This window comes from Notamacropus eugenii, chromosome 3 (genome assembly GCF_028372415.1).
Source record: "Notamacropus eugenii isolate mMacEug1 chromosome 3, mMacEug1.pri_v2, whole genome shotgun sequence".
Classification (NCBI taxonomy): domain Eukaryota; kingdom Metazoa; phylum Chordata; class Mammalia; order Diprotodontia; family Macropodidae; genus Notamacropus; species Notamacropus eugenii.
The window spans coordinates 377503332-377564279 of NC_092874.1; the positions used below are offsets into that span (position 1 = coordinate 377503332).

The following is a 60948-nucleotide window of genomic DNA, read 5'->3' on the forward strand; positions in this document are numbered from 1 at the left end:
AGAGATAGAGAACCTTATGAAATGTAAAATGAATGATTTTGATTACACTAAATTTAAAGGATTTTTCATAATCAAAGTCAATGCAACCAAGATTAGAAGGGAAACAAAAAGCTGGGAAACAATTTTTATAGCCAGTGATACTGACAAAGGCCTGATTTCTAATATATGGAGAGAACTGAGTCAAATCTATAAGAATACAAATCATTCCCCGAATGATTAACAGTCAAAGGATATGAGCACGCAGTTTTCAGATAAAGAAATTAAAGCTATCAATAGTCACATGAAAAAATGTTCTAAATCACTATGGATTAGAGAAATGTTAATTAAAACAACTCCGAGGTACCACCTCACAACTATTAGAATGGCTAACATGACAAAACAGGAATGATAAATGTTGGAGAAGATGTGGGAAAATTGGAACACTAATGTATTGTAATACATTGTAATGTAAACTGATCCAACCATTCTGGTGCAAAGAACTAGAAATTGAGGGATTGCCCATCAATTGGGAATGGCTGAACAAGTTGTGGTATACGAATATAATGAAATACTATTGTGCTATAAGAAATGATGAGCAGGTGGATTTCAGAAAAACCTGGAAAGACTTACATGAACTGATGCTGAATCAAGTGAGCAGAACCAGGAGAACACTGTACACGGTAACAGCAAGATTGTGGAATGACTGACTTTGTTAGACTTAGCTCTTCTAAGCAATGCAGTGATCAAAGACAATTCTAAAAGACTCAATGGGAAACGTTATCCACATCCAGAGAAAGAATTATGGAGCCTGAATACAGATTGAAGCATACTATTTTCTCTCTTTTTGTTGTTTTTCCTTTCTCGTGGTTGTTCCCATTTGTTCTGATTCTTCCTTCACAACAAAACTAATGTAGAAATATGTTTAATATTATTGTACACCTATATTAAACTGCATGCTGTCTTGGGGATGAGGGGAAAGGAAGGAAGGGGAAATTTTTAGAATGAAAATCTTACAAAAGTGAATGTTGAAAACTAAAAATAAAGAAAAATTTAAAAAAAGAAAAAAGAAAAGAAAGAACCCAATCCCATTTTTCTGGCAAAGGTCAGACACTTTAGAGGCTGAACTCCCTGAGAAGATTCATGCAAATGTAGATTGACTATTAGCCTGTATAAGAGGCTGAACTCCCTGAGAAGATTCATGCAAATGTAGATTGACTATTAGCCTGTATACCCAGTCAATTTTAATTGCATGTCACTTTGTTTTGTTTTTATCCCTAAACTCAGCTGAGGTCTCTCGTCTCCCCAATTATAACTCAGAAGATAAATGTCCGCATGAGCCCTAACAGATCCATGGTCACATTAGTAATATCAGTTCCATTCTGCTTGTTAGCTGAACTTAAGTAGAAGAAAAACATTAGCAATCAATCTTATGACTCTCATCCAAGTATAGTATCCAAGGATACCAAAATGCAGGTTTGGAGATGGAGGTAGCAGATTAAAACTTATTCCCCAAAAATCAACAATCTGGAACCAAGAAAAAGAGGGAGCATCACCAAAGGACATCATAGTTGGGACTTTCTGTACAAAAGGGAGTCAGCCCTTTTGATGGGCAGTCATCTTGGAGCTGCTCCACCCAGAATCCAATCTGGATACAGATTTTGAGGACTGTAGTACCTCTTCCAATCTCCAGCTTTCCTGAGACCTCAGCTGGCTGTGCAGAATAGCCCTTAACCAATACCTCTTGGTCAGGTAAGTGGCACATGGGTTTCCACTTTTGTCCCTTCCTTGTGCCAATGCTCAGTTAGCACATTCATTTGGATAGGCCTTTGCCACCAGAAGTGGGAATTGAAATGGATAGGAGAAACCAAGCATCTCCTCCTCAAGCTAAAACTCATAGAACTCAAGCAGAGCCCACTTCAAACTGCTGAAACGAGAGACTTTCATTCAACTCTTCATTGTTTTTCATTTCCCATGTCCAATTAATTATCAGATCATACCAATTCCACCTCTATAGCATCTCTCCCACAAGTCCCCATTTTTTTACCATTCACACGACTTTATTTCAGGCCCTCAAGGTCTCTCATTTGGCCTATTACAATAGTGTTCTGATTAGTCTCACTCACTCAGGTCTATCTCCTCTCCAATTTCACATGCACAAAATTGCCAAAGCAATGTTCCTAAAGCACAGGTCTGAAGCTGTCACTCCCCTCTTCAAGATACTCCAGTGGGTCCCTATTACTGCCTTGAATGTAAAATACAAACTACTTTGTTTGGCACTAAATATCCTTCACAATCCAACCCCAAACTACCTTTTCAGATATTATGTATTACACCCTTCACATATTTTCTGGTCTAGCCAAAATGGCCTTCTTGTTCCTTTTTACACGTGACATAATATCCTCATACTTTTACATTCCTTGGATGCCCTTCCTCCTTACCTCTATGTCTTGGAAATCCTAGCTTCCTTCAAGGCTCAACTCAAGTACTACCAGTGACAGGAAGTCTTTCCTGAACCCTCCAAGTGTAAAAGACTCTACTCTCCCCTCCAAAAAAAAATTATCTTCAGCTTATTTTACATATATTTTGTGTCATTTCTCCTCATAAAATGTAAGTGTCCTGAGGGCAAGGATTGCTTCATTTTTGTCTTTCTACCCCCAGTTCCCACACAGTACCTGACACATAGTAGGTTCTTAATAAATCTATGTTGGTTGATTGACTGATCAATACAAAAAAAATCACCTCCAGAGATTTTTGTTTGATTGCAAAGACCCCTTCTCTGAGCTTGCTCAAATACCCTCAAATAAAAATCTCTGCTGGCTCTCTCTTGCCTATCATTCAAGAGTTCAAACTCTCTTCCCTGCCATTCAAGACCCCCAGAGCCTGGCACCACCCTAACATTACAGATTTAACCACTCTCTTTCACATATCCTTTGCTCCTGCCAAACTGAATTCTTCTGCCCCCCCACCCCACCCCAACAGGCTTTGGGATTTCCTGCCTCAGTGCTGTTATTTATATTTTTTTACCTACCCTAACTGGAATACCTATCACTTATACAGTGCTTTTAGGTTTGCAAAGGCCTTTACAAACACTATCTCATTTTGTCTTTGCAACAACGAGAGATAGTTGCTATTATTATCCCATTTTATAAAGGAGGAAACTGAGGCACTTAGGACTTACCCAGGGTCACACAGCCAATTAAGTGTTTCAGACCAAATTTGAAATCATCTTCCTGACTCCAGCCTGCTTTCCCCTCTTCCACTGTTGAATTCCTACTCATCCTTTAAACGCTAACCCAAATACCAGGGAAGCATATTCCCAAGCAGTAATGACTTTTTCCTCCTTACACCCAACATAGAGCTTTACTCTGTGGAAGTATCCTGAGATTAATATGTCTGTTTTCTATGAGTTACGTTACCACGAAGGTGCACTTGCCGCTGTATAAGCCGAAAGAAGCTAATGAGGAGCCTGCAGAGAACCAATGTCTTGCTCACTCCCAGATGTCTGTCTTTGCTGGTGTTCCCTGGCTGACCTTGCTGCTCTGTGCCCCTGCCGCCCGCCCCCAGACTGGCCCCAAACCAGCCTTGCAGTCAACTGTTCCTGCAAAACATCCTGCTTCTGTGTCTACCTATTCCTGGGAAAGATTTTCCATTCTTTTTCCCAACCTCTCCCTGAACTTGCCCTGTGTGGTTTTCAAACATGAATCTGCCCTGCCTCTCCTGGGCTATAGGCTCCTTTGTACCTTGTACAGGGGGCCTTGGCACTAGTGTCTGATTTTCCTCTTCATAAAACTCCTGTTTTCAACTCAGCTTGGACTCCTCTGCGTTTTGAGGTTCTCACTTTTCTGACCCACTTCTTCCATATTTCAATGGATTACTGATCTGATCAAGGCAAGTCCTCCAGTGGATCACAACCCACCTACACCTTCTCTTCCTAGCTGATCTTTGTTCATATTCCTCTTTAAATCTCCCACAGAGGGCCTTCTAGATCTAGATCATTGTGGGCCCTACCTCCGTGTGGAGCTATTTGATGAGTCAATATCCGTTCAGAAATATAGCTCATACACACTAGGGTAATGAGAGAGAGAGAGAGCATGCTGCTCTCAAACATGTCTCTAATGAATTTAGTGATCTCCATAGAGATTATACCTAATATTTATGTATGTATATATACATACGTATAAATACATATTTATACGTATGTATATATACATATATAATGTGTATATTTTATATGCATACATACACAGACACACACACATACATATATATATATACAGTTTTATTTTAAAAGAGAGATTCTCCCCTTCTCCTGCTGACACTCCTATTTCTTTTTTTTTTTAATTTATTTATTTAACTTTTAACATTCATTTTAACAAAATTTTGGGTTACAAATTTTCTCCCCTTTTATCCCCTCCCCCCCCAAACACCAAGCATTCTAATTGCCCCTATGCCCAATCTGCTCTCTCTTCCATCATCCCTCTCTGCCCTTGTCTCCGTCTTCTCTTTTGTCCTGTAGGGCCAGATAGCTTTCTTGACCCCTTAACCTGTATTTCTTATTTCCTAGTGGCAAGAACATTACTCGACAGTTGATCCTAACACTTTGAGTTCCACCTTCTTTACCTCCCTCCCTCCCCACCCCTTCCCTTTGGAAGGCAAGCAATTCTATATAGGCCAAATCTGTGACACTCCTATTTCTAAAGGCCTTTGGTACTTCTTGGCTTCAGAACCTTTCCTTCCCCACTTTGTTTAGAAGACCTGGGGAATTCCACCTCTGTCACCACTGGGGACAGACAGCTCATTCTGATGGAATCTTGATCTTAATCAAGATTCTACCCTTGAGTGGCTTACCTGGGTCTGTTAACTTTTTATCTAACTTGCTCATAAGGAACTCTGCAAATAAAAGATTGATGTGGAAGAAAAATATATATATATAGCTCCTAAGTCCCATCCCAAAGTGGCCTATGGCTTGGAACCCTAGGCTCCAGGCTTACATATGGAGTCCCCTCAAAGTTGGGGGTAGGAGGGTGGCAGAGAAAAGAAGACATCCTACCTCCCCTACCAGAGGAGTTGGACTTGTACAGAATTCTGGGAATTTTGAGTTTTTGCTCGTCTTTTGGGCCAAAGATATAAAGCACAGTTTTGAGATAGGGCAGGGACCTGAAGAGAAAGGAAACTCCTATTCAAATTCTTATTCCTCTGTTTATCCCCTGTGTGGCCTTAAGGAAGTTGCTTAACTTCTCTGGGCCTCTGCTTCCTCCTCTTTAAAATGAGAGAGTTGGACTAGAAATTCAGCAGTGTTAAACCCAAACAGAAACACATCCCTGCCAGGCACATATTGACTCAGAAAATCTCAAATTAACATCATCTGTGGTGTATTTTTATTTGTTTTGTTAAACATTTTCCAATTAGATTCTAATCTGCTTCGGGCTACGCTCCAGAGTTTAGGGACTGCTTGTGGTTATGAGTTCGACACCTCTAGACTGGAAGACAGCCAAGGTACTTTTTGTGCTTTAATTCTATGTAGAGCTAACGAGCAAAGGTGTAGGGGGAAAGATGCTTTTTAGTTCTGATGTGTTGGCACTAGAGGGCGCCCACAAGCTAAACTTAAAATACCTGGAACAACCGCCAGGAATTCCAAGTCAGTATGTCTAAAATCCAGTTTTTCACACCAAACTATTTTCCTCCTCATCTGTCCAAGTTTCTTTGTTTGTTTTGCAAGGCAATCAGGGCTAAGTGACTTGCCCAGAATCACACAGCTTCCAAATGTCTCAGACCGCGTTTGAACTAAGGTCCTCCTGACTCCAGGGCTGGTGCTCTATCCACTGTACCATCTAGCTGCCCCTGGCCAAGTTTTAATGGACCACCTATTCTCCCAGTTACCAAGCTTTGTACTCATCTTTGGCCACCACCACTGCCTCCCCCACCCCCCCAAAAAAATATCCAGTATCAATATCCAATATCCAAATATCCAATACTCAAATCTCTAACCCTTCCCAATGACTCTCAGATTTATCCATCCCCTTTTCTCCAACCCAATCCAAAAACGCATTACCACCCATCTCAATTATGTAATAGCCTTCTAATTTATCTCCCTGACCTGAGTCTCTCTCCATCTAATTTCTGCTGCCAGATTGTTTTTCTAAAATTCCCCACTTTTTCTGTTTCCTATAAAATGTGTCAGTGATGTCTTCTATCTTTTTTATCACAGTCTCCTCCCCAGCTATAACAGCAAGCACACTGAGACATCCAGGATGGCCAGCTAGAACAGGTTCTTAGATGTGCTTTTCTAAAAGGAAAGCAGCTTTTGAGGGGTCAGCAATCTTCTTTAATCACATATACCAACAGAGAAAATACAAAGAACCAGAGTCCAACAGACAGGGCTTCTAACTGTTCTTTAGGTCTCCTTCATGTCCCCAGCCCCACCCTAGTCTTACCCCACTGCCACATTTATATGTCCACTCTCATAAACTACCTACCTTCCCCTCAGCAGTTTGAGATGTGAGGGAGAAACCTGTTAGTCAAAAGTCAAGCTACAAGCTCCCCAGAAGAGAATGCTTGGAGATTTCCACCCCCCTGTGGGCCATCATCTCCAGCATCCTGTTAATATGTATTTGACCTTCGTTCCGAGTTTTGACTTCCTTAGGTTAAATGCTCAGTGGATCAGTGAGTCCCAGAATATGTATAGTTTCATCACTTTTTTGCATAATTCTAAATACCAAATTAATATCCAGACCAATTTCCAGCTCTACCAATGTTATTTTCACATACTCATCATTCCACAGTCTCTCCATCATCTACTATTGCCATTTTCGTCACCTTTGATAGTTCATAGAATATGAAATGGAATTTAAGATTGTTCTCATTTGCATTTTTCTTACTGTCAGTGAGCTGAAGCATGTTCTCATGCAGTCACTTACAATGCGTAATTCTTTTGAAAATGGTTAATATCCTTTGGCCCCTTTTCTGCTAGGGAACAGGGTAGCCCTTTTGTATCAGTTCCGTATATATCCTGAGTAGCAGACTTTTACTAGTGATAATTGATGCAAATATTTTTTCACTCTGTTGTTTCTCTTCTTATTCTAGCTTCATTTTATTTTATTCATGCAAAAGCTTTTTAAATTTTTATAATGAAAATGTAATCTGTAATCTAAATCTGTAATTTGTGATCTCTTTGTATCAGGAAGTTATTTATCATGTGTGTCTACACTTTCTCTGCCTACCTAGATTGTGAGCTTCCTGAGGACAGAACGCCTATCTTATTTCTCTCCATTGCACCTAGAACAGCTCTAAGCACATAGTAATCGATTAATAAATTTTTGTTGACTAGGCTTTTCATATTTTTTTCACTAAATTTTTGTCTCATGAAAATCACTCATCTCATAGGGTCAATCATTCTGCAGCCTGATGTCACCCAAACTCCAGTCCAAAAAGTTGCTGGGGATGGATGAGATAAGTGCTTATAATAGATAAGGAAAAGGTAGAATTGTTCAGCTTCTATCCATTTATTCCTGTTTGTTCATTCAAGGAGAATGATTTTCAGACAGGAAAATATAAGGGAAAAATAGTTATCAGGAAATCAAAACCCAAAATAAGTGAGAAGATAGTATTTATTATTATAGACTTATTCTACTTGGTCTCAGATGACAGGTCTAGGAGCAATCGGTAGAAACTTCAGAGAGGCAATTTTCCTAACAATTATAACTACCAAAAGTACAATGGGTTTCCCCAAAAGGTAATGAGTACCATGTCACCAGAGGTATTCAGGAAGAAACTGAATGATCAGTTATTAGAGTTGCAGTTATAGAAGGCATTCCTATTCAGGGTTGGACCTCTGAGATCCTTTCCAACTCTGAAATTCTTTGAAATGCTCAAGAGATATGTTAAGGTAAGGAGGATACCTTTGTCAACCAGGTAGGATTTTGAAAGTTTAGGGAATCCCCTAAGAGCAAATCACTAGGAAATGTTTTGGTTTTCTTTCCACAGAGGAAAAACAATCAGTAAAAAGCAACTTAACTGAGATGGCATTTTTTTCTTTCCTCTTAGAGAGAATATTTCTTATTTCAGTGAAGACCATTTTCTTCATAGATGAGCAAAATCACCATCTCCTAAAGTGCCTGCTCCATTATTAGGAAGCTCTAATTGTTAAGAAGCTTTCCCTTACATCAAACCTAAATCTGCCCCTTTGCTATTTCTACCCGTTGATCCCAGGTCTTCAGTCCAGAACCAAACAGAACAAACCTTGTACAGGGTTTGAAGTCAGGAAGACTCATCTTCCTGAGTTCAAATCTGGCCTCACACACTTACTAGCTGTGTGACCCTGGGCAAGTCACTGAACCATATTTATCTTAGTTTCTTCATCTGTCAAATGAATTGGAGAAGGAAATAGCAAACCACACTAGTATCTTTGCTAAGAAAACCCAAAAATGTGGTTGTGGAACAATGAAAATACTTTTTACACATGACAACCCTTCAGATACTCAAAGACAGGTTTTCAAATCCCGCCTGTACCTTCTCTTCTCCCAACTGAACCTCTCCAATTCCTTCTCTAATCTTCTTATCATTTTAATTATTAGAAGTGTAAATATCTTTGGGACATTCTCATCTGGGTAGTGAAACCTTTTTACAATATCACTTTAGTTTCTAAATCTAAGATATCTTTACAGTTTGGTGGTAAAGTGGTTGGAGCATAGGACTTGGAGTCAGAAAACCCTAAGTTCAGATCTAATCTCAGATACTTAGTAGCTTTAAGACCCTGGGCAAGTCAATTAACTTCTATCTGCCTCAGTTTCCTCAATTATAAAATAGGGATAATACTATTACCTCCCAGGATTGTCATGAGGATCCAATGAGATAAAAATTGTAAAGTGTTTAACACAGTGCCTGGCATGTATGAGACATTGAAATGATTATTTATTCCTTTACCCTCTCTAACCAAACTCTCTCCATTTATACTACCCAGATTTGGAATCGGAATCTCTTTCCATGAGTAAACAATGATATTCCAATACTCCCTCTTTTTTGTCTATTCTATTTCTTTTAAATAAGTTGTATTTCAAATACATTTCATGTATTTCATTGCAGTCATGAAATCTACTCCACCAAGTCTCAGTGAAGAAAATCAGGGAAGCACACAGAAAGTAAACTGAAAAGTAGACAAAGATGAGGATAGAGGAATAGATGAGCTAGAGGGAGAGAAAATTATAGATTTGGAACTGCAAGGAACCTTAGATTAGAGCAAGGATCCTTCACTTGTCATGCATGAATTTGTTTGGTATATATATATATATACACACACACACACACACATATATACATATATATTGACAACAGTATTTCAACATAATAGGTTTCTCTGGAATCCTATGTATGTTAGTTTTGCATTAAAAAACATTCAGTATTGTACTATAAGAAATGATGAGCAGGAGACTTCAGAAAAATCTGAAAAGACTTAAATGAACTGATACAAACTGACATGAGCAGAACCAGGAGAATATTATACACAGAAACAGCAACACTGTGAGAGAATAAGCTATGATCAACTCATCTCTTCTCAGTAATAAAATGATCCAAGACAATTTCAAAGGACTCTTGATGGAAAATGATCTCCATCTCCAGAGACAAAGCTGATGGAGTCTGAATGCAGATCAAAGCATACTATTTTCACTTAATTTTTTTGTGGGGTTTTTTTTTCCACTTTTGGTCTGTTTCTTCTTTCACAACATAACTCATATGGAAATATGTTTTATATGACTGCACATATATAACCTATATCAAATTGCTTACATCTTAGGGAGGGAGAGGGGAGGAAGGAAAAGAGGTAGAATAATTTGGAACTCAACATTTTTTTGAAATGATTGTTAAAAAATTGTCTTTATGTGTAATTGGAAACATAATAAAATACCATTTTCAAAAAAATTTTGTTAAAAATAATTAAAAATATTATTCAGAGAAAAGGCCTATAAAGACTCACCATACTGCCATAGGGGTCCATGACACAAAAAGGGTTAAGAATCTTCACCTTAGACTTATTTAACCCAACCCCCTCATTTTACAGAAGAGGAACCTGAGACTTAGAGAGGCTAAATGACATATCCAAATATTGAATGGCAGAGGTGGAATTTGAACCCAGGTGCCAAACACCAATCTCAGCATGTTTCCCACTGTACCTTGCTAGAACAGACCATTTGAATGAGAAACAGGGAAAAGATTAAAAAAAACTGAGAGAAAAAGCAAAGGAGAAGAAACTAGGGAGGCTGGATTGGGAAAAGAGGGCAGAAACCAGCAGGAAGAAAAGGAGAGTGCAGCAGAAAAGAAAAAGACAAAAGGAAAGTGATGCCAAGCAGACTCTGAGTTCAGTGTGTTCATTATGAATTGATCTGGTTCGTTCACCATTTCTAGGCTGTGGGATATCAAAGTAAATGCTTACCTGTTATCAGTGCCCTCTGAACTTTTGCATTTTTCTAAGGTGGGAGGCAGTTTACCTTGTAGCTTCTTTTCAAACTTCAAAATGTAATTTTGAATAAAGGTTTGTCTTCCTCCCTGGAGTTTTAAGCCTGGAAGTGAATTGTGTTGAGCTAAAGTAATAAATCAGCAGTATATACTAAGGAACTCATTCTTCAGCATTGAGGAGGCCTTGATTTGACGCTTATCTTCCCAAAAGGAAAGCCTGGAGACTTCCACAGGCTTGGGCTTGTGAGAACAAAAAGTTCAGGACAGTGAGCGGTTGAGAGAGGGAGGCGCCATAGCCTTTGTTCCATTTTTGACATGAGGGATGCCATTTTAGAACGTTTCCTCTTCAAGTGTAAATGGGCAAGAGTAAATGTTGGCCTCTATCCAGTCTTATGCAAGGCCTACCAAAATACAAACTAGACTAACAGATTAGAAAGCTTCTGTACCCTCTACCCCAAAACACCCTCATATACAATTTCTTAAATGCTAAATAGCTTTTTTCTTTGCCTTTGGTTTATAAATTAACGCATGAAATAAAGCCTTTTTCTCACTAGTATTCTAAATTGTAAATAGGAGTTTTCTTGCCACAAGAGAGGAGTTCCAAATTTGGTGTCTTAGAGAGAAGCAGAGTAAAAACAAAAAACTCTGAACCAGGATCTGTGAGCACTTTTGCAGACATTAAAGTTTTATAGCAGTTGGGCTTCTGACCTCATCATTCTACTAAAGTCCCCTCTCCAAAAGGAGCAGTTATCTCTTCATGGTCGAATCTAATGGCTTACCGTGGAAGGACCTCCTGGAACTTGTGCTGAATTGGCATTGGTCTTCAAAAACCAAGGTTCACTTCCATGCTGCCTGGAAGCACTGCAGTAAAACTTTAACAGACTACTGGACTAGACAGCTCATATGCTGAACACTCTACAGCATGCCTTATTTGGAACAAAGTCCCAGAAAAAGTCATATAAAATATTTAGATTAACAGCATAAGGATGACAAAGATTCACAGATAAGTTCATAATGTTTAAGTGATATATGATAGTTCTTCCATATGTTGAATCTAAAATGCCTTCTTTTTAATTATTGTTGTCATTTCTTATCTGTTGTCTTTATTATTTTGATTTTCTTTTATTTATATTAAGTGAATCCATGGCTACAAACCAAAGGAAAATGAAAAACCTATTGCTAGCTATACAGTCAAGCTGGATAAGTCAAGAATCTAAATATCTTGGATCAATTTTACACTGTCCAGACATATCAGGAAACTCCTCAAAGTTAATAAATATTTGTTGAATTTTTAAAGTAAAAAAAAAAAATCTAATGGCTTTTTTTTCCCAGTCGTCATCCTTCTTAACCTCTCTGTAGCCTTGGACGCTGTCAATCGTCCTCTTGCTACTCTCTTCTGGCTCTCCTCTAATCCAATCCAGTCCTATCAACCTTAAAAAGTTGGTTATTGTGGACCAAAATGATATCACTACCTTGGGGTCAAGGTACAATGTGTCCACCTGTGGCTGATCAGACCAATACAAGCTCAGAAGACTCTGCCACAGGTCAACCACAAATATGGGTATTTGGAGTGGAGATGTTTCTAAATTTGTGCATCTCACATTTCTTTTGAGCTACTGCAATTCTACTTTGCTTAAAGAACACCGTGCCTTCTTTGATACAGGCATGCTGGACAGTCCAGTCTCATGTCTCACAATTGATTCCAGTGTTCTTCAGAGAGACCTTGAAAATGTCCTTGTCACTTCTTCTGACCTCCATGTGCCATGTGAGCCCTTGCTTTGTGTGAGTTCTCCATAAAATAATCTTCTAGGCAAACATACATTTGGCATTTAAACAATGTGGCCAGCCCATTTGGAGTTGTGCTCTCTACAGCAGAGTTTGAATGCTTAGCAATTTAACTGAGAAAGGACCTCAGTGTCTGGTGATCTTCAGAATCTTCCTAAGACAATTCAAATGGAACTGATTCTATTTCATAGCATGGGCTGGTACATTGTCTAGGTTTCACAGGCATACAGCAATGAGGTCCGCACAACAGCTCTGTAGACTTTCAGTCTGGTAGTCAGTCTAACCTCTTCTCTCTCACACTTTCCTTCAGAGCCTCCCAAACACTGAAGTAGCTCTGGCAATGTGTCAACTTCATCATCTGCGTGTACATTCCTGGATAGTATACCGCCAAGGTAAGTGAACTTAATCAGGGTATTCAAAATTTTTCCATTGCTGTAACTGATATATAACTGGTATGTAACTATATAAGGATGGTGCAGTGCTGGCTGTTTTCTTGGTGTTAATTATGTAGCACAAGAGGCAAAGAATTGATCCATACTCTGTGCATCTCAGCCTCAGAGGTTGCATTGAGTGCACAATCATCTGCAAACAAAAATTCATGCACCAACTCTCCCTCCCCTTTAGTCTTGGCTTGTAGCCTTCTTTCACTTAACCCTTAGGGTAGCATCTAACCTTGGTTTCTCATCCTTGTTGAAAGTGTCTGACAACATTGAGGAAAGCATCATGCTAAAGAGCATGGGAGCAAACACACAGCCCTGTTTTATTCCATTAGTGACTGAGAAAGTGTGAGAGGATCATCCATTTTCTAGAACCTGTGCATGCATGCCATCATGAAACTGGTGTACAACACTAATGAAGTTCTCTGAGCAATCAGATTTCACCATGATCTTCCACAAGCCCTCATGACAAGGCCCTCAAAGGCCTTGGTCAGATTGATAAATGTCATGTGAAAGCCTTCTATTCTGCTCCTCGCATTTCTCTTGGAGTTGCCTGGCAGCAAACACCATATTAACTGTTCCTCAACCCCTTCTGAAGCCTCACTGGCTCTTGGGTAGATGACCATCTCCCAGATGAAGGATGGGCCTATGAAGGGGTCCCTGGCAAGACTCTTGCCAATAATGACTAAGAGAGAGACCTATTCATCTCCCCCTCCCCACCCTAGTGACAGGAGAATCTATTTCCTTTCCTTTATGGAGATGGATGATGGAGGCATCCTTGCATTCCTGGGGAAATTCATCCCTGAATTTACCAGAAGATTTCAGTCAGTTATTGCATGAGCAGTGGACACCCTGTCTTGTAAAGCTGTTAGAATGGATCAGCACCAGGTCTTTCGCCACACAAAAGGAGCCTTAATTGTATTTTAAAAAAAAAAAGCTCTTCAGTTGAAGTTTGGGTTAGAGAGGAGTTGACTTCAACCTGAGGTATGTGGTCAGCAGCTTCAGCATGAGTTTTTGATGAGCTGTTAAGAGTGCTATGGAAGTGTTCAGCCTACTTCTCCAGGGTAATGTCCTTATCACTAATCAATCAGCACTGAGTAGTTGAGATATACCATGAGTCTGGCCCATAAATAGCCTTCAGGGAGTTACAAAAGTGCTCTGGACTATTACTATCAGCATAAAATCTGATTGGTTGGTTGTTGTCCGTTTTCAAAGAGGACCAAAATGACATCACCATGATTAAGTGAAGTGTCAGTGTGTCTGACTATGGCTGATCAAACCAATACAAGCTCATAATGCTCTACCATAGGTCCGGCACAGATTGTATGAATTTTTGGGGTGGATACCCCAAATTTGCGCATCCCACATTTACTTTGTGCTGTCTCAATTCTGCTTTGCTCGTAGAGCACAGCACCCTTTCTGATGTGGGCATGCCATGTTTAGTGGTCCTGTGCCAGTGTCTCCCATGTTGCCTGGTCAAATCCAAAGTTCTTGAGAGAGACCTTGAGAGTGTCCTTGTATCGCTTCTTCTGACCACCATGTGATCACTTGCCTCATGTGAATTCTCCATAAAATAGTCTTTTTGGCAAGAGTACATTTTGCGTTGAACAATGTAGCCAGTCCAGAGAGTGGAGCTCTCTGAAGCTTAGTTTAAATGCTTGGCACCAGATAAATAGATATGAGAATCATCTGCATAGATATGATCATGAATCCTTGGGAGCTAATAAGATTACCCAGAGAGAGAAAGGGGGGCAGAGTGGAAGGAAAGAGGAAGAGGAAAGAGGCTTGGGGGAAACCTATTAGTGGGCCAGACCTGGATGAGGGTCCCACAAAGAAGGCTGTGAAGAAGCAGTCAGGTGGCATGTGCTGCTCTCCTGGGTTTCAGCTCCACAGAACAAGATGTCCCTCTCAGGTTAAGCTCATCATCCCTAATCAACAGGCTGCAAACTCAGCCTCCTCTCTCCTCTCGTTGGAGGCTGGAAGCTGGAGTACCAAACTTATCTCATATATAAAGGAACTGTCTTAATTTGCCGAGGGCAGAAATTGTGCTTTCAGCTCACTTACTTGATTCCACATCTGCTGCACTGCCTGGAGTTTCAAGTCCTTGGAACAAATTCTTCCCCCTGAGCCAGTACCTCCTGATCTCTCCCTCCCCATTTCCTCCCCCTTTTCATTTGTTCTCTCCCCCATTAAACTGTAAGTTTCTCTAAGGCAAGAGCTATCTTTCTTTTTCTAAAATATATCCCCGTAAATTATCTCATAAAAGAGGCAAGAAAAAGTTTTTAAATGGAGGGGAAGAGGTGAGAGGGAATAAGTAAACTTTACTCATTGGATTTGGCTTAAGGAAGGAATAACATACATACTCAGTTGGGTATCTTACCCTATAGGAAAGTAGGGGAAAGGGAATAAGAGGGGGGGAATGAGAGAAAGGAGGGCAGGTTGGGGGAAGGGTAGTCAGAAGCAAACACTTTTGAGAAAGGACAGGGTCAAAGGAGAGAGTAGAATAAATAGAGGTGGGATAAGATGGAAGAAAATATAGTCAGTCTTTCAAAACATGAGCATGATAACATTTAATATCATTTTTGGACTTTTAAGAAGGGCCAAAGCCTGAACTAATCAATCAAACTACTTTGTGTTGCTCTAAAAATGCCCTTTTCTGTGTCAGCAACTTCAAAGACCTGTTAGAAGACAGGATGCCTGCAAACAGAGTGGTGGCATTCTACTTATCTTGGTATCACAGAGTTAAAGAAAACTCAGATAACCAGTAAATCCAGTAAATTCCAGCTGACTCTGCTTTGTTAATAGTTTTATAAAGTGTATTTAAGCCAGTTCATTCTTCTGTCATATAATCAGAAGTTTCATTCTGCCTCCATGATCATGTATCTGCTAGCTTTTGGGGAATAAAGAACATATGTGTGTGAGTGTGTGTGTGTGTGTATAACATATAATATATAACATAAAGAATATATATATATATATATATATATACACACACACATATGTGTGTGTATTAGGCTGTTTGCCTCTTTTAACCAGACTTTCAGGTTGATAGTTCTGGTGCCATGACTCAGATGAAACTGAGGGATTAGGAGAGAACAGCTCCCCACCTCACCAATGCCAAAGACTCGGGCACCTCAGGATTCATTTTTCCTGGAGTCCTAACCTTGACAGGGTCAGTTAAGTTCTTCTATTCCCAGCTTCCAAAGGACTCTCACTAACTCGGCTGAAGTCCTTAATTTCCCTTTAAGCTAGTTTTGGGGCAAGGACCAATAAGCATTAAATCACTTTGGATTAATTAGATCTCCTTTGAGGATCAATCTTAGGAAAATTAGTACAAATATTGCTAGCACTAGTGTCAGTTAACTAAAGATAGCCCTAAATTAGGTTAGCCATGATAGGGCTCTTTGGACAGGTCAAAGTTACTTTATATTAAAACCAAACTAAGTTTAAAAGCCAACAAAGCATCTAGCCAGGTGTGGGAATATTTCATTTTAAGCTTGCTAAAGTGTCTGAGGGAGAACAAAAGGCAGGAGCCTCTTCCCTTAAGGCTCCCAAAATTGCTTCAGCACCATCGCAGTACTGGCTAACTCCCTCTACCCCAAGGGCTTCAGCCTATCTTTCCACTTCGCTCCTATTCCTCACCTCCTTCCTTCCTCTCCCTTCTCTTAAAGGCTTTGATCTGGAGAGGATGACTGCACCTTGCCATTACCTCCTCCCTTGCCTGCTGTAGCCCGAAAGAGGATAACTTTGTTCAGCTTCCACTGCCTCCTTCCCCCTTTCCCTACCTTCCTTTAAGGGTTCTGGTCTTGAGGTGTATGTGTTTGTCGTTGAAGAAGACCATGCTATCAAAGAAATGATGACATTACTTGCACTTGACTTTGTTTTGAGTGGGGGAGGGCTGTGCAGGTCACCAGCCTCACTTCTCCTCCAGAGCCATCTGAATCCAGTGACCAGATATTCATCAGGATGACTGGAGATGACCCAGGATGAGGCATTTGGGGTTAAGTGACTTGCCCAAGGTCACACTGCTAGTGAGTGTCAAGTGTCTGAAGTGAGATTTGAACTCAGGTCCTCCTGACTCCCACACTAGTGCTCTATCCACTGCACCACCTAGCTGCCCTAGGTCTTGAGGAGGATAACTACAATCCACCTACAGACAAGAGGCCTAAGCCTATTCCTATGGGGCCTATAACTTTAAGGTAGTTAGTCAGAAACTTCAGAAGGCTCCCCACCTTCAAAGACCTAGGGACGCTCTGGGCAAAGGTTGCAGGATCCACCCTTATTCTTTCAGATCTTGAATCCTTACAACCCCTTTCCTCAGAATACTAATAACCAATTCATGATAGGGATTTCTAACAAGCTTCTGATTCCCCCTCTCTCTGTTGTTAATTGTGAGTTCTGCTTGTATTTGTCCTGTCATTAATTGTCAGTTTGTCTGTCAGTCTTTCTCCCTGTCCTGTCATGTGTGCTGTGAGTGAGTCTGTTATCTTGTAATATTTAAAATGCAGGCAGTCAGAGACTTCTAAGGGCTGCAGCTAGGGAAACAAACAAACCTGTAAGACCCTTTGGATGGGGTTCAGACTTTGGGAACCTCCCAGAACTCCCCTTCAATCTTCCCACTTAACCTGGCTTTTCATACTGAAATCTGTTGCCCTTTGCCTAGCCTGGTTTTCCATTGTCTGTTACCTCTTGATTGCCCAAGATCTTGATCTTCCCACCCAAGCCCCCCATTGTCTGACACCTCCCAATTGCCTCCAGGTGTTTCCCCCCATTGATTACATCACTAGTTACTCCAGTCTCATCAAGATCACCTCTAGATTTTTCCTACAGTCTTTTCGGTATTTAAGTTCCATCTTGCCTCCATGAAGGCACTCAGATTCAATCCAGCTCAGATTCTGTCTAGCTGAGATTCCATCTGGCCCACTTCTTAATACAAGCCTTACAAATGCTTAGGCTCCTTAAGAGTCAACCCAATATGGTGAGTCTTTAATAAACTTTGTTTTTCTTTGACTTTAAGAAGGCTTATGTAGAATTCATTCGAGCAGGACCCCAGCACTCCAAACCTCAACACTTTTCTTTGTTGTTCCTGTCTAGCCAACCTGAAATTACAATGAAAATTAGATATAACTGACAACATCTTAGTAGATTCTGGGATTAATCATTAAAAAGTTTGGAAACTGATCATTGGAATTGCTGGAGAAAACTCCTGAGACCAGGAGTAGCTCCAGGAGCTCACCTTGCTAAAACACCCCCTCCCAATCCTGATCATTTAGCATTCCCCACTTTCTCCCCAGAGTTAAGAGAGTATCTCTGAAGGGGGATTTTTAACAGCCACAAGGGTTCATATTAACCCTTCTGATCCCAGATCAAATTATAGAGAAGAGAATACTGAAGAATTATAGGGACAGCAATACTTGCAGACTGGCAGTGATCCTAACAGTCCTATGTCCCTGGGCACCTTGTAGCCCACTCTTCTAGGTAAAGCCTGGAAATGCCACCTAAGTCCTATACATTCTGCCCACAATGTCCCAGCAACTGCAAACCGCCCCAGACTTAGTAAATTCTGCAGCTGTGGAAGAAGGGAGAGGTGGATGTGTCCGGCCTGTGGTGAGCATTCCCTAAGCCCTGCAAGAATTATCATCACTGGGACACCAGACTCTCTGCTCTTAGTAAACTTGACACTTCTCTGTCCCAGTTGCAAAAAAATGTATTTTATCTCTGTTTGACTCATTTTCTGATTTGTAAAGGAAAAAATAATTATGGTTGTTGAAATGGGATCAAAATGATACAATGATTATAAAATGCTTAACATAATGACTGGCATATGTTAGATAATATTACTGTTATCTGTCTCTAATGTAATTGATAACTTTGAAGTGGTTTTTTTAATACCAAGGGTAATAAGATCAATAATTTCTATATGTGATAATCTAGAAATATCATTGATGTCATCTGAAGTTACTGTTTGTGTTATTTCTAAAGTTGCATTTCTAAATTTCTCTTAGGTTGTAAAATTTGAGAGGCCCTTGTGAGTTAAAAATGTTCTTAAAACAATTTTAATTTGGATCTTGTTGCAGTTGAATTGGACTTTTAAAAGGATGTGATAAAATTAGATAATTTGATATTTACTATGATAGCAGATGTTTCCATTTGAAATCTTGGCTATTATGAAAATATATACAGTGATTTAAAGTTAGTTTCCACATATCATGCAAGGTGATTTAGAAATGCATTGACCTAAAGTTCTTGCAAACTCTGTGCAAAAGTTTCCGTGTTGTAGAATTCCTATAGCAAATGAGAATCCTTAAAAAAGGGGGGGGGGAGGTGATTTTTCAGGCCTGTTTCATCTAAAAGGTATATTTACATATGTTAATTTGAAGATTTATGGACTATTATGTGAAATGCCAAAATGTACTTAATTTCTAGTGATACATTTAAGGAAAATTTGTTATTGTGATAAGGTTAAGTTAATTGGATATGTCCTTCTTGACTTTTTTTAAAATGTATTTATTTTTGTTTTCAACAGACACTTCCACAAGATTCTGAGTTCCAAATTTTCTCCCCATCTCCCCCCTTCACCCACCCCATTCTGATTACCCCCAATCTGCCCTCTCTTTTATCACACCCCTCCCTTCTCTTATCCCTGTCACCTCTATTTTCTTGTAGGGCAAGATAGATTTCTGTACCTCATTGCCTGTGTATCTTATTTCCTAGTTGCATGTAAAAACAATTTTTAACATTTGTTTTTAAAACTTTGAGTTCCAACTACTCTCCCTTCTTCCCTCCCCACCCATTACCACTGAGAAGGCAATTCAGTATAGGTTATATATGTGTACTTATGCAAAACACTTCCCTAATAGTCATATTGTGAAAGACTAACTATATTTCCCTCACCTGCCCCCCATTTATTCTATTCTCTCTTTTGACGCTATCTCTCCTCAAAATTGTTTACTTCTAATTACCCCCTCTTTCCATTTGCCCTCCCTTCTATCATCCCCCCACCCCCTCCTATCCCCTTCCCCCTACTTTCCTGTAGTGTAAAATAGATTTTCATACCAAACTGAGTGTGCATGTTATTCCCTTCTTAAGTCAAATGTGATGACAGTAAGGTTCACTCTTTCCCTCTCACCTCACCCCTCTTCCCCTCCATTGAAAAAGCTTTTTTCTTGCCTCTTTTATGCGAGATAATTTGCCCTATTCTATTTCTCCCTTTCTCCTCCCAATATATTCCTCTTTCAGCCCTGAATTTTATGTTTTTAGATATCATCCCTACCTATTCAGCTTACCCTATACACTCTGTCTATATGCATATTCAACTACCCTAATACTGAGAAAATTCTCAAGAATTACAAATATGATCTTTCCATGTAGGAATGTAAACAGTTCAACTTTAATAAATCCCTTATTATTTCTCTTTTCTGTTTATCTTTTTGTGCTTCTCTTGATTCTTGTGTTTGAATGTCAAATTTTCTATTCAACTCTGGTCATTTCAACAAAAATGCTTGCAAGTCTTCTATTTCATTGGATGACTATTTTTTCCCCTGAAGTATTATACTCAGTTTTGCTGGGTAGGTGATTCTTGGTTTTATCCTAGCTCCACTGACCTCTGGAATATCATATTCTAAGACTTTCAGTCCCTTAATGTAAAAGCTGCTAGATCCTGTGTTATCTTGATTGTATTTCCACAATACTCGAATTGTTTCTTTCTGGCTGCTTGCAATATTTTCTCCTTGACCTGGGAGTTCTGAAGTTTGGCTACACTATTCCTAGGAGTTTCCTTCTGGCTCCATGATCATGTATCTTCTAACTTTGGGGGAATAAATTTTATATAATATATGTTACCTGTTTGCCTCTTTAAACCAAACTTTCAGGTTGACAATTATTATGAAAGTGTTTTGCATAACTACACATACATAACCTATATTGAATCACTTGCCTTCTCAATGAGGGTGGGTGGGGAGGGAAGAAGAGAGAGAATTTGGAACTCAAAGTTTTAAAAACAATATTAAAAATTGTTTTTATATGCAAAAATAAATAAATAAATTGTATCTCCAGTGCTCAGCACCTGTTGACTTCATTGCTGTTTGTCTGTGAAACCAGTACCAGAAACTGAATTGCTTCCATTTGAATTGTTTTAGGAAGATCACCTGGCAAGATAAGGAACTGCAGTAGCTCAAAAGAAATGTGAGATGCACAAATTTAGAGACATCTCCACTCCAAATATTCATTTGGACTATTTATGCCTGACCTGTGGTAGAGTCTTCTGAACTTATCAGATCAGCCACAGGTGGACACACTGTACCTTGACCCCCAACATAGTGATGTCATTTTGGTCTTTTTCAAAAATGGACAACCAACCAAACAATATATTCAAAACAAAACTCATTATCTTTCCCCCATACTCCAAATTCTCCTCTCTTCCTAGCTTCCCCATATTAGTGTTCCTCTCAGTCAACCAAGTTCAAAACCTATGTGTCACCCTCCCTTCCACAATGTCTTACCCCCACATAACAAATCTGTTTCCAAGTCTTGTAATTTCTGCCTTAACAAGCTCTCCTATATTCCCCCTTATCTCTGATGTTGCTACCACCCTGGTCCAGGCCCTCTTCACTTGTTGCAATAGTTTCTGTTTGGTCTTCCTACCTCCCTGTCTCTCCAGTCCATCCTCCACTCAGCTACCAAACATGTACATCCGACCATATCACTCTTCCTATTCAACAAAGTCTAGTGGCTCTGCATTATCTTTGGGATCAAATATAAAGTCCTCTTTATAAGCTGACCCCTTCCTATCTTTCTAGTTTCTTACACTTCACTCTCTTCAACTTAAGTCTGTAACAATCCAGGGATGTTGCTCCTTACACAGGATACTTCATGCCTTTTCACTGGCTGTCCCCTTTGACTAGAATGCTCTCCATCTTCACCTCCTCCTCCTGGCTCCAAGTCTCAGCTCAAATGCTACCTTTCCCATGAGGGCTTTCCTTTTCTCCTTAACTGCTAATCCTCTCCCTTGGAGATTACCTCCAATTTACCCTGTATATATCTTGAATGTATTTTGGGGTTTACATGTTGTTTTTCCAATGAGAATACTAGTTCCTTCAGGGCAGGAATACATTTTTGCTTTTCTTTACATCCCCAACATTAGCACGGTGTCTGGCAAATACTAAACGCTTATAACGCTTATTGACTTGACTATAGAAATGTGAATTACTATTAGCTTTACTATTTATATAACCCAGGTTCTGGCCAATTATGTCCCATCAAACCCTTCCAACTTGTCACATCTGAGATAAGATTAAAGCCTACAATAAGGTTAGGGTCTTAGGGGGAGCAGAGGGTGAATTCCACAATGACTGCCCATTTGTAAATGCTCATTCCATTCTTCTGATCTACAGATCTCCAGATGCTTCATGCAAATCAGGCTCCTCCTGTAGGGAAGGGGCTATTATTTGCAGCAAAATATTCCCTCCAGCACCACACGGTGTCGCTCTTTGCCACTTCCCATTCATTACACTAGACCAACCATTCTCTAACTTTTTGGTTTCAGGACCCCTTTACACTCTTAAAAAAATTATCAGGACTCCAAAAAAACTTTTTGCTCCATTGTGTTATATCTACTGATATTCAGCATGTTAAAAATCAAAACTAGCAGATTTTTTTAAAAAAACACTCATATAAAATAATAATTGTCGGGGACTGAGGCCCCCCACCTGTACCTCCTCTAACCTGCTTGCTTTCGTCCCGCCTGAGAAGAAAAACCGCACCCCACGATCCCGTGGAGAGATAAGAGAAGGGACTGCCTGAGGCTATGCAAACATACCAATGCGGGACCTGGTGAAGCAGTAGATGTTATGTAAACACAGATAGCCAAAGTACGATATCCTAAGATAGAGCTGGCCCACCACGGAATTTGCTTGGAATCTCTTTGTCTTTTCTCTATATAAGTTTGCAACCCTGATAATAAAATCAGACCTTGCTTACCACCCCTTTGGTCTCACTCCTCTTTTCACCCATCCCCTTCAGGTAGGCGTTCTCCTCGATCCCCCCACTCATACTGGCCCTGCAGGTCAGGGCAAGTGGCGCCCAGACGTGGGGCTCGAGGTCCGGACTTCTGCCAGGCGGACCAACATTGAGAGACGATTCGTCGCGACCCCTTCCTTCTCATCGCTCATGAAGAGCCCCTGCGTTTTGGTAAGTTGAGTTTCGTCCGCCTCATTCTAATCATGGGTTCCAACCTTTCCAAGGAACAGGTCTTTATCCATGACCTTAAGCATGCCCTTAAGGATAGAGGAGTTAAGGTTAAGAAAAAGGACTTAGTGAACTTCTTTCTTTTTGTTGATGAGGTCTGTCCCTGGTTTATTGTTAACGGGCCGGACATCCATCCGGGCAAGTGGCAAAAGGTTGGGAGAGAGCTTAATAAGAAATTGCAAACTGAGGGCCCGGAGGCCGTCCCCCCTTCTGTCTTTTCCTATTGGGGAATCATTAGAGACATAGTGGAATCCGCCTCCAGAGATCCGGGTGAGCGACAGCTCCTTTCGGTGGCAGAATTTTGCTTGCGCCCTTTGTCACGGGCCGCCTCTGTTAAGTCACTAGAGCGCCCCTTACCACGGGCGGCTCCTGTAAAATCACTACCTTCAATAGCCAAAAGTCCCCCAAGGCCCCCGTCCGTGGTCATTGATATTCCGCCAGAGCCACCAAAGCCCATTTATCCTCCCCTCCCTACAGGGCCCCGCCCTACAACCGAGTCCCTAACTTTCCCTATTATTACTAAACACAAGACCCCTCCCTTAAAGAATCCTGACCCTGATACGTTAGATCCTGGGGATGAAGCGGAACTTGAGGATGAGGCTGCCCGATATAATGATCCCGATTGGCCTGCTCTTCAACATTTGCTTCCTCCTTACTTATCCCAAACCTGCGCCCCTGTACTTTTGCCCCCTGTTCCCACTACCTCAGTCCTTACCAATGCTAGACACCAACTTTCCACCCAGGTTAAGGAGCTCCGAGAAGTCTTAGACCTACAAAAGCAATATGTACAGCTCTCCTCGGAGTTGAGTTCCCTGCAGCACTCCCTCCAGAGCTCAGTCATTCTTTCTCCCAGTAAGCCTCAGTCGACCAAGGACCCGTCCAACAGGACTGGCGCTAAGACTAAAAACTCAAAAGAAGCGCAGCCCATGATGTTCCCCGTTATAACTCGGTCCCGCCGACTTGGGCCCCCACAAACCCCTGGGGCGGGTGAACTTACAGACTCCTCCGCGAGTGAGGGAGAGGAGGAGGAAGAGGAAAAGAATAAGGAGGAGGAGGAGGAGGAAGAGGAGGGAGAAGAAGGGCAGAGCAGTAGGAAGGCGGAACGGGAATGGCCGGAATACCGAAAATTGCATTTCAAGGGGCTTAAAGATCTCAATGCCGCTGTTAAGGCATATGGCCCCAATGCCCCTTTCACCCTCTCCGCCCTTGAGGCCATGTCCCGTGGAGGGTATCTTTTGCCGGCGGAGTGGCTCCGCGTGGTTCGAGCTGTTCTCTCACGGGGACAATTTTTGACGTGGAAAGCCGACTTCTATGATCGTTGTCAATCCACGGCAAAGAACAATGGGAAGTCCCCCAACTCCCCCGCTTCAAAATGGACCTATGAAAAGCTGAGTGGTCAAGGCAAATATGCAGGTGAGGCCAAGCAACGCCGCCTTCCCATAGGCCTCTTGGCGCAAACCGCCAACGCGGCATTTGCCGCCTGGCGCGCTTTACCAACCCCTGGTTCTCCTCTTGCCCCGCTTAATAAAATAATACAAGGGACTCAGGAGGACTTTTCTGAATACGTTAGCAGGCTCCTGGAGGCCACCGAGCGGACCCTCGGTCAGGAGGCCTCTAAGGATCAGCTTGTGAGGCGTCTGGCATATGAGAACTCCAATACTGCTTGTCGCTCTGCCTTGCGCGGGAAATGGAGGGATAAAACCCTAGAGGAGATGATCCGCCTCTGCAGAGACATAGATCCTTTTACTACGAAAATATCCCAGGCTGTACATTTAGCTGTCGGGGCGGCTCTCCAGCCGGGGGACTCCCAGAAGGAGTGTTTCCGCTGTGGGCAACCCGGTCACTTTGCCCGGCAGTGCCCCAGCTCGCCAGATACCCCCCCTCCTCCAACCCAAAATAGGGGTTCTCAACCTTCCACCCTCTGCCCCAGATGCAGGAAAGGGAAGCACTGGGCGAACACTTGTCGCTCCGCGACAGATGTCAATGGCCACCCCCTGCAGGGAAACGGCCGGAGGGGCCAGCCCCGGGCCCCCCAGCCGATCCCCGTCCCGCGGGCCTCGGGGACCAGCCCGCCCACACCCAACTCTACAGAGCCACTTCAGGAAGCGCAGGGGTGGACCTGTGTGCCGCCTCCACCACAATATTGACCCCTGAAGGTGGGGTGCATATAATTTCTACAGGCATCTTTGGCCCCCCGCCCCCCAATTTTTATTTTTTTATTCTTGGTCGTGCTTCCACTACTATTAATGGCCTTCTAATCCACCCCTCCATTGTTGACGGTGATTATATGGGGGAAATCCAGATACTTGCTTCAACCCTACAGGGACCCCTCACTGTCTATCAGGGGCAACGCCTTGCACAGGCTCTCCCGCTCCCCCTACAAACCCCATACCCTGCCCTCACCACCGTTAGAGGCCACTCCAAGCCCGGGTCCTCAGACATCTATTGGGTTCAGGCCATTTCCCAGGACCGCCCCATGCTTACGCTTACCATTCAAGGCAGATCTTTTGAAGGAATATTAGATTCCGGAGCTGACTCAACTGTTATTTCAAAAGATAGCTGGCCGCCTTCTTGGCCCCTTCAACCATCCATGACGCACTTACAGGGCATAGGCCAGTCCCATTATACTCTACAGAGTTCCCAATGGTTGCCCTGGCAAGACAAGGAGGGAAATAAAGGGACTGTCCGGCCTTTTGTGGTCCCCGGCCTACCTGTCAACTTATGGGGAAGGGATATTCTTTCTCAGATGGGGATAATTATGTGCAGTCCAAATACAGTTGTAACCCGTCAGATGGTCTCCCAGGGATTTCTCCCAGGGAAAAGGCTAGGCAAAAGAGGGCAAGGACAACCGTCCCCAATTGTTGCTGAAGGGAGGAAAGGGCGAGCAGGCCTTGGCTTTGAAGGCCCAGATAATCAGAACCATTTTTCGTGAGGGCCACGGGTCCTCCTGCACTCCAGGCAGATAGGATCTCGTGGAAAAATGACCTACCCGTCTGGGTAGACCAGTGGCCCTTACCCAAGATAAAGCTGGAAGCAGCGTTCGCTTTAGTGCAGGAGCAATTAGCTGCAGGGCACATAGAACCGTCCACATCCCCGTGGAACACGCCCATTTTTGTTATCCAGAAAAGGTCAGGTAACTGGCGGCTCTTACATGATTTGCGGGCCGTCAATAAAACTATGGTTCCTATGGGGGCCCTTCAACCTGGGCTCCCCTCTCCTGTAGCCATACCACAAGGTTTCTCTAAGATTACAATTGACCTTAAGGATTGCTTCTTTTCCATTCCCCTCCACCCCTCCGATTGCCAGCGCTTCGCTTTTAGTGTTCCTATTACCAATTGTGTGGGCCCTTCCCCGCGTTTTCAGTGGAAAGTCTTGCCACAAGGCATGGCTAATAGCCCTACGCTGTGCCAAAAATATGTAGCACAAACAATTGACCCTTTTCGCTTGCAGTATCCCAAGCTTTATATCATCCATTATATGGATGATATCCTCCTTGCAGGTTCAGATGATGAGGAATTGACCCAGGTATCACAGGAGCTCATTAGGGCATTGGAAAATCGGGGCCTTAAAATTTCCCCCGATAAAATACAAACCTACCCCCCGCAGCTCTTCTTGGGGTTTGAACTTTTAACTAATCGCATTCTCTCCCAGAAGGTTCGCTTGCGAGTAAGTCACCTTTGTTCCCTTAATGATTTCCAAAAGCTTCTGGGAGAATTGAATTGGCTTAGGCCTTATCTTAAGCTCACTACGGGGGAATTGAGACCCTTGTTTGATATTCTAAAAGGAGACTCCGACCCAAATTCACCCCGTTCTCTCACGCCGGAGGCCCGTAAGGCCCTTGCCTTAATTGAGCAAGCTATTCATGATCAACATATTGGGTATTACGCTCCTCTAAAACCTCTTTGGCTCTTAATTTTTTCTACCGCTTTTTCCCCCACTGGATTATTGTGGCAGGAGCATCCGTTGTTTTGGATTCATATGCCAGCCACACCTACAAAGATCCTCCCCTCCTACCCGCATTTAACGGCTGGCCTCCTGCGCCTAGGGCGAGAGGCAGCCCTTCGGCTTTTTGGTCGGGAACCAGATCATATTGCCTGCCCCTACACCGCTTCACAGATTCAATGGCTGCTTCAGAATGATGACGATTGGGCAGTTAACTGCATTTCCTACCCAGGGATTATAGACAATCATTATCCCTCAGACAAGCTTGTCCAGTTCTTTCAGAAAACACCTGTTGTCTTCCCAAGGATTACCAAGGCGGAGCCCATCAGAGGCGCCCATTTGGCGTTCACTGATGGATCCGCCACAGGGAAGGCAGCCTTCAGTGTTGATGGAAAGGCCACCTCTTTTGACACACCCTTCATCTCTGCGCAGCTGGTGGAACTTGCAGCGGTCATCAAGGTTTTTGAATCTGTTCCGGGTCCTCTCAATATTTATACTGATAGCTCCTACATTGCACATTCGGTCCCTCTATTGGAAACTGTCCCGTATATTCGTCCCTCCACTAATGCGTCTCCTCTTTTTGCCACTCTTCAGCTTCTAATCCTCTCCCGCAAGCACCCCTTTTTCATTGGACATATTCGTGCCCACTCCGACCTCCCCGGTCCCCTTTCTGAAGGGAATGATCAGGTTGATCAGGCAACTCGTCGCATTTTACTTGCTCTGTCTACCTCTCCTGTTGCTGCTGCCACGCAAGCCCATAAGCTGCATCACCTTAATGCCCATACGCTTCGTCTCAAGTTCCCTATCACCCGGGAACAAGCCAGACAGATCGTGAAACAGTGCCCTGGCTGCCTGACTCTTCTCCCTGAACCTCATACTGGTATCAATCCCCGAGGTCTCATTCCCGGGGAGCTTTGGCAAATGGATGTCACTCATTACCTCCCTTTTGGTCGGCTTAAATATATTCATGTGTCCATTGATACCTTCAGTGGTTTTATCTTTGCCACCTTGCAACCTGGAGAGGCCACCAAGCATGTCATTAATCACCTCATTAGTGCCTTGGCAGTCCTCCCGCAGCCCAAAATTCTTAAGACAGATAATGGCCCCGGCTACACCAGCTCTTCTTTCAGATCCTTTTGTACACAACTACATATTAAGCATGTAACTGGCATACCCTATAATCCTCAGGGGCAAGGAATTGTGGAAAGGGCCCATCAAACATTGAAAAACATGGTCCTGAAATTACAGTCAGGGGGGGAAGTTCTTTATCCCAGAGCTGGCAATGCCAAAACGTTGCTCAATCACGCCCTTTTTGTTTTAAATTTTCTCACCCTTGACGCTGCGGCAAAGAGTGCAGCAGACCGCCTTTGGCATTCCTCTACGGCCCAAACCTACGCTCAGGCAAAATGGAAAGATCCCCTTCTTGGCAAATGGCAGGGCCCTGATCCTGTGTTAATCTGGGGCAAAGGCCATGCTTGTATTTATGATTCAAAGTGCCAAAATGCTAGATGGTTGCCTGAAAGGCTGATCAAGTTGATGGACAAGCCAGATGCTTACAATACCGTCCAGGGGACTACACCTCCCTGAGACACATCTGTTTTTCTTTTCCTGTTTTTCAGGAGATGACGCAAAGAACTTTTCGAAAATCCCCTCTGGAGTGGCTTGAATGGAGTCCTCCCATATCTCCTCCCTCTCCTTGGACCCTTGATTGGTCTCCTCCTACTTCTTTCTTTTGGGCCCTGGGCTTTTAGTAGACTAACCTCTTTCATTAAAACGCAGATTGAGGCTTCTCTTAAAAGCCCTATCAATATCCATTATCATCGCCTGGCACTTCTGGAGAACCCTGCAGACAACGAGGAGGACGGACTTCAGTTCTCCAAGCTTGTGCAGTCAGAGTCCCGTTGCATGCGGTGGCGGAAGGCCTTTAGGGGATAAACACGGAGCGGCAGCTGTGAGAGTGCCCATGACGGGAATATTGAGGCCCCATATATCAGGATCATAGGCGCGGCTGCAGTTGTTCCCTATGACGGGAGTAGAGCAAGGCCGTGGCTGTTCGGCCACGTAGATCCCCTTGCTTAGCCTAAGACAGGGTCATCTGCCGAAAAAGCGCTCTGAATATGGAAACCAGCCTCATAGCCTAAGACAGGCCTCTCACCCGCCCGCATATTTTAATTTCAGTCCGCCCGCATGTTTTAATTTTAGTCAAAAGGGGGACATGTCGGGGACTGAGGCCCCCCACCTGTACCTCCTCTAACCTGCTTGCTTTCGTCCCGCCTGAGAAGAAAAACCGCACCCCACGATCCCGTGGAGAGATAAGAGAAGGGACTGCCTGAGGCTATGCAAACATACCAATGCGGGACCTGGTGAAGCAGTAGATGTTATGTAAACACAGATAGCCAAAGTACGATATCCTAAGATAGAGCTGGCCCACCACGGAATTTGCTTGGAATCTCTTTGTCTTTTCTCTATATAAGTTTGCAACCCTGATAATAAAATCAGACCTTGCTTACCACCCCTTTGGTCTCACTCCTCTTTTCACCCATCCCCTTCAGGTAGGTGTTCTCCTCGATCCCCCCACTCATACTGGCCCTGCAGGTCAGGGCAAATAATAGATTAATTATCTGTTGTTTTTTTAAACTATATTTTCCAAAGCAAAAAGTGAGAATGGTGTTTTACATATTTTTGCCAATCTTTCATGTTTAACAATAAAAGACAGCTTGATTCTCATATCTGTTGTATCTCATCTGTTCTGCATTCAGTTGCAACATGTTCTTTTAGTTCAAGCATGTAAAGAAAATACAATCACACACAAATATGTAGTTGGAAAAGAGAAAAGTATTTTAATAGGCAAATAATGCCTTAGTATTATGAAAATAATCATGACTTCGAAGACCCCATAAGAGTCTTGTGTTATCCCTGGAGGTCCTTGTACTGACAAGGTTTAGGGGTGCTGGGGACCCCAAAATACTGACATGCCAGGTCCTGCTTGAATGAATTCAACTCAAGCCTTCTTAAAGCCAAAGAAAACAAAGTTTATTAAAGATTCGCCAAATTTTGTTGGCTCTTAAAGAACCTAAGCATTTGTAAGGCTTGTATTAACAAGTGGGCCAGATAGAATACCAGCTAGACAGCGTCTGAGCTGGCTTGAATCTGAGTGCCTTCATGGAGGCAAGATGGAACTAAATACAGAAAAGACTCTAGAAGGGATCTGGGGGTAGTCTGGTAGTCTAGGGTAATAGAAGAAGGGGTTAAGAGAGGGTGTGGAGGAGAAGTCCAAGGAGGACCTCAGTAGGATTAGGTTAACGCATAAACAGTTAGAGGCAATCAGGAGATATCAGACAATGGAGGGCTTGGGTAGGAAGCAGGTGGGACAATTCAGAGATCTTGATAGGGGCGGTATAGGAATGGAGATGGGAGTGGTCAGCAGCCTGGGGAAATGGGGTTTTGATGGGATCAAGGGTGGGGGCTGATGGGATCAAGGGTGGGGGCTGCAACAGAGACCTGAGCAGTGATAATGAAAAGCCCATGGGCTTAAGTGGGAAGATTCAAGGGCAGTTCAAGAAGGCTCCCAGAGTCTGAACCCCATTAGTACCACTAATGGAAGGAAGGAAGGAAGGGAGGGAGGGAGGAAGGAAGGAAGGAAACCAATTTTATTCACTCTACCCTCCTCCTTAGGGGCACCTAAACTTCATGATATAAGCTCATTGGGATTCAAAAGGGCAATCCATTTCTAGGACCATCCTAATCATATGGTTGTTGTCCTTTGTTCTCAAAAAGGATGAAAATGACATTACCATACATGATAAAGTCAAATTTCAGTGTGTTTGACTGGCTGATCAGACCAATATGAGCTCAGGATGCTCTACCACAGGTTGGGCACAGATAGTACCTGTCAACATTTGGGGTGGATACTCCAAATTTGCACATCCTACATTTCCTTTGTGCTGTTTCAATTCTGCTTTGCTCATAGAGCACAGCACCCTCTCTGATATGGGCATACCATGCTGAGTGGTCCTCTGCCAATGTCTCCCATGTCCCACAATCAAATCCAAAGTTCTTGAGAGAGACTTTGAGAGTGTCCTTGTGCCAATTCTTCTGACCATTATGTGATCACCTGCCCCATAGGAGCTCTCCATAAAAGTTTTTTTGGCAAGTATGCATTTTGCATTGGAACAACATGGCCAGCCCATCAGAATTGCACTCTCTGAAGCATAGTTTGAATGCTTGGCTGTTTAGTTCGAGCAACGACCTCAGTGTCTGGTGCCTTATCCTGCCAAGTGATCTGAAGAATCTTTCTAAGACAGTTCCAATGGAAGCGATTCAGTTTCCTGGCATGGTGCCATGCTGGTAGACTGTCCATGTTTCACAGGCATACAACAATGAGGTCAACACAACAGCTCTTTAGACCTTCAGTTTGGTAGTCAGTCTAATACCTCTTCTCTCTCACACTTTCCTTCAGAGCCTCCCAAACACTGAGCTAGCTTTGGCAATGCAAGCTGTCAGACAGCAAACACCATATTGACATGTTCCTCAACCCTTTCTGAAGCCACACTGGCTCTCAGGAATATGATCATCTTCCAAGTGAAGAATCAGCCTATTAAGGAGGACTCTAGCAAGAATCTTGCCAGCAATAACTAAGAGAGAGACACCCCCCCCCCCCCTGTGATTGTCACAGGACAATCTATTCCCTTTACCTTTATAGACATGGACAATGGAGGCATCATTGAACTCCTGAGGGATAACCTCCTCTTGCCATATAACCTGGAAAATTTCAGTCAGTTTTTCTATGAGCAATGGTCCCCCTACCTTGTAAATCTCAGCTGGAAGAGAATCAGCACCAGGTGCTTTGCAACATGAAAGGAGCCTAATGGCTCTCAAAACCACTTCTTCAGTTGGAAGTTCAGTGAGGAACTTCCTCACAGGAAGTGAGGTAAACAGTCAATGGCCTCAGTATTGATTGATGATGGTCTGTTGAGGACACTATGGAAGTGTTCAGCCCATCTCTCTAGGATCATGTCTTTATCACTAATCAATGTGGCTCCATCAGCACTGAGTAGTTGTGATGCACCATAGGTTTTTGGTTTGTAAATAGCATTCAGGGAATCATAAAAGCACTTTGGATTGTTACTATCAGCCTAAAACTGAATTTCATCTGCCTTCTTACTGAGCCAGGAATCCTGCATCTCTCTAACCTTTACTTGTACTTTATTTTTGATAGAATTAAATGCATTCTTAGAAATGGATGAACGGACATAGAAAGACACGCATACACTAGGTCCGAACCCACAGCCCATAAAATATCTGTAAAAAAGAACTCCCAACAAATTCTGGAGCAGCAGAAGCCACAGAAGAACGGAGCGGACGAGATTTCTGTTCCAGAGAGCCCTGAAAATCTCTCGCAAAAGGTCCTTCACGCTGCGGACCTGGAGCCGAGCCCAGCCCTGCCTTGGCCGCATGGCACCGAGAGGAGTGGATCCGAAAAGGCTTCAGGGACGGAATCTCCAGTGGCCACACGGGTCCCTCCACCCACAGGTGACAAGAGTCGGTGAGAGGGTCTCTTTGGTGGGTCCAGAGGGGAGTGGGGTGCCCCCATAACTCAGGCACCCTTGGGAGGCAGCAGCGGAGGCGGGAGCAGACAAGGGCTCCCCAAGCAGGCAGGAGCCAGGATCCATTGTTGAAGGTCTCCGCATAAACCCCCTGAGGGAACTGAGCCTGTGAGGCAGCCCTACCCCAACCTGAGCACCTGAACTTAATCTCACACTGAATAGCAGCCCTGCCCCCACCCAAAGGCTGGGAAGCAGCATTTGAATTTCAGACCCCAAGTGCTGGCTGGGCGGATCTGGAGGCAAAGTGGGTGTGAAGAGAATATTCAGAAGTCAAGTCACTGGCTGGGAAAATGCCCAGAAAAGGGAAAAAAAATAAGACTATAGAAGGTTACTTTCTTAGTGAACAGATAATTCCTCCCTTCCTTTCTGATGAGGAAGAACAATGCTTACCATCAGGGAAAGACACAGAAGTCAAGGCTTCTGAATCCCAGCCCACTCAATGGGCTCAGGCCATGGAAGAGCTCAAAAAGGATTTTGAAAATCAAGTTAGAGAGGTGGAGGAAAAACTGGGAAGAGAAATGAGAGACATGCAAGCAATGCATGAAAAACAAGTAAACACCCTGCTAAAGGAGACTCATAAAAATGCTGAAGAAAATAACACCTTGAAAAATAGGCTAACTCAATTGGCAAAAGAGGTTCAAAAAGCCAATGAGGAGAAGAATGCTTTCAAAAGCAGAATTAGCCAAATGGAAAAGGAGATTCAAAAGCTCACTGAAGAAAATAGTTCTTTCAAAATTAGAATGGAACAGATGGAGGCTAATGACTTTATGAAAAACCAAGAAATCACAAAACAAAACCAAAAGAATGAAAAATGGAAGATAATGTGAAATGTCTCATTGGGAAAACAATTGACCTGGAAAATAGATCCAGGAGAGACAATTTAAAAATTATGGGCCTACCTGAAAGCCATGATCAAAAAAAGAGCCTAGACATCATCTTTCATGAAATTATCAAGGAAAACTGCCCTGAGATTCTAGAACCAGAGGGCAAAATAAGTATTCAAGGAATCCACAGATCACCACCTGAAAGAGATCCAAAAAGAGAAACTCCTAGGAACATTGTGGCCAAATTCCAGAGTTCCTAGGTCAAGGAGAAAATATTGCAAGCAGCTAGAAAGAAATAATTCAAGTATTGTGGAAATGTAATCAGGATAACACAAGATCTAGCAGCTTCTACATTAAGGAATCAAAGGGCGTGGAATATGATATTCCAGAAGTCAAAGGAACTAGGACTAAAACCAAGAATCACCTACCCAGCAAAACTGAGTATAATACTTCAGGGGAAAAATTAGTCTTTCAATGAAATAGAGGACTTTCAAGCATTCTTGATGAAAAGACCAGAGCTGAAAAGAAAATTTGACTTTCAAACACAAGAATGAAGAGAAGCATGAAAAGGTAAACAGCAAAGAGAAGTCATAAGGGACTTACAAAAGTTGAACTGTTTACATTCCTACATGGAAAGACGATATTTGTAACTCTTGAAACTATTCAGTATCTGGGTACTGGGTAGGATTACACACACACACATGCACATGCACACACATACACACATAGAGACAGAGTGCACAGAGTAAATTGAAGAGGATGGGATCATATCTTAAAAAAATGAAATCAAGCAGTGAGAGAGAAATATATTGGGAGGAGAAAGGGAGAAATGGAATGGGGCAAATTATCTCTCATAAAAGAGGCAAGCAAAAGACTTATTAGTGGAGGGATAAAGAGGGGAGGTGAGAGAAAAACATGAAGCTTACTCTCATCACATTGCACTAAAGGAAGGAATAAAATGCACACTCATTTTGGTATGAAAACCTATCTTACAATACAAGAAAGTGGGGGATAAGGGGATAAGCAGGGTGGGGGGGCATGATGGAAGGGAGGGCATGGGGAGGAGGGAGCAATTGAGGTCGACACTCATGGGGAGGGACAGGATCAAAAGAGAGAATAGAAGTAATGGGGGACAGGATAGGATGGAGGGAAATAGTTAGTCTTATACAACATGACTATTATGGAAGTCATTTGCAAAACTACACAGATTTGGCCTATGTTGAATTGCTTGCCTTCCAAAGGGAAGGGGTGGGGAGGGAGGGAGGAAAAGAAGTTAGAACTCAAAGTTTTAGGAACATGTTCGGCCTAGAGGCCGATGAGCTACCCGAGTCTTCTTACCTTTTCACTGGTCTTCAGTGGCCATCCGGATAAACATATTGAGAGAAAAGACTTTCCAGAGTCAAACAAGGGTTAGGCTTTATTCAGGGTCTTAGTTACGTATCCATATGCAGGGTGAATTCTTCCTCAGGAGAGAGGAATCCTCCTCCTCCCAAGGGGCAAGGATCATACAGCAAGAGGATGGGAGCAGAAGAGGGGAGGGACCCTCCTCCCTCTAAGGGCCCCGAAGCAAGAAGAACCCCCGGGGACCCCGAATCCAGAAGAGGGCCTTCAGGCTTTCCTGTCCCTACTTAAGCTCTCCCAGGCTTAGTTTGCACGTGAATACCGTGCAGCCCCTAGCTAATTAACAACAGGTGTGCTCAGACCACGGACCAATCTCAAGGGTGGGATGCTCTCCCCAGTAAGTTTCCCACTGAGAAGAGGTGGAAATGCACGAGATAGCCCGTGTTTCATGCCTCAATCCCCAGCTGTTCCCTGGGGGGCCTCGTGAGAACTCTGAGGTTTAGAGGTCCTCACTTTTACCTGCCCGAGACTGTCCAAGTGAAAACTGAGCTTACACCCCCAACAGGAACAACTGTCAAGTACTGTTCTTGCCACTAGGAAATAAGAAATACAGGTAAAGGGGTATAGAAAGTTATTTGGCCCTACAGGACAAAAGAGAAGATGGAGACAAGGGCAGAGAGGGATGATAGAAGAGAGAGCAGGTTGGTGATAGGGGCAATTAGAATGCTCAGTGTTTTGGGGTGGGGGGAGGGGACAAAAGGGGAGAAAATTTGGAACCCAAAATTTTGTGAAAATAAATGTTAAAAGTTAAATAAATAAAGAAAAAAAAAAGAAATGGATGAACTATCCTACTGGTAAGTTCTCCTTTTTCATTTAGCAGCTTCTGAATTTCCCCATCATTTTCATCAAACCAGTAGGAGAATGAAGAGTAGTAATTAATAATATTGTTTTTAATTATCATTTGTTATTATAGATCCCATTTATATGCCAAGGCTTTTCAGGGTCCCATGACACCTAATATAATGCTTAATGGAGACTTGGGCAAGGCTCAGAAAAGATCAGGGACACACAGTTATTGTGACCCAAATGGTACCAAAAAAAAATCATTTATATTGAGACACAGGAAAGAAGGCCATGTGGTGGTTGGGAAGCTTTACAATTAGCTCCTGCTGAGAAAAGTGGGTTGGCCTTTAGGCATGGCTGATCGCTTATCTCTGACAATTAAGGAACATTAATTGTTTTATAGGCCTCAACTGCCTCTAGTAATCTGTTAGAAAATCAAAACCAGCCAATCAGGATCACCCAGGCAGTCTTCCTTTTAGGGAGACCAAACCACCATTTTTTACAAGGAGAGACAAGTGCAGAGAACTGTCTTTTGGGAAGGTGTTCAGCCTAAATTGGTTTCTGTTTACAGGTAAATAAAACAGGAGTTCCAGGTAAAACTGGTTAGTGAGTAAATTTTTTTGTGGGGGGGTAGGCTCCAAAGCAAACGTTGGGAGAGAAGAGATATTAGACTAACTACCAAACTGAAGGTCTTGTTGTGTTGACCTCATTGTTGTATGCCTGTGAAACATGGACAGTCTTCCAGTACCATGCCACCTATGTCTTTAAGTTCTAACAGGGAGAGACCACACTTTTGAGCTTAACTGAAAAATGAGGCTTGACAAAATTGGGAATAGGGTGTATTACAGAGTAAAATCAATTATTAAATGAGACAACATCACTTTAGTTTTTCTCACTATTCATTACATCATGCTATCATTCTCATTCATCTCCTATAACCTAAATTAATCCTACCCTTAATTCCTATCCCTTATCAGCCAACAGCATGCCTTTACCCTTTGCTTAAATGTGAGCTATGGTTCAATGCTTGTGAAGGAGTTTTATATCCCCATCAGTTCATATAATGTCATCTATCTTGAGCTTTCCAAGATTCTAAAGCAAGAATTGTAAACCTATAGCCTTAGCATCCTTATTTGTCCTTCGCTGGTCTTGTCACACACTAAAGCTATCCAACAGTTGAGTAGTTCTTTTTCCCCAAATGAAAGACATTGCAAGGCGGGACTGCCACCTATGGAGACTAGTTGGAGACATTGCATACAGTGGGGAAATCACCCAAAGAAGAAAGCTGTTTTAAAAAGTTAGACATCTTTTTTTAAATTAAATTATTTTGTTTTCAGTGTTATACAATCACTTCCATATATCTTAGATTTTTTTGCCTCCCTTGCCCTCCTTCCCCATTCCCTCCCTGAGATGGTATACAATTTTATACAATCTGATAGGTGTGATGTGGTACCTCAGAGCTGTTTTGATTTGCATGTCTAATCAATAGTGATTTAGAGCATTTTTTCATATGATTATAGATAGCTTTAATTTCTTCCTCTGAAAATTCCCTCTTCACATCCCCTTTGACCATTTATCAATTGGGGAATGACTTGTATTCTTGTACATTTGACTCAGTTCTCTATATATTTTAGAAATGAGGCCTTTATTTCTAGAATATATAGAGAACTGACTCAAATGTATAATCATACAAGTCATTCCCCAATTGATAAATGGTCAAAGGATATGAACAGGCAATTTTCAGAGGAAGAAATTAAAGATATCTATAATCATATGAAAAAATGCTCTAAATCACTATTGATTAGAGAGATGCAAATCAAAACAACTCTGAGGTACCACATCACACCTTTAAGATTGGCAAACATGACAGAACAAGAAAATGATAAATGCTGGAGAGGATGTGGGAGAGTTGGAACACTAATTCATTGTTGGTGGAGCTGCGAGCGCATCCAACCATTCTGGAGAGCAATTTGGAACTATGCCCAAAGGGCTACAAAAATGTGCATACCCTTTGACCCAGCAATACCACTTCTAGGTCTGTATCCCAAAGAGACCATAAAAATGGGAAAGGGTCCCACATGTACAAAAATATTTATAGCAGCACTCTTTGTAGTTGCCAAAAACTGGAAGTCAAGGGGATGTCCATCAATTGGGGAATGGCTGAATAAATTATGGTATATGAATGTAATGGAGTACTATTGTGCCATAAGAAATGATGAACAAGAAGACTTCAGAGAGGCCTGGAAGGACTTATATGACCTGATGCTGAGTGAAAGGAGCAGAACCAGGAGAACTTTGCGCACAGCAACGACCACAGTGTGCAAGAGTTTTTTCTGGTAGACTTGGAATTTCGTAATAACGCAAGAACTTCTTAAAAAAAAAAATCCCAAAGGTGGTTCTCAAGGCAAAATGCCTTCCACACTCAGAGAAAGAAATATGGAAGTCATTCGCAGAATGTAGCAGATCATGTTTGTGTATGTGTATGTTTTTGTGTATCATGTTTTGATTTGTTTATTTTAGTCTGACTACGTAGCATGACTATAGTGAAAATATACTCAATAGGAAAGTATATGTAGAACCTATACAGAATTGTATGCAGTCGTGGAGAGGGAGGAGGGTAGTGGGGGGTAGGTGTGGGGGGGATAAAATCTCAATTGTATGGCAGTGATTGTTAAACATTAAAAAATAATTTAAAAAAAAAAAAGAAATGAGGCCTTTATCACAGACACTAGTCGCAAAAATTCTTTCCCAGTTTTCTGCTTCCTTCTTAATCTTGGTTGCATTGGGTTTGTTTGTGCAAAAACTTTTCAATTTAATGTAATCGGAATTACCCATTTTGCACTTCATAATGTTTTCTATCTCTTGTTTAGTCAAGAATTTCTCTGTTCTCCATAAATCTGATAAATACACTATTTTTTGCTCCACTAATTTGTTTATGGTATAAATATTGATTCTATAAACAAATTAGTGGAGCAAGAGTTAGTTCAACTAAAAGTGAATTTACTCTTGCGATCAAGAGTAAAGCTTAGAAGGGTAGACCCTGGAAACCCAACTGGGCAAAATACCCACCAGATATTGTTGAAGAGAGAGAGATGAGAGAGTTGGTTCAAAATGTGAATGAATTCACTTAGACCTTCCCTGTAGCCATTGGGAGTTTTATTAATGCTAAAGCAGCAGGCCTGAGATTTAGCAAGGAGCTAAACAAAGGCCGTAATATATAGGAAAAGAATCAGACTTATACAGGATGATTTTAGGGTTTCCTTGCAGGGCTGGGAAGGGTGGGGGGAGGTTGGAGATCTAGGTTAAGTCTTGCAAGATAAAGACACAGGGTGAGGACTATGAATGATACAAAATAAAGAAATCCAGTTTCCCAGGATGAGGGTCGGGGACAGAGAATTATATATGGTCCTGGATAAGGGGAAGTTGTGGTAAGGGGAGACTTTAGGGCACCAAGGGCTTCACAAAGTCAATATTATTTTAACTGTTTCTATCCACATCAGATACTATAGGTACCTAAAGGGAAATGGGTGAGGATTTCTCAAAGAAAGAACTTTCAAAGTCTGCAGTACTGTGAGTTGCCTTGGCCATTTGCATATTCTACTAACACTTTGAACCTATTGTAATTCCACTGGATATCGTATGTAATTGTGAGACAATGTGCACTAGATATATGGAGGAAATCTTTATAACCAATGTTCTTATAACAGTGCCATTGTAGTAAGTGCCTAATAGTAATCATTATCAAAACAAAATTAACTACAAGTAATTTTCAAAGAGCCACTAATAAGCATACTATATATAGTATATAGTACAAAGGTTATTGTGTTGGCACTCCTTACCCTATCTTAGGACATGAGATTAGCTGTTGCTACAGTTAATGGTAATTCAGGGTACACCATTGCAGTGCCAGTCAAATCCCTCACTTTGGCCGCCACTATCAGAACTTACAAGTGTTAACCCACAACCTGATGAGGGTTATCCATTTTGCTTTGAAGATCCAGGATTAGACCACTATCTGTTCATTTTCTATATCTCATATCATCCAAAGGTAACAATGTTTAACACTAGAATGGACTCAGAAAAAAACCAGCTTTGATATTATCGTCCCAATTATCAAGGTTAGGTATCTCACTTCTCAGAAGCTATCACTGCTCAGCTCTAACCTTTGAAATTAGAGGGGTCTCTTCACTTTCAAGAAGACCTACCTTAAAGATTAACTACTTTTAAACAACTCTCCCCACCACCACCCCCATCCCAGCCCTTTCTTATTTCATCCCATGCATTATATTGCCTGGGCCCTTATCATCACTTCTCAAGGCCCTATACATCCCAGAGGATTAAATAGTTCAGGATCCCTTAATTGACTGGTCTCCTTTTCCAAGTAATGGTTTAGTTAGCTCATTCCTAAAAAGGGGATGAAGGACCATGGGTGGAAATGCATTGCCTTTCTAATAACATGGGGGAGGTAAAATTGTTTTTAGTTACAGAAAATGTGAATTCAACTAAAAGTGAATCCCCTAGCTGATTTGGTGACAATAGTGAGTCCCTGGACAAAAGTGAGGGGGGATTCTTCCTTCAGCTCCCGCAGAATAAATGAATACTCCTCAATAAGCTCTAAAGGGGCAAGAATTTGGAATGATCTACCTGATGCGGCTCTCAAGGAGTGATAGGTTTGGCAGATGGAACAGGAAATACTAAGTAGTCATGATACAAGGTCCATATCAATAACAATTCAATCTCCAGGTCAGTTTGCATGCAAGAGGATTACAAAGTCTTAGCTATTTTGCAGCAGATGACATTGAGCTGTGTTAGTATCATCAGGTCCTGAAGCTCCAGTTGCCATTTATCATCACCACTTGGTAGCAGTGAATTGTCCCTGAATATTACCCCCACCCCCACCATGAACCACTTCAGAGATTTTTATATAGTTTTTATACTTGCATTAGGAACCCTAGTTCACCTGGTTGTTACCCCATTTTGTGTATTTGAGTACACTTTTGAGGTCTTGGGATTTATTCTTTCTTGGTCTTTTGCCTTCTGTGAGCTTCTAGGCATCATTCCATACTGCCCATACTCCCCATAGTATCTAGCTTAGTGAATATGCAGTCTTTCTGCTCTTCCTTTTCGACTTTAAAACCACTTTGATTACATTTGCAAGTCTCTGGAAAGATTTTTTGCCCCATACTTCATTAATGAAATCAATTCCTGGCCAAGAGCCTGTATTAATCCCTGCTTATAGCCAGTCTTTCCAAAAAGCTAAATCTCATTCTGAGACACCACTTTCTCACTTCTAGTGGCAACAATTCTTTTATCAGTTTTGACAAATCTTGGGAAGTTCTCCATCCATTCTGAATACACGTTTGGGGAAGACAACACACCTTTTCATTCTTAATACCCAGTTGATCCCTGAACAAGTCACCATTGACTAGTCCTCTTTTCTTCCTTATTCTTTTCTTCCTCATTCACTACATGATCTTTCACCTGGTAGCAACTGTGCATTCATATCACCATTGCTTGGACAACAAGAAACTATCACCTCTTCATGGGATCCAGTTTTCTCCTCTTTATTAAATCTTTTATGTGACCAATTCCAATTTGAGTGACTCCTCTTTCCTTTCTGTTATCACATTCTTTGATCCCTTAACCTGATGCCACAGTCCAATTTCCTACAGACTTGTCTTTTTTTCTGGCATTACATTGAAGCCCTCCTTCCATTTTCTTAAAAGAATTTATTATCTTTGATACTCCTAGAGTCTCAATTATTCCTTCAGTCCCTATCTCCTCCTGAGGAATATACCGTTTATATAGCTAAGTTTTGCACAGGTCACGTCAAAGTTTCACTTGCTCTCCATCTCCTAGATCCTTAGGGATTCTTTTTATCATTCCTGCTAATAGTCATAGCTAGTTTTCTCTGTGTGTATGTATGTGTATACACACACACACACAATACCAATGTGTATTGGATACTCAGGCCACACTATGAACTTCACACAAACAACTTTTTCTATGGCCAAATCCCCTAAAAAACAGATGTTATAGAGTGTAATTTATTTAAGGAACCATTTTCTAACTACTAACAAGTACCTTAATTCCCGAGACATGCATTTAAAACCGAGTTGTTAAATAGGAAGATACGTTCCATGAAATAGAAGCTGCTGTAAATTTTGATACAGAAATTAAGCTTCTTGGTACCTGAACTGGGTTGGTTTTTGTTTTGTCTGTGGTAGACATTTGAAATGCTCTTTGATACTGGAGCTCTCAATTTCCACTGACATTCTCAACACTTGCCCTTTAGGGGCAATCTTTTCAAAATGACTAGTACAGTCTATCTTCACTTGTCCTCTGGTTCAGATAGAAGTTTCCATTTATGATCTCTTCAGTGTCCAGATTTTTGTGACATAGGATTCAGATGTTCCAACGATTCTCAATTAAGTCTTTTGGTTGTTGTAACATTTCAGGCTCTTTAATTTAGTCATGACTTGTGTTCTGGTTTTCAGTCAATTGCTTAGCTAAAACTTACACTTTTCTAAAGTATATGTCCTTGTTTCACATCTTTCCTGAAGAGCATTTAATTTTTTCTCTGTATTCATGTAGTCTTTTATGTAGTTTTTACCTTTAAGTCTCTGCTCATTTTTTCCTCAAACTTCTCTTTAGATTTAATTACCTGAATTTAGGTTTTGTGGAAGCACCCCTTGCTGTACTTTTCAGGTGCTGTCTGCTTGTTCTCACTTTGGAGCTCTGATTCCTGCGTTGGAACACCTCCCACGCTAAGACCCCATGGATCTTCAAAGTTGAAGGTGCTGAGTTTTCAGGGCCCTATTTCATCACTACAGTTAGGAAACAGTTACTAGGTGCCTCAGCTAGTGTTAACACAGGGGCACTATGGTTACAGCCATAAAGTCTCTACCTTGGGAATATCTGACCACCTGGATTTCTAAAAAACATCCACTCTCATTACCTCAGATAGAGAATCATGCAAGCTTTTAGTTTTGTAGCCTATGTCTCATTAAGGTGGAAGGCTACTCTATTCTCCCCCTTCTTGTTACTCTTGGCTTTCTGCCACTTGTACGATTCTGGAATGGAAACTCATTGCAGTTTATTATCAGTCTGGTGCAAATTTCTAGGTTTTGCTAAAGTAGGTATGTAGCAGCCAGGCAGTCTTCAGGTGGCCATCTTCTAAGTCCCAACCCCTACCTTCCTATGAGGTAAAATCTACCATCATGTCACCCAACCTCCATGCCCTGAACTTCTTTTTCTATCCTCCGGTCTCCCCTCTCATTCCAGATGTTGTTCCTTCAAGAAAAAACAGACTGGATTCCAAGTATCCCCAGCTCCAAGTATCAAGAGGTTGTTCCATAATCCAATCCCCAATTCACAGGAAAGAAAACAAAAGTCCTAAGTTAGACACACAAGCAGTGTTTCAGCATTCCTAAACAACTAAAGGGGGTGGGGGAGAGAGAAGGGATAATTAATAATAGGGACATTAATCTTTTATCATTGCTGCAAATTCAAAGTATTCTGAAAAGCTGACAAGGAATGTAAATAGCTATCTGAAAACTCACTGCCAGGAAACAGATGCTTCAAGATTGACAGAAATTAGAAGAATCTAATGGGGACCATGAAAACTTATTTGCCCTAGAGACAATGATCTAATCAAGGAGACATAAACCTGAAAAATAAGAGAAGAGGCGCCCACACTAAAATCAAGGCAAATATTATGCACTATGGAAGTCGAAATTTCCAGTAATTCAAAAAAAAAAATGAGAAAGGCAGAAACAATGCTAATCCTTAGCTGTTACCAAAACCAAGATAGGGTATAATAAAATAACCTGAGATCTTAACGCAAAATAGTGCATCTAAGGTCACAGGGACCACTGACAAATAACTCAGGATTGAAACAAGGCAAGTGGTTTTCCACACATGCCTGAGGAAAGGTTATTTATTGTTCCCAGTTACCCTCATCTCTTAAAATCATGAACTTTTAGGGTTCAGAAGATGTCATATGAAGAAATTGCCTTGTCTTATAACTCCTAACTGGTCTCTTCTTACAATTCTTCACCCTAGTTATATACCACTCGTATCACAGCTTTCCTCCATTTTTAAAACTTTCACCAGCTCATTTCATGTTTCTGATCCTGTCAAGGTCCCCCTCAGTCTGGATCCAAATATTTCAAGTCTCATCACTGAATAATCTCCATTTACGTATTAAACATTCCAACCAAGTTTTAGGGTCTTCTACCTCCCCTTCTCATTCATTATTTGGTCCTTTATTCAGTTCTCATCTCAACTTAACATCTCTTATCCCTACTTCCATCTTTTTAAATTCCTTTTCCTTTGTTCAGTTCTCATTATACTTTGCCTAGACAGAGCCTCTCATTTACCACTCATATTTACCTAATAGAATGTACATCTATATGTAAGTTACAAGCTCACATATTCCCATCACCTGCTGTGGTACCTTGCACATAACAGACATTTGTTAAATGGAAGGGCATATATTGTTATGCAGCAGGTGGCCAAATCACAACCTACGTTCAAGAGACACATATAGGATCAAGAAGTACGGTGAGTAACAACTGAGAATGAAGTAACTTAACATGGTGGCAGGGATGAACCAGGAATCTTAACAGTGTTAAATCTGACCTCACAGGTTGACAATTACTACAGGACTCATAACTGGAATGACCCAATTGTCCCTTATAGCTACAAAAAAAAAACCTATCCTATAAGCTCACCATCTCTCATTCCCTCTCCTCCCCCTCCCTTCACATGACACTCCAGGTTATGTAGCCAGAAAAGACTCATTACCAAGTATTTTTAGCATTCCAATCATTTTACAGATGAGGAAACTTAAGGCCAAGAGGGGCAAAGGTATTAAAATACCAGGTTCTCTAAAGGATGCTATCAACTGAGCTAACAAAACTAGGAAAGTAGCTAATCAATTATCTGCAGAACTCTGCTAAAACTGGCAAAATAAACTAAAATCAGCAAAACACTTTTGATTTACCATGCCAATAATTCCACTTTCCAGAAGGTAAAAGCAATGAGATACTATAACTCTAAACTTGATTCTCATAAATAAGCAACAAAGTGGTAAGGATGAGCTTTGGTGGGGGCAGGCTGAAAACCTTACAAGAGATTTCAGAATTAAGAGAAAAGTAAAGTATCTGGCTTATTACAAATCCCTAAAGTTCTAAAGGCAGTTTATACAAAAACCATGAGTGGATCTTCAAATCAAAATTCACATAAAAAAGTCACAAAATGATTCTGAGTACCTAAATAAGCTTTTATCTACCTAAGATGCACTGTGAAGTTAAAGAGGGAATTAGTGATATCTAAGAAATATGATGATATAGTATTACTGCCAATAAAGTCAAAAAGCTCACAATGACAAATTTGGGGAGGAAAGACCTTTTCAGCTTCAGAAAAGACAAAGCAACACTAATCCACTTCTATTTTGCTTCTACTTAACAAGGAAAAGAGCTTTCGAATAGATCCGGATTTTTAGTGTGAAAACTACCTTCAAACCAATCTTATGATTGTTGCTGTTTTCATGTATTCCATAAAGAACCTACCAAAATGTGCTTAGGAAAAAATGGTTCAATAAACTGAAGATTAATGAGATAAAAACCTAATTATCTAATACAAATCACCAAACCTGAATTATATTGAAGGAGTTGTGTACAGGAATGATTGCCAAAACTCCTGTAATTAAAAAGGAAACTCTTAAGCAAGTAAATGCTACAAAAATGGAGGCCAGAAAGCAGTATGATTATGAAAAAATCTAGTGAACTATAGCCATCACCAATATTTAGTATACATGGGATGATTTGAGCACAATAAAAGAGAAACTGTAGTTACCAAAACCATCGGACTATAATCAAGGTACTTATTAGCAAACTTTCCTATTTTACTATAAAGAATGGCCTGCTGAGTAGGTGAAGAAAAAAAGGATCTATGTTTAAACAATGCACCATAAGCATCAATTTTTTTTTTTTAGTAATGAAAATAAACAGGAATGACCTAAAGGCCTGCAAGGGTTCACTATGCCAACCCATTAAGTTCCACAACATGGGAAGAGGCCATGGAAATGAAACATTTTTTTTTTTCAGAATTAAGTTTCAACATGTACTACAATATTCATTGTAATACTTCATAATACAAGTAAAATGTGTTCCCAACAAATGGGAATCCATTCAATGAATATGCTGAAACATCATTAATGACAAAAGAATTCAGAGAAACATGATGTCTATGAAAGGATGCAGAATCAAGAAAAGACTAGTGGTTTAAATTTAAGATTCCCTTAAAATACATACACAACTTTTAATAAGAGAAAACTAATGAAGATCCTACAGAATAACTAACTCCTTCATAGCAGTCATGGAACTCCCTATGACAGAATACCAGTGTCCATACAACAGGTTTGTATACAACTTTTTCTTGTCAAGAGGATTCATTTTGGAGGCTAGCAGGATGACGAATGACTCAAAAATTAAAACATTTTAAAATCATGCCAGACTAACATGCTTTTTGATAGGCTCATTACTAACCTACTAGATGTGGGAATGTCTTAGCCTATCTATATTCAACATGGTAGCCTAAGAATCTTAGAATACACAAATAATTGCAAATAGTAGAATCAACTGAACTCAAAAAGTTATCATAGCCTATAAGATCACCAATAGGTAGCATCTTAAGCAAATGAAATTGTTCTTTGCTTGGATCCAAAAACAGATGAATTGCAAGAGACCCTACTCACGTAACAATGAGCTGGGGAATTTGATATGACTTCAAAACCCAACAATTGAGGTGATACAGCAGACAAAAAAAGCTAATTTCTTTTAAACGGTCCTGTGATTTGGAGAGACAATTCCCTTTACCAATACAGATCGACAATTGTTCCCTGTGATTTTAAGTTAAGTAGGACATTTGAGTTTAAAAGTGACTTTCCCTATAACTCACAGCCAGCATCACAGCCCTGACCAGGAGATTCACTCTCAAATCTTCTACCTTTCTCAATTTAACCTTAAAAAAAACTCTTGAGATAAAGCAATGACTGATTCCAAAGGACCAGGATGATATGGCAGATTTGGGGGGAGGGATAAAGTTTTGTTCAACTATACCTATATGTTACAATTTTTCCCCCACAAAGAGGGGAGAAAGAGATGGAAAGAACAAAAATTTGATTGAAAAAAACACAGTAATCTTAAATTGCATTAATGTTGATTTCCCTTCTGACTCCATCTGGAGGATTTTCTGCAGTTTTAGGGACTGCAGAAAGTCTCCTGAAAAGCTGAGGCATACCATAGGATTAATAGGTTAAGACTTGAAACCACAACAGGATTACTGGTTAGGAGTACTGGTTAATTTTCAGCCTCCAGTTAAGAAAAAATTAACCTTAAACACTGTCAGGGAATAAAAATTACAACTAGTAGTTTTCATATTGTAAAGAGTAATGGATTAGCAGAAGTCCTTAGTTTGAGGCCTTACAGATTTGTTTCTTTGCATGGACTAAGTGATAACTTCTCCTGCCTCCTAGATTAGGGGGAAAAAAGCACTGGCAAAGTTACTGTTACATTAGTGTTATCTACTGAGTCAAAAGTCGACATATTCCAGGCTAAAGAGAACTTGCCCTCACAACTGTGCATTAATAAAAGGTGTTAAGTGTTCCAAAAAAAGGCAAGATGAGCGTTAGGATGCCAAAGAGACCGGAGTTTTACAGTCTCGAAGCAAAACTGACAGAAACTAAGAACCTGGCTTCAGTCCCACACTACAAATTAAACCCTATACCACCCCTATCTATTCCAACAGACTGGCTCCCCGAGTTAAGTCTCTGTTTACTGTTAATTCTGGTTTAAGGTCTTGCCTGCCAGGAATAGCTTCATTTTAATGAAGTAATTTCCAAGTTCTCTTATTTGGTTCATTTTCATTCACAATGGCCTTACAACAGATGAAACTGGGATATAGCCAAATTTGATAAAAGCTAGAGAGGAAGAATTTCCAATAGACAGTCAGGTAACCTTTCACTCTTTTCCTGCCCTTCCCCTCAGTGTACAGACTTTAAAACTTCAGCATTGAGATTAGCACTATAGAATTTTGTTCAATGAATATTTATTTACTCCTTTTCCCTATATCCAAAACTCCCTAAATACCCACTTTAGTCACCTTTAAGTTAGAATGATCCAACAGTTGTGCAATTATGACAGCCTTTCTTCATCCCATTAGGGTTCAGTTATTGCTTACTAAAGGAAAACATCTATATGTTGTATAGCCATGACAATAAAATACTACTAATATTTTTCATTTATCAGCAAGGCTCTCTGATAAAAAGTACTAATATTAACACTCAGAATGAAAGCTGCCACTGAGAGAAATGGCTCAAGCTCGTGCAGAATAAACAATCACCCTGTATGTTCCTGGTCCTCAGTTGTGCCTCTTTCTATACTCTGCTGAAAAAGGATGCTCTGACAGCTAAGAGTGAGAAAGTAAGAGGCAGACTCTGCCTCCCATGTTCTTGTGAGGCCAACTTTCTCAATCCAAAGGACAGAGAGCTCTCTAGTTCAGAGAGGGGTCTTGTCTCTTGACAATTCTTCATACCCATCCCAAATACCACAGCCCTCGCCCTGCCCTGGGACATGGAAGAAGCAAATGACCTTTCAGGACCCCATTTTCCTTTTTTCCTGCCTTATCTGAGGCTCAAAAGAAAAACTGATAAAAATGATTAACACTGGGGAGAAACAATATACTAATTCTTCAAATCCAATGATGTAACCTGGGTCTCTCCTTCAAATCTTCTCTGCCACCATCATACAACATAGGCCAGGCGAAAACACACGTCATGAAGAGTAAAGGAATATATCTCATCCTAAGGTATAAGACATGCCTAGTCCTGACCAGATGGCCTAAACATCACTGTGTTCCCTATTTAATAGTTTATGTGATGATTAACCTGACACAAAACTTTAATTTAAAACCTTATATAAAGTCTTTAGGTTTGAAAGCAGAAACACAAAGATGATGGGGTCTCAGCAAATGCTTCTGAAATGAGGAATTAAAGTTATTACTCATCTGGGGTCCAGTATCTGTGATTCTCTGCCTCAGATACTTACCCAGCTAAGGTGGGTAGCTAAGAGGTGGGGAAGAATGGATAGGGAGTGTCCTTACTCCTCTCTACCAGGAGAGGAACAATAACTTGATAACTAAAACAATGGCATTTAATGGGAGCTGGGAACATGGTTACAATTACAAAGTCCGACACAAAACAAGGATAGGGAACTGGGTGGGATGGTTACAAAATAAAGGGCACAACAGTAGGGTCTGGAAGAAAAGATGGTCCAGAGATGCCTGAGCCAGGCTAATACGGCCTCTCCCGTCTGTCTTGTCTGTGTTCACCCCTGCAAGAAGCAGAATCAAAAAACAACCATCACTGAAGGAGTAGGGGTTATTATCACCTTTATTCCCATGCTCCCCACAGTATTATTAAGTAAGACTTCCCTCTACCCACTTTTACCCTCCTTCATTTCAAGGCATGGATATCTAGATGGGGTATAAGGAATGGGATGTGTCTTGTTTTGCCTGTGAACAACTCTTGAGCCTTGTAACCCTTACATTATAGGACATCACTAATGTCTGTTTCTTTCAATCAAACCCCAATAATTAAAACTCCCTTCATATTCAAGTAGTTAAGTCACTCACCTTGAATCCATCTTGCCAGGTCCAAAGCCACCTCTGTCCCCTCCACCCCGGCCCCCTCGGAATCCCCCTCGGTCCCCGCCTCTGCCTCGGTACCCTCCACGGTCATAGCCACCTCTGCCACCTCTCCGATCATCTCCAAAATTACCCCCTAGAAATAAAAAGTAAACAAGGGGATGGTTTTAGAATATTTCTCCCATTCTCCCATCTTTCCCCTTCCCTGTCCTCCAGACCAATCCATCTTCTTTTCCCTACTACAACCCTTACCCATGTGAGAGCCTCCAGGGCCCCCTCCAGGTCCATCAGGTTTAGGTGCTTTACACTGGTTACACTCGTTTCTCCAAGAAAAGTTCATATTTTCACATATGCTGAAGACAAAAGTGACACACTGTTATAAAGGACTGAACAAGCATAAGAGGGTTTGGGAATATGGTGATTTAGAGTTTAATGAATGAAAAAGCACAGAAGTATTATGTGTCAACATGCGTGCAAAGTGATGGAAATGAAAATTTTAAAAGATAAACAGATTCTAGTGTCCTCCAGCAAGGGAAGGAAAAGGGCAAGAAAGGTAACTATTTTAAAAGGCTAGAATAGAAATAATAGACAGCCATATCAGAGTAAGATTTGGCAGAGAATCCTTTTACTCACGGATTAGGACACTTCCAATCTCCAGCTCTCTGTTGCCCTCCACCACCACCACCTCCACTAGGGAATCCTCCTCTGCTACCACCACCACTGCCACCACCTCCAAAGCCTCCACGGCCCATTGGTCCTGCAAATAATTTAGGGGAGGGTAGTCAGTTTTTAAATGCCCCAGTTCCTGAATACCTTCTATCAATGATTATTCTTAAGTTTCCCCCATTTAAATTCTTGTTTGTAGCAATCATTCCCCAAAATAATCCTTTGTCCCCTTCCCCTTTTAAGCACTTAAGCATAAGCACAGTGCCTGACAAATAGAACATCTGACATTATACTATATATCTGACTCTATACCCACACGCATCAATAATTTCTACCAAAAGAGCCACTTCAGAATCAAAACTGCCTTGACCCATGTTCCATGCCAAACCTCCCAATATGAACTATCCACCCTGTATTTAAGTATCAGTTTCACCTCCACGACCACGACCACCACGACCATTGCCACCTCCTCTATTAAAGTCTGCTCTTCGAGTAGCAAAGGAGACTTTAATGGGGTTCCCAGAAAAATCTTTACCTAAGAGAAGAGAAAAAGGAAAATTTAAGTCCAAGAATCTCAAGCATAGGTCACATTTTCAAGACATTACTAATAAAAGTAACGACTTCTACATACCCAGAAGTGAAACTATAGAGGAGCTAAAAGGGAACATGATTTTCTAACCTTGAATGATATAATTGAGCCAAGAAAACAATGTAATAATAAAACAGGAAAAGTACCAAGTCTATTGAATTTGAAAATAATCAACTCCTTAATGATTTAAGCGTAATATTTAGATAGATGAGTCAATTCCTTCATTATACCCCTTTTCAACTTACCATCAAACCAATCAATAGCTGCCTTGGCAGAGGGGGGATCATCAAATGATACTGTAGCCTCTCCTTTCAGCTTTCCTGTCTCTCTGTCTGTATACAAGTTGATCATAGGTTGCCCTGTCTTCTTATTAGTCTAAAAGAGTAAACACAGAAGTTAAAATTCTCCCATGAACCAAAAATTGATGATGCTTTACTTTCCCCCTTATACCTAGATGCCTTTCTCCATTCCCTTATGCTCCCTAGAGTACCTTAATAATGCCAATCTGCTTGAAGTAATCTGCCACGGACTCAATGGTAACATTTTCACCCAAGCCTTGGACGAAGATGGTATTATTATCAGAATTATCCTGTTCTGCTAGGGAAACACATCAAAAGAATTGCAAGGGAAAAAATAAGAGACAAGAAGAAACAAAGAAAAATTAATTAAATATTTAATACTTAATCAATCCAATATGCATAAGACATTCCTAGCCTAAAGCAATTTATGATATACTCAAGTATAGAAAGAAAAGGCTTAGTTGAAAATAAGTTGATTTGTTTTGAAGTTGTTTAAAACTCTCCAACAATCTTGCTAGAATGTCAGAATGCCATAAAGCTCTTCTTTCCTCCACTCAAAACTCCCTAATGTCCAGGAGTTACCTGGCTCTTTTATCCCCATAACCTCATGTCCTTGGGCTTCTTAACTCCACTTCTAGTTACCAACTTTGTTCCCAAAAATACTTTCCAATATGGAAAACCCAAACCACTAAGGACCTCTATTCTATTTTGTTAACCTCCACCCCTTCTCCCCTTATGGATTGTGGCTCACCAGAGTCATGGCGTGATCCTTGGTCCCTGGGCCCTTGAATAACATGAAAAAAAGGAAAACAAGATACCCATTAGTCAGGAGAGAGGAATAGAAACAGGGAAGTCAGACAAAAACACCAAATCCAAACACACTCTTGCAAACTGTAACCAAGTTATGTGCTCACAGCCTCACCCCAAACCCTGTCCTGGGTTTGGTGCCCAGAGGAAGAAAACCCTGAGCAGGGGTGGGGAGGAGACAAGCCCCTCCCTGTCCTTTAAGATATGTAACCTGAGCCCCACAGGGGTAACTCCACACTCTAGAATAAACAATGCCTCCCCAGCATAGGCTGGGAAATCTCAGCACAGGCTGGTTGAGGGGAGGAGAGAAGGAACCCCACAATATTTACCAAACCAAATGCTATAAGCTTAGCCCCATTCTCTCAACCCAGAGAGATGAGGGCATTCACCACCAGCGCATGATGCGCACCCAACTTCTCCAAAACTTTTAAAACCAAGATTATTTGCCCTCTTGAAACCATTTTCTATTGCTTCAGCTTTCAGAAACCATTTTCTTAAACCATGTAAGTTTTCCCAAGCCACATACATTCATATAATATCTGTGTGTATTTTTAAAATAGCATGTCCCAGGGAACAGACCAGAAAAATCTTGAATTTCCATGTTTACAGCCTCTATTTCTTTCCAGAGACCATTTGTGACCAGTATTTATCTGAATTCACCATGTACAAAAAAATCATATACACACACTGAATGCACACCTAATTCATAAACACATGAGCCTTTGGTTTTAAATGTTGAGTGACAATTCAAGAAACCATGTGTCAACCAGACCAGAAAGTTTCCAGCTTAATGGGAGACTTTTAAAAATTTCCATTTTTTCATGAAGTCACATTATTGTTCTTTAAAGACCTGGTTATTTCCCATGAGCCACACATACACTCAGTTTTCCTGAAGTAGTCCACACCTTCCTTCCCAAACTAGCAGCTAGTCCCACCTGGGGAAAGCTAGAGTACATATCTTACAATTGGATAATACCATTCAGTACCTAATAAAATATACACAGCTATGTCCTACCCAGGCCAGACAGTGTTTCATAGCCCTCCCCCAGAAATTAAGACATTTAGGTTATTGTTCTCCTAACCTCAGAAACACAGGTCCAAAGATCCTAAAGCCAGATGGCACCATGTTATCACATTCTCTCCAGAGGATCTCATAAGTTGTCCCTAAATGGGTGTTCTTATAACCCACCCTCCTCCTTCCATGTCTATTAGACATCCTCAACCTTTGAGAAAAGTCAGCCAGTCAAACCAATTTGGTACCAGGCAACTGTTTCACCCTCTCCAGAGGTTATAACACAATCTGGCAGTAGGTGGCACTCTATATCCCAACCCTGCTGGAGGTGATTCTGGACACTTCAAACCTCTTTGACACTTAAAAAAACACGAAGACATCTGCAAATGAACAATCAGACAAAGCATTGCCGGGGGTTGGGAATTTTGGAAACTCTGTTCACTTACCACCAAATTTATTGAAGCCACCTCGGTCACTTCCGCTGGAGAAGACAAGTTAGAAGAAAGGACATGAAGCTTCCAACGGCTACAACAGGGTGTTTGGGCTTTTTTTGTTTTTTTGTACAACTCTCCCCAATGTGGATATTTGTTTTGGGAGAAGAGACAAGTGGCTACTAAGATACATTCCTTCCTGACCACCCCTCAATCTGACCTTTGAGCATGTCACACACACACATGTGTGCAGTTTCTCAGACACAGTTTAATGTTTTGGTTTTTGGTTTGTTTTTTTTTTTTAATGTTTTATATTAAATACATATCTCCATTTCCTCTGGAAAAAGTGACCCGTTTTCCTTTGTCGTTCTTCCGATGTGGCAGTTGTTTTTTCCTCTTGTAGTAAGTGGTTTCGACAAACCAAGAAGTTGGTTTAAAAACCCTGTCCCCAATTTACCCAGAAGACACTTCACACCGGGCTGGGGTAGCCCTGAACACAAGTGATTTTTGTGGTTTTGCTTTGAAAGCAGCAAGCAAACCCAACCCCCATCCATGAAGTCAAAACCAAAGGCGATTTCCCCTTAAAGCGAGACAAACTCTTAGCTAAGCCCTGTCCTAACTACTGAGCTGTTTTTGGTCATTCCCCCCAGGGGTCACCCCTTCTACACTGTGAGAAGAGCGGAGTATTTGCAATGTCACCTTTCATACCTGTGGCACATAAAATGCAGAGCAAGTTAACAGTCACATTAACAGTTGCTTTTTTTTTTAAGTTTTGCATCAAACACACAGATTTTCCTGATTTTTTTTGGGCGGGTTTTTTTTTTAATTGCCCCCGCCCACCCATGAAAAATACTTACCTGGTATAAGTACAAATGATTAAAAGTTTTGGTTTTTGTTTGTTTGTTTGTTTTTAAAGACAAAAACACACTGACAATCCTTTCCCCATTTCAAAGGATAAGACATTGAGACAGTGGGGTCACTAAGACCATTTTTTTACCAGGTTTGACAGAAATTTTTTAATGTCAAGTCTGAGGTTTTTCTTTAAAGAAACTATGTGGGGGAAAAAGGGCCGAAGGGAAATCCAGCCTGACACACTGATCATATTCAAGAAAGATAGTAGCCAAGGGAGAAGGGGAAAAGTGGTTAATAGGACCGAAGACCACTGTGTCAAGAGCATTTGCTCTAAGGCCTGCAACTCAGTGAGAACAGCTAATTCCAGTTACAAGGTCACACACATAGTGATCAGGAAGGATCAGTCAGTTGTGGGGGCAGCTAAATTCTTATCAACCAACTCTCAGAAAAGAAAGGTCATGTGGGATGATGGGTGTAGCGGCAGAGATCCCACCCACCTCATTTCCTGGCAGAGGAAGAAGATACCATCCCTCTCTAACGTTTCTGCCAAAGGTTGGGCAAATCCTTTACAATGAGAGCATACATAGTAACTACAATCCAGACCATTTAAACCCACATTTCTCCCTGGAGATGAAACTGTAAGTTTCCTCTCACCCTTTGTTCAGCAGGGTCATGGGAAGAAGGTAAGAAAGGTAAAGGTGCCTACTCCTAAGTCCCCCACAAAAATCAAACTAGCACAGTGGGGTAGATGAGAAGAGTCACTCCCCCAAACCAAACACCACCACCCCCAAATCCCTGAAAACTAACCCATGCATCCCTGGGGACTAGGTTGAGGAAAGGGAGATAAATCCATGCAACCCTTACCACCCATTTAGAAATATTCCCTAAGCTCCCTGCAAGACACCTACCCCATGCCACCTCTGCCTCCACGGCCACCTCCACGACCTCTGGGCTCATAGCCACCACTGCTACGGTTGTAACCACCACCACTGCCACTGCCGCCGCCGCCGCCACTGCTTCCACTGCCGCCGCCACCTCCTCGTCCTCTTCCCCCTCGGTCCTGTTGGCCACCCCCATAGCTGCTGCTGCTACCACCTCCACTCTGGTCCTGGCTGCCATAGCCACCACCACTGCCACTACTCATAGATGTCTGATCTTGGCCATAGCTACCTGTTATGGAAGAAAAGAAGGATATCCAGATTCTAGGGATGGGAGATTCAGAAGCCTTAGGCTAAAATAAAGGTGAAGGCTGAACCTAGGGATCATAATGTGAATTGACAAAAAACTAAAAACCACCCTCTAAGTTTTAGGATCAAAAATATAACAACTGTAAGGCAGAGAATACAGATCCTTAGAAAAGGGTGTTGGCAAGTGCTAGAGGCAAAAGATAAAAAGAAACGGTCTTACCTCCACCACCTCCTCCACCACCCCCGCTGCTGCTGTTATACTGGTTCTGCTGGCCATATCCCTGAGGGGGATTATAGGTGCTTTGTTGCTGTCCATAGGAGCTTTGCTGTCCACCATAGCCAGACTGCTGACCATAGCCCCCACTCTGGGGCTGCCCATAGCTACTGCTCTGAGAGCTGCTACCATAGCTAAGGAAAAGGAGAGAAAATAAATTAAAACAGATCACCCTTCCTTATCTTCATTTCCATTTTTCTATCTTCTACCTCATATTATCTTTAATGCAATAACCTATCCTCAATCTTTAGTACTTTCTCCAAACTCACCTCCCTGAAGCGCTGCTAGGGGCTGGCTGCTGGCTGTAGCCAGGATAGGATGATTGCTGACCATAAGAAGGTTGGGAACTCTGGCTGCTGCCATAGCCACTGGTTGAACCATATCCTTGGGGAGCTGACTGAGTACTATAGCCTGCTGAAAGAAAAAAAAAAGTTATTCAAGGATCAAAAGCCATGCTGAGCCTAAGAAAGAAATACGCAAGTCAAGTAAAACTTAAGAAATGCTTACAAAAGGTTTCCTCCAAACTTTCTGGCAGCCAAGGTTTTATAGTCCCCCTTCAATGTAAAGGTTACTCCAAAGCTATTATATTATCCATACCCATATTCTGCCTTTATATAAGTAATCCCTTTTTTTAACATTCCTTTAAGTTCCTTCTTATTTCAACCTATTTTCTGCAATCTTACCAACTAGCAGCATCTCTTATTCAAAATGTCAGTTACACTTTGTGTCACATTTAAGTACTGAGTTAGTGCTGTCTAAGTTAAAAGCTCCTTGAAAGTGGAACCACTTACTCTCAAGCAGTATCAAATCTAAATTAAAAGAAATTAATCTCTACCCACTTGGGTAGATGGGCACCTAATAAAAATCTGTTTTCACTTGCATTTTTTAATGGGAGAGAGGTGTGAAAAAAGGATAATAGGATAATACATTTTAAAAGTAAAAGGAAGTCCTAGCATATTAAATTCTGGGGTTTAAGGAGGGATGAGACAAAGATTTTATTTTAAAAAATGAAGATATGCAACAAAAGGATTTGGAGATTTCAGAAGTCTCAATGTATGTTTGTTAAACTGAATTCCTTTGAAATCTAAAATCCTGATTCCAAATGTAGTTTTTAAAAAGGTAGCCAGAATAAGATGACAAATACTTACTGTTCTGGGTTTGTCCATAGGAGGAGCCATAGCTGCTCTGACCATAGCCTGAGGTATCAGCTGATTGGCCATAACCACTGTAGCTCTGTTGGCCATAGGGCTGACTGCTTTGTTGGGAATAGCCTTGTCCAGGCTGGGTAGGGTAAGCTCCATAGCTATAAAAAGAACATAATTATCAAAAAAATGAAAGTTGGGACAGGGACATCTTGCCACCAGTGTATTCCCTTTGATGTCATACTCACCTTTGTGTGGCCTGTTGAGTGTAATCTGTAAGGGGAAAAAAAAAGTTTAATTATATTACTCTTATGTACATACACCAACCCTACACAGAAACCTATGTGCTTCAAAAAGCTTAATCTCAAAAAAGCATAATTTAAAAAGAGGGAGCAGTGTCACAAAAAGGATAAAGCTAAATATTCTAGTTCATAGAAGTGAGGATTTTCTGGAAAAAAATTTTTCTTTCATTCTAAAAGACTGGAGAAAGAAAAAAAAATCAGCGTGAAGGATAATGATAAACACAGCCCAAAGAAGTTAAAGAAAAACACCATAGACACCAATGTCTACAAAGTCACATTCATTGAAACATCCCAAAGTCATTCTCTCATGTATATGTGAAAACATAGAAAAATGGACTAAAAATGAAGACTATGAGGAATTCTGAGAAGCATGAGGATTCATGTGAACTGATTAAAAATAAGGCTAACGGATCAGGAAACAATACCAAGCTATACCTCCCAAAATAGATGAGTATATATCGAAATTTCCTTTGTAGGTTTATGTGGATATGAATATCCATGGTAGGATAATTACTATTTGAAAGGGGATGGGGAGGGGAGAGACAAGGAGGAAGGGAGTTTGATTGGTTTTGCCAGCTTGCCTTTGGTACCATTTTTATTCTTTTTTATAAGAAATAGTTTGGGGTAGAGATATGAGATCAGGATAATTTGGAAATAAAAAGGATGTGAAAACAACAAAAAAAGGTCAACGAAAATTTTCGTAAAATGAATTCCCAACGTTTCCTGACTAAAACTCAAACAGTTAGAAATATGACCATAAAGACCAAGACAGAGAAAGGCTAAGCAGTTTTTTAGGCGTCCTCCCTCCCCAAAAAGGACTCGCAGGAAATGGAGCAGAGAGGTATTCCAGAAGTCTCATTGTATTGAACTCCTCAGATAAACATCTTCCATGAAATCTCACCCCTTTTTAAGTTCAAGGGATTGAGGCTCTTTTGGAGAATAGTATGAAAGCCAAATAACCAAAGTAGACAGATGTCTTCCTCCATTCTTATTAAGAAACGTGGCGTTTGTTTTGTTTTTTTGTCCGGGTTCTGCCCCTTTCTCAGACTTTGGCAGAGGTTAAGTAATCTTACTTGCTTGAATCTCTTCGTAGTCATGACTACCTGCCCTACTTTTCACGGGGCTGCAGGAAGGCTCAAATTACAACAACCAGGGAAGCTAAAGGGTCATGCCCATCAGAAGCAGAATTATCACCCTGCTTACCCAAGGACGGCTGGGGCAGAGAACATGAATTCCGATTCTTTCAGAACAAAAAACGGCCCTTTCCACTCATAAAGAGAAATTACATTCAAGGAGACAGAGCTAATCCCAACCCTTCCTTCATAGTGCTAAAGGAGAGAAGCTCAACAAAGGAGTTCCATAAGAAGGTTGGCCTGAATCCCAACGCACCAAAAGTGATCTCCCGGGGCCGTTAGTGAACGGGCTAGGAGGGAAGGGGTCCTGGTAAACCTCCTCTCCCGGCCGACTGCCAGGCTGTCCATCCTTGGGAGCAAAACCTCGGCCGTAAGGTGGGAGAGAATCAGGAAAAGGGGGCGAGAGCGAACGCTGAGTGGGGGATGTCTACAGAGGAGCCAGGAAGAATCTGGGATGCTGAGAACCTGGGGGGAGGGACGCGCGCACCCCGATCAGGCCTCCGCTCCCGGGCAGGGCGTGGATCCCACGCGCGTGCGCACCAAAGTCGCCCGGATGCGGCACTGCGACAAAGCGGGCAGAGAAAAGCTCGCAGCGGGAGAAGGCGCTGAACGTTATTCCCCTCGGCTGCTTTATGCTCCTACTACCTAGGCCGCCGGGGGCTTCGTTCTCAAAAAAAGAGGATACCACAAAAAAGCCCTTCTACCAGTCAGCTCTTCTACACTAACGCGCCAGAACCACGGGACAAGATGGCGACAGCGGCCTCCCTTCTCCCCGCCTACCGCCCTCCGCTTACTTCCCGCCTAGACCGCGCGAGAATGAGACCCTTCCTCCCAGACACGGCCACAACCCATCCAACCATACTACCTTCCCTCCCGACTCCAGGCCCCCAAAAAGGGCTCCAGGCCGCTCCGAATGCTAACCCAACCGTCGCGCGAGGCGATCAGGGATCGGCTCACCTCCCCCACGAGCTCTTACCGTTGGAGGCCATGTCCGCGCACGCGCACACCGGCTGCCGAGCAACAGAAAATAGAAGGCAGCCGACCGCCGACGCCTCGAGGACTGAAAAACCCCACCCCCTGCGCTGAAACTTATGTACTCCTCCCCCTCCTCCTACGCACCGCAGAGGGCTGTACCAAGTCTAGGACATGGGGGCGGGCAGAAATGTAACGGGACGAACGCAAACTTAGGGAATTTTGAGAGGTGATCTACACAAAGAGATGAAAAATATAGACTATAGGAAACTTTTTATTTGCCCATTTTGTCTACGCTGGGCATAGAGGTAATATTGTTTCATTCTAATCAGAAAACCTGTAGCCTCCCCCTACGGATAGAAAAATGGTACGCTTTGAAGCAAAGGCAGGAAAAGAAAGGAAGGGGAGGTGAAGGGGGAGGGGTGACGGCCGTACGAGAACGAACCATTGGTGGTGATTGAGGGGGAGGAAGTCAGGCTCTGTTCCGGAGCCCGGTGGCTGGAGCGGAGGAGTTGGCCAGTCCTCCCCCCCCTCCTCTCCCCTCCACCCGTCGCCTCCTCCGGGAGCGGGAGGCGAGGAGCTGCTGCACTGTGGTTACAATGGAGGCCGGGGGGCCTGGCCCGCCTCCGGCCCCCATACACACACAGTTCCCCCCGTAATCCAGCCTGGTAACCCCTCAGTTCCCGCCGTAATGCTCCCCTTCCCCCCCCTCCCCCGGGAGCCCCCTGCCGGGCAGCAGTGTACTGGAGCCAGCCCCAGCGGTTCCTTTTTCGGTGTGAGCGTTTACGCCTCGGCCTCTGGCAGACGCTGCAGACGGGCTTAGGTTTATTGCCGTGTCCGTTATTCAGACTGGAGAAGAGGTTCGTGCGGACCAGGCCGGAGAGCACGTTCCGAAGGCCCTCCCCTCCCCCACGCCGCTCCCAGCCTCTGTGACGACCCTGCACAGACGGTTCCCCGCTCTGTAACCGCTGGGACTCCAGGGCACGTTTTCTTGGGTAGGCTGAGCTGGCTGAGATGTTGTATCTATCCACAGGGGCCTGTTCGTTCTTTCGTGTCTTAAGCACTTCCTGTGGTGAAAGAAATAGTCTTTTAATAATCTCTGTACGTGGATCATGTTTCTTAGAGGAAAGCTCGTTATCTACATGTGGGGAAGATCCTAAAGATGAGCCTTACCTGAGCCTGGTTTGAGATGTACCCTGAGGAAGCGGAACTGTGCCCCCCCTGAGCCCATGTGTCCTCCCTTGTGGGAGAGGGCTGAGCCTTGTTTTCTTTTATTCTTTGTTACAAGGGGTTTGGGAAGGAGAAGGAGAAAGAATTTATTTGAAAAAACGAGATTTCTTAGCTCTCTTAGTTGCAGGCAGACCCTGGCCCAGATGATCTCTGAGGATTCCTCAGCTCGGACATCACAAGACCCAAGGGTGGATTCTAGGATCGTGTGCTTGCTAACCTGCTCCTTCACTGTGTCCACTCGAGTGCACAACACGCACAGAGAGGGTGACCTGCAAGTGGAGGCAGGAAAGGAAAGTCCGCAGGGAGGCCAGCCTTCACCAGTCCAAGATAGCCTTGATTTTATTGTAGCTGTCAGATTGACAAAGACGAGAAAAAAGAAAAATAGTGAATGGTGAAGGGGCTATGAAAAGGCAGATGTGCCCATGAACTGGCCCATGAACTTGGCAAACGATGCGGGATTATACCCCCAAAATCATTAACTGTATACCCTTTGACACAGTAATACTTCTACTGAAATATACCCCCAACGAGATCAAAACCAGAGGGAAAGGTCCCACCTATTTATATGACAGAGTGTTTTATTGGAGTACTTGTCAGAAACAAATTTCGTGCCTGTCAGTTTTGGAAGTGGCTGAAAAAAGTGTGGTTTTTAAACATAATGAAATTATTTTACCATTGAAAATGATGAATATGAAGAATTCAAAGAAATTTAAGAATGTGAAAACATATTCAGAACAAAGTAAGAATTCTGTAATAACCAAAATAAATAAATTACACTTAAAGACTTCAGAATTCTCTCATCAATAAAACAATCTTGACTTCAGAAGGCTAATAAGGAATAGATAGATAGAAGATAGATAAAGTTAAACACTTACACTAAGCATTGGAAAT

The 60948-nt window shown here is 41.9% G+C and overlaps 1 protein-coding gene and 1 long non-coding RNA gene across 4 annotated transcripts; one reads left to right on the top strand and one right to left on the bottom strand.

The window, feature by feature from the left end:
• The first annotated feature begins 22331 nt into the window (after positions 1–22331).
• On the top strand, positions 22332–29349 carry LOC140497015 (uncharacterized). Its single transcript, XR_011964502.1, has 2 exons — positions 22332–22838; positions 28457–29349. It is a non-coding gene; the product is annotated as an uncharacterized lncRNA (long non-coding RNA).
• Positions 29350–48646: 19297 nt separating this feature from the next.
• FUS (FUS RNA binding protein) lies at positions 48647–58925 on the bottom strand. Of its 3 annotated transcripts, none has more exons than XM_072597483.1 (15): positions 58832–58925; positions 56669–56693; positions 56427–56581; positions 55548–55692; positions 55225–55412; positions 54726–54987; positions 52981–53015; positions 51467–51499; positions 50907–51010; positions 50662–50791; positions 50261–50362; positions 49795–49918; positions 49414–49514; positions 49150–49297; positions 48647–48848 (listed from the first exon to the last, which is right to left on the bottom strand). In XM_072597483.1, the coding sequence occupies exons 1-15, from the start codon at positions 58842–58844 to the stop codon at positions 48809–48811; spliced, it is 1605 nt and encodes a 534-aa protein (XP_072453584.1). In that variant the 5' UTR covers positions 58845–58925; the 3' UTR covers positions 48647–48808. The 3 variants fall into 3 exon arrangements, with proteins under 3 accessions (XP_072453584.1, XP_072453583.1, XP_072453585.1); XM_072597482.1 differs by having other exon boundaries at positions 50907–51013; positions 58832–58923; XM_072597484.1 differs by having other exon boundaries at positions 55548–55689; positions 58832–58919.
• Between the last annotated feature and the right edge of the window lie 2023 nt (positions 58926–60948).

Excerpts from the sequence above, each read along its gene's own strand:
- FUS (XM_072597482.1), bottom strand. Across the intron at positions 54,988-55,224 it reads TGGTGGAGGAGGTGGTGGAG|GTAGCTATGGCCAAGATCAG; the intron begins GTAAGACCGTTT and ends CTTCCATAACAG. Across the intron at positions 48,849-49,149 it reads CCTGGCAAGATGGATTCAAG|GGGTGAACACAGACAAGACA; the intron begins GTGAGTGACTTA and ends TGCTTCTTGCAG.